The sequence below is a fragment of the Jaculus jaculus genome, unplaced genomic scaffold, assembly GCF_020740685.1.
Source record: "Jaculus jaculus isolate mJacJac1 unplaced genomic scaffold, mJacJac1.mat.Y.cur u25, whole genome shotgun sequence".
Lineage (NCBI taxonomy): Eukaryota > Metazoa > Chordata > Mammalia > Rodentia > Dipodidae > Jaculus > Jaculus jaculus.
In genome coordinates this window covers 1,574,401-1,644,760 of record NW_025423515.1, presented here as the reverse complement: position 1 = coordinate 1,644,760, position 70,360 = coordinate 1,574,401, and the positions used below count along the sequence as shown (strand labels likewise).

The following is a 70,360-nucleotide window of genomic DNA, read 5'->3' as shown; positions in this document are numbered from 1 at the left end:
GCACATTCCCCATGTCCTTTTCACGTTGTAACTCCTCTTTTACTCACAAAAGTTTGGTCAGGGCAGCCATCTCAGCTTCTGCTGCATCCCTTATCACCCATAACTATAGCCCAAGCCCCTCTATTGCAGCCTGGTCACAATCTTAATCATTTTCTTCCACATGCATGGATTTCAACACTTCCTTTCTCAGCATTTTCCGGGTATCCCCATACTCACCGAGAGGACCCACTCTTCACAAGGTTATGCCACTTACAGGAAGACAGCCACCTTTGGAGTCCTATAGACACTCTTCCTCCTGAGAGATCAGCCTTAGTGCCATGTCTTGCTGCCCATAGCATGTCCGATGTAGGCCCCATCACCACAGGCATGCACGCCACCACAGAGCACATGGGCAAGGACAGCCCTGTCAGTGATGCAGAACGTTGGGTCAAGGGAATAATTAAATTCCATAAACATTCAGGAGTTCCCAGTTCAGTAGACCCTAATTTTAGGTCCTCATTCAAGTTAGCAAAGAATTGAAAATACAGACTCACAGAAGTGTAAATTATGAATCATTAGGTTTACTTTAGGGAGAGTTAGGATTAGAGGGAAGGCTAAGAGGGAAGCCCAAGCCAAAGAAGGGAAGATGGAGAAAATCTACTTTAATGTATCTGGGCTAGAGGCCTCTGGGTAATGCACACTCACATACACATGGAAGGCAAACAGGAGAGCCCAAACCAACAGAACCCCTTCAGACAGGGGGTCAGAGAAGATAAGAGACAGTAAGGACACAGAACTTAAACACAGACCAAACATGGTCTACCATCTCCATGTTAAAGTGATTGCTCATGCATCATGGGCCAGACTCTCCCCAGTGCAGAATACTGGCTTTCTCCACCCCTGCTCTTTGCCCAGTAGACCTTCAAAATGACGTGTTCCTCTTCCTATGCAACTCAGGGCCCTCTCCCTCTCTTCTCTGTGATGAGGACAGTACTGCCCTGTTTGTCTTTAATAAATACTGTGGGTCCCAGCATGGTGGTACACACCTTATTCCCAACACTTGGGAGGCAGAGGTAGGAGGATGGTTGTGAGTGTGAGGCCAGCCTGGACTAGAATAAAACCCTACATCAAATACCCAAAAACACATACAGACGTTCATATATACATAATACTATGACTCCAAAAGGAAATAGTCTCCATGGTATTCTAAATTCCAAACCCCACAAGATGTAGGTAAGTGAGAACAGCCCAGAGTTCCTTGTCCCCCAGCAGTCCCCAGGGATGGTCCCCTCAAACCCTGAGCTCTGAGCCTCACAGCCTGCACAGCAGCTCCCCGCATACCCGCACAGTGGGAATGTCTCTTCACAGACTTGTAAGTCTTCTCTCTGCTTTGCCTTGAGTAGGAAGGATTAGAATTTTTCCTCACACTGTGGTTTCCTTCAAGTGTGTGTGGAGGGTTGGTCTTATTGGCGAGTATCAGTGCCACATGACCATCACTTCCCAGGGCTCATGGTGCTGTGGTGGCACCATAGACAGCGTGGTCTTCTTGGTGACTTTGAGAGCCTGCACAGAATAATGCGTTGTGGGAGAGGGGAACTGAGTTACAAGAGCATATAGACATGGAACCACGTGGTTAAGGGAACTACTACCTCATTAATCAAAGATCTTTTTTTAAAAAAAATTTATTTATTTATTTCTTTTAGAGCGACAGACACAGATAGAAAGACAGATAGAGGGATAGAGAGAGAATGGGCACGCCAGGGCCTCCAGCCTCTGCAAACGAACTCCAGACGCGTGCACCCCCTTGTGCATCGGGCTAACGTGGGACCTGGGGAACCAAGCCTCGAACCGGGGTACTTAGGCTTCACAGGCAAGCTCTTAACCGCTAAGCCATCTCTCCAGCCCTACTCAAAGATCTTGTAGTGACTTTATCCACACCACCCTGAACCTACTGAATCTCAACTAAGATTTTGGAATAACCATTTGTCAGTACCTTGGGAGCACCAAACATGGGGTGTAATGTGGAGCAGAGAATTTAATAAGTAGGCTTTGTTTTTCTTTCTATTTCCTAACTATAGGAATGACCCTCTTCCTGGCCTCAGGCATGAGGAAGTACTGGTGCTGGTCAGGAGGGTGATTGGGGTCTTTCAGGTAAATTTGTTCTTGGGAAGGAATCTTTGATTCTCCCTGTCTCTTTTCCACCAGGGCAAAGATATAGGTGGATTGGTTTATTTGCATTTGAAGGCAGATCTCTCTCTAAGAGGGATCTGGTGTCTCTGGACTGTGAGACAGGGATCCCTGAAGTGAAGGTTTCTCCAGGAACAGGCTTGAGGTTTGGTAATGTCATGCTCAGGGGGATGGTCTGACATTTCCTGGGAAGATGGTCTTATATAATTAGATTAGGGCCCAGGAGAGAAAAGGGAAGCCTAAAATTGCTCTCCTGGCAATTAGGAGACATATTTTTTGCTCTCCTTTGGTCAAAATTGCCCAGGGCTCCCCAGATGGGCTGGCATAAGAGAGCTTGTAGGGGAGGGCTCGAGATATCACAGTTCTTCAGCTGACCTGCTTGCCCAGTGTTTGGGGACACCGTCTCCTCCCGTGATCCCTGCTCTTATAGGACAGAGACCTAGGGCAGACTGTTTCTCTGAGGACATCTGAAATGTCCTTCCTTTCTACAAGAGAAACAAGCTTTCATCCTGGCTTTGACCTGGTGGCTTCCATCCTCACAGCAGACAGAAGTTCCCATGGCTCATCTGGCTGCTCTGATCCTCCTGGTCTCCATTATAATAGATCTTAGCAGCCAGTTGGACTACATGTTCCAATGTCTTGCCTGGCCTGGCCACTAGCATTTCCACTTTTCTAAGCAAGTCTGGGGAGACCAATGGGTTGAGATGTGTCCTTTAGGAGTATGTCACCCACTGAAGTCTCTGTTTGCATGTAGTGTGTTACTCATGGTCTCCTGTTCTAGAGATCAAGCTAATTGACAAAGGGTTAACCTCTGCACAGGCTAAAACGGGGGACATGGAAGACTGTGCACCTTGGGTGGAGCTTCTTGAAAGCAGGAAACTCACAGCTTCTCCGAAGTTTTCCTGATAAATATAAATAGCTCCTGATCTGATCTGATGTGAACTCGTGATCTGTCTTATGCTCCGATTCCCCATGGCATTGCTGCCTGAATCTAACCAAAAGCTGCAAACAGTCAGTTCCTGGAGCACTAGAGTATTCTCACACATTATGTGTTCATTTCATGTTTATCCCAATGTACATATCCTGTTTTCTCTGGAGGGAAGCACCAGGGCATTTTGTCCCTGAGAGACAGCTGCTACCTGGACACCATTGGGTGGGTTTGAACTTATATTTCTTTTTGTTTTGTTTGTTTGTTTGTTTTTCATTCAGGGTCTTGCTCTAAGCCAGTCTGACCCAAAATTCACTATGTAGTCTCAGATTGATCTCAAACTCATGGTGGTTCTCCTACCTCTGCCTCCCAAGTGCTGGGATTAAAGGCATGTGCCACCACACCAGGTTTAGATTTGTTTTCAATGCTTCTGTCACACACTAAACAAATGTTTCCTGATCCACTTATCCTCCTAGTCCCCAGTTAAGGGTCACTGTTGGGGACATCATGACATGTTAGCCTAACCTGGTTATACATCCTATAGCAGCCGCCCCTGCTCTGGATGTCTTTCTCTATTACTTCCTTCTTTCTAGTGGGGGTTACATTTGGTCCAGCCCAGCATCATGCTTTTCTAGGTTATCACATGACTTTTTTACGTGCTCCCAAGTTGTGACATGTTGTCAGAGTTATCAGTAAACCTTCCCATATCTCTCTAGATTTGAGTTCAGAGAGGGAAAAGGGAAGAGGACCCTGGCTCCCAGACAGGAGCAGCATGAAGAGGGATCCCTTCTGCAGGAGGACCCTGGGGAGGGGTCAGCGTGGAGGGCTCTTGGTCAGTCAGAGGAACTCTGGGAGGGGAGAAAGCTGGTCTGGGTGATCAGAAATCATGTCTTCTTTTTAGGAGTGTTGGGGAGCTGGTCACCTTTTCCTTCAGAAGGGGATCAGGCCACTGCCAGGGGAAGGAGCCTTGCCTGTAGGATTTCTGTAACCTGGTTTTGTCTCCAAGATAGACGAACAGCAGAACATGTGGACCTCTCCCCACTCCTCACTTACAAAAGGATGTAACTAACTAAAACATGGTGTCACAGTGTAAATTTCCATCTTGGAGCCATAACATGGGGTCACCCAGAGGATATTTGGACCATGATTCAGGGCATTAGAAAATGAATCCGAGGGCTGGAGAGATGGCTTAGCAGTTAAGGCATTTGCCTGAGAAGCCTAAGGACCAAGGTTTGGTTTTCCAGGTCCCACATTAGCCAGATGCACATTGTGGCACATGCATCTGGAGTTCATTAGCAGTGGCTAAAGGCCGTGGTGCACCCATTCTCTCTCCCTCAGTCTCTAATAAATAAAGAAACAATTTTCAAAAATGAATCCCAGCTGGGCTTGGTGAGGCATACCTTTAATCCTAGCACTCAGAAGGCAGTGGTAGGAGGGTCAATGTGAGTTGGAGATCAATCTGAGACTACTTAATGAATTCCAAGGCAGTCTGTAAGTGAGAGCCTACCTCAAAAATAAATAAATAAATAAAAATAAAATACAGGAAAAGAGAGAGAGAGAGAATTGAGGATTTTCTTCTTTTTATTCCCCTCAAATATTTTATATACTTATAAAACAGAGAGATGGGTGTGGAGGTGCATGACTTTAATCCCAGCACTTAAGAGGCAGAGGTAGGAGGAATGCCATGCATTCAAGGCCACCCTGAGTCTACATAGTGAATTTCAGGTCTCTGTGGTCCACAGTAATAGCCTACCTCAAAAAGAGAGAGAGAGTATTTGCACACTAGATCCTCTTACCACTAGCAGTATGGTACAGATGCATGAGCCACTTGATGAGTTTGTTTAATATAAATATGAATAAATTCCAACATTTAGTCAGATGTGGTGATGCATGCCTTTAATCCTAGCACTCAGGAGGCAGAGGTAGGAGGATCACCATGAGTTTGAGGCCAACCTGAGACTACAGAGTGAATTCCAGGTCAGCCTGAGCTAGAGTGAGACCCTACCTCAAAAGAATAAAAATAAATAAATAAGCAAAAGATGGTGTGGGCTGGACCTCACCAGGTGAGACACGGAGCATTGTCAGCCTGTCTTTGGAATGCCCCACCCATGCAAATAGATTTTCTAGACTGATGTCCCATGGTCCTAGGATTTCTAACATCTGAGGACTCCCATTCATCTAACAATTTGCTGATCCTGCTTCATGTACATGGCCTTTCCAGGTGTCTATAGAAGGGTTGGGACCTTTCGCACAAGCTTGCTCTGTGACAGTCTGGAACTTCGTGTGAGCCTCCGTGACCATGTGTGACTCACTGAGTTCCTGGAAATCCAGAGCTGCATGTATGTTGCTGTCTAATTCTGGTACCAGGGACTGGTTAAAGGCACTGGATTGCAAAGCCTGATGACCTGAGTTTGATTCCCCATACCCATGGAAAGCTAGATGAACAAGGCGGAGTTTGTTTGTACTGGCTAGGTGCCCTGGCCTGCCCATTTCCCTCCAATCTTCTCTCTCTGCTTGCATAAACATAACAAATAAAATATTTATTAAAAACAGGAAATGAAATCTGGACTTGGTGGCCCACACCTTTAATCCCAGCACATGGAAGGAAGTGGTAGGAGGGTTAATAGTGAATTCCAGTTCAGTCTGGGCTAGAGCCAGACACTACCTCAAAATCAAAAACAAACTTTGGTAGTGTTTCATGACTTATCCTCATGCCCTTGGTACCCCAGCTCTTGTGCTGTCTGTATGTATTGGCAGCTGGAGCTGGGTAAACACATCTCAGCACTGTGGTGTCCTGTAAGAAACATTTTCTAAAGGATTAAAAAAATTATTTTATTTATTTAAGAGAGGAGAGAGTGGGTGTTTTAGGGCCTTCCCCTGCTACAAATGAATTCTGGATGCATGCACCAGCTTTGTAGCTTATATGTAAAGTGGGGAATTGAACCAGGGTCCTTTGGCTTTGCAGGCAACCACCTTAACTGCTGAGTCATCTCTGCAGCCCTTTTACAGCATTTTGAGTTGAAACTGCCTCCTCTCTTTCAGATTAATTTGTATTTTCCCAAGTTGGAGCATTTCATACATGGACTCTTCCTGTCAGCAAGGCCTTTCTTTTTGTCACAATGCCTAGCAAGTTGTCTCTCTGTTACTTGTTAAATGATTAAGTTTCCAGTATTGATAATTTGTTGAGTTTTTAAATTTCAAAATTAAAATAGCTTCAAAGGTGTATGGATGTATGTGTATATATATATATATATATGTATGTGTGTGTATATATATATATGTATGTGTATGTATATATATATATATATATATATATGAACATTTATTCTTGGTTTTCTAAAATAAGGTCTCACTCTAGCCTAGTCTGGCCTAGAATTTACTATGTAGTCTCAGGCTGGCCTTGAACTGAGGGCAATTCTCCTACCTCTGCCTCCTAAGTGCTGGGATTAAAGGCATGCACTACCACACCCTGCCAAAGATAACACTTCTTACTTAAACCTGAGACGCTTTTGCATGTAATTATGTAAATTGCTTCTGATGTTTTCTTTTTTATAGGTTTCTGAGGTGGGTATATAAGCACCATGATGAGTCATGCATAACAATCTTCCTTTAATTTGGAAATGCTGTGTACTCATCTGCATGATCAGACACATTGACACTGAAGATAAATCTATCACAAATGAGCCCATCATTAGTAACTGAGAAATTTTCAATGAAACCTGATAAGGCAGCAACCACCAGTGTGATGGGAAACAATGAGGTCACACTGGCGGAGCCATGTTGCGGAACAAGTCAAATACATCAGAGGATGATGGCAGGCCAGATATTAAAGCCATTTTGACATTAGCAGATTAGTTTAATAGTTCCTCATAAATGTCCACATGCCCTGAGTCCTCTAAAATTCTTACTTGCACATTGACCCTAAAACAATAAAAAAAGGGAGGGGCTGGAAAGATTGCTTAGTGGTTAATGCGTTTGCCTGTGAAACCAAAGGACCTAAGTTCAATTCTCCAGGACCCATGTAAGCCAGATACACAAGGGGGCGCATGTGTCTGGAGTTTGTTTGCAGGGACTGGCATGCCCATTCTCTCTCTCCCTCTCTCTGTCTCTGTCTCTCTCTCTCACATAAATAAATAATGTTTTTTTTTTCTAAAAAAATACAATAAATTCACATGCCCGAGCAGCAGAGTCACTGAAAAATCAAGCTGTTACTGAGCAGAAGATCTTCTCCCTGTCTCCCAGAAAACTGGAAGCTGGAAACAGCTGCACTGTATGCAGTCTCATGGGAGACAGAAGTCATCAGTGGTGAAAACAGGGGATACTGAAAACCTGAAGTTTGGCCAGACAGGCCAAATGACTGAACGAGTGCAATCGTAGCAGGTCTGAGGATGTCTGTTGCAGCCAAGTTTTAGTAAAAGGTCACAGAACACAACATACAAACCACATTGGGACTCCACATACTTGGGCTGCAAGACCACTGAGAAATCCTGCTGGATCTGAGCTGATAGCCTCCTCCATGTAGACCAGCTGACATAAAGCTGGAAGAAGCCATTCTGCATGCAGTTAAATATGAGAAAGAGATACTACCAGTGAACATACTCAGCAGTGGACACTGCAAGCCTTATATTTGGCCAGCCAGGCCAAATGAGCCAACGGGTGCAATAGTGGCACGTCTGTCATGGTGGAAACCAACTGCCATCCAATTGGACTCCATGGGAGGGAATATATCCCTGATACTGAAAACTTAAAACAGGAGTAGTCATGAGCCGTAGGGGTGCAATGTTTGCTATTGTCTGGCTAAATGTATATACTATGCTCACCAAACTACCGAGTAAGCACTTCTCTTAATATTCATACCCTTATCTTAATGCTACTCTCACTTTGGGTAGAGAATCTTCTCTTTTCAGATGGCAGTGACCTTGGGATGACTCAGAAGGTATCATGGTGATGGAAAGAAATGACTGCAGTGCTCAGTACTGCAATATCTCTATGACACCTTCCAAGGCTCCGGGTCTAATGTGGAAGAGGTGGTGGAAAGAATGTAAGAGCCAAAGGAAGGGCAGGACTCCATAGAAAATGCTCCCTCCAGACACTAAATGTCCTGGATATCCATGGCCTCACAGTGCCTGACACTACCTGCAAGAGGAAAAGATCATGACATCAAAAGTAAAAGAGAGGCTGATTGAAATGGGGAGGGAGTATGATGGAGAATGGAGTTTCAAAGGGGTAAGTGTGGGGAGGGAGGTTATTACCATGGGGTATTTTTTATAATCATGGAAGTTGTTAATGAAAAAATAATTAATAAGCAAAATAAAATAAATGAGTAAATAAAATCCAGGATGGTTGGAGCAATGGCTTAGCAGTTAGAGGGCTTGTGTGCAAAGCCTAAGGACCCAGATTAGATTTGACTCCCCAGAATCCACATAAGCCACAAGCACATAGTGGTTCATTCGTCTGGAGTTTGCTTGCAGTGGCTAGAGGCTCAGGAGCACCCATTATCCCTGACTTTCTCTCTCTCTCCCCCCCCTTCTCTCCCTTTCTAATAAATAAAGTAAAAAATGTATATATAAAACAACAAACCACATTGGGGGTGTGACCCATTTCTGATGACTGTTTTCAGGGTCAACATTTTGCTTGTTTTCCCACAGGAAAATTGGAATTCAGGTTTTCAAGAATCTTTTGATCCTACAGATAAAAGCATGTTCCTCGCGGTACGCACTGTCATATTATCATACATAAATATGCATATATTTCCATTGGAACCAGTTATGATAACTTACTTCATAATCTCAGTCTCTGGGAAGGTGTGGCACAAAGATGTTCATGACTTTCAGGTCATCCTGGGCTACCGTGAAATCACATTTCAACAACAACAACAACAACAACAAAATGTTTCTTTGGCTAGAGAGTTGGGTTCGTGATTAAGACACTTTCCTTCCAAACATAAGGACACATGTTCAATTCCTCAGTACCCATGTAGGCCAGAGGCACCAGGTGACACATGTGTCTGGAATTGGTTTGTCGTGGCTAGAGGCCCTGGCACAACCATTCTGTCTCTATCTATGTGCCCCCTGCAATAAAGAAATAAAATATTTTTAAAAACTTAAAACAATAAAATTATATACAATTGCTTGATATTCTCACACAAAACTCACTGCTTTATTGGTACACATTGCTGTAAGAATGTGAGGGGAAAGGTGGTCTTGATGATGACTCACATCTATGACATGAGTATTTGGGGACTTTGAAGAAAGAGGACTGTCATGAGTTCAAGGCCAGCCTGGACTGCAGAGTGAGATCCAGGTCAGTCCAGACTAGAGTGAAATTCTACCTCAAAGTGAATAAAAAAGATTAAACTTTTTTGTTATTGTTGTTCACAATAAACACGTGTACAGAGATAGTGAAGAGCTTGTCATTGCTTGTGCTGTAAAATTTCAAAGAATGACTTCTCACTCCCTTGTTATTGCATAGACAGACAATTCTATCCATCAATTAATAATTTCAGTGTAAATTCCTGTAAAGTGGTTAGAAACAGGAAACCTTGGGGTGAAAGAGGTGGCTCAACAATTAAGGCGCATGACTGCAAAGCCTAATGACTGGAGTTCAATTCCCTGCTACCCAATTAAGCCAAATAGACAAAGTGGCGCCTGTCTCCCAAGATCGTTTTCAGCTCCTGGAGGCTCTGGCACACACATTCTCTCTCTCCCTCTCTCTCACTCTCTCTCTGTTTCTCCCTCTCTCTTGGCCTCTCTCTCTCTCTCTCTATCTCTATCTTTCTGTTTGCAGAGCTATTACTATTTATAACTTATTATATAAGTTTATGTTTGTAAATAAAATATTTTTAAGAATTAACTCAATATCAAAGTATAGAAAGCCATTATTATATGTATGAACAAAACTAAGAAACAATTCGAAGAATATATAGCATGAAAATCTGCCCACGTAGACCCCAAATGATGAATAATGGAGGGAAAAAAGGAAAGAGAGAAGCTGGGCATGGTGATGCACTCCTTCGATCCCAGAGGTAGAGGTAAGAGTATTGTCGTGAGCTTAAAGCTGGACTGAGACTACATAGTGAATTCCAGGTCAGCCTTGGATAGAGAAAGACCATACCTCAAAAATAAAAATAAAGAAATAAATAAAATGAAAACAGGAGAGGGAGAGAACTTTAGATAATTGATAATTTTCAGGAATATTGTTGATGTAATAAAAAGAAAAATGATATAACTATTTGAATACCTACATTAGGAAAGGGACATGTATTCAGAATATATAAAGAATTTTAACAATGAGAAAATTAACACAGCAATCTTAGTGGGTAAGTGATGGAACAGTTGTTTGTAGAAAAAAATGAAATTAGAGCAGATGAGCACATAACAATGTGTTGGTTTCCTCATTCATAAATTGCACCATAAGACAGAACTGGCCAACCACAGCATACTCACAACAATCCTTATCAGCAGTGATTTGGAGCTTGTGGAATTATAATACAAAGTGGACTGAAATATAAAATAATACTCTTTTCCTCCTCAAGTCTAAACATAATTTCCAAGGCAAGAGACACAATAACAGAGTCAGGGAGACGTGAATGAATGTAACCGTTGCAACTGGTTTGAAAAGAGCAAGAACTACAAAAACCTTCCCATCATTATTTAATTTGATCAAAAGGTGAGCGATGGGTCAGGAGAGATGACAGTTAAGGCGCTTGCCTACAAAGGCAAAGGACCCAGGTTCTTTTGCTCAGTACCCACATAAATCAAATGCACAAGGCTTAGCAGTTAAGGGGCTTGCTTGAAAGGCCAAAGGCATTTAAGGCAGATAAGGCAAAATGCACAAGGTGGCATATGCATGTGGAATTCCTTTGCAGTTCCCAGAGAACCTGGTATGCCAAATCTCTCTCTTTCTTTCTGGCTCTTTCTCTCTTAAATAAATAATAAATAAATAAACAAGCTATTAAATCTGTAATATCTCTATCACACCTTCCAAGGCTCAGGGTCATTGTCTCTGAGCATCCCTCTATCCTCTCCTATTCTCCATGGGATGGTCGTTTGTCAGGAGAGGGTTTCCATCAGGGTCTCTGAATCCATGTCACTGTGGGGGAAAGACAAAGAAAATGTCAAATCCAGGCAATTTGAGACATAGGCTGATTGCAACCATAGAAAATAATACATGCACAGTCCTATCTTAAATATTATTATTTATTTATTTTTAGTTTTTCACAAGGTAGGGTCTTACTGTAGCACAGGGTGACCTGGAATTCCCTATGTAGTCTCAGGGTGGTCTTGCATTCACAGCGATCCTCCTACCTCTGTCTCTGTTCTGCTCAGATTAAAGGTATGTGCCACTACGCCTGGCCCTATCTTGAATTTTGAAATTATCGCTTTTTGAATGTTCTATAAAACTAATACACGTAAATCTATTTTGCAACAAGTCCCTCTAACCATTGGGCCATCTGCACAGACAATTCCTACAAGTCTATTTCGGAAAAGAAGAACAACGTGTGGTGGTAAGACCTCCCCCCTCGACGTTTCCAGGCCGCGGGTCTGGAGGGCAGGGGGACAGTCCCGGGTCGGGACGGGGAGGGTCCGCGGTGGGGAAGCCCAGCCTGGGGATTCCCCTTCTCCTGGACTTTCACTTCTCCAGCCGCCAACACGCTCGCCTCCTTCTGCCCGGACACTGATGACGCGGACGCGGACGCTCGCTCCTATTGGCCAGGGGCTTTACGGAACGGCCAATCCATGCACGGCCCCACCAGGGGTTAAAAAGGAGGAAAGGCGGACGCGCGGAGACGCCTACTGTCCGCAGCCTGGGCTGAGCGCGATGTCGCCCCACACACTGCTTCTGCTGCTCGCGGCCGCCGCGGGACTGAGCCAGACCTGGGCGGGTGAGTGAGGGGCGGACGGAGAGGTGGACACGGGCAGGCCCGGGGACGCGGCGCGTCGGCCCTCGCGCAGACCCGCCCTGGGGGTCCCCGCCGGGCGGCCTCGCCCCTCCCGTCCGGCGCCTGGCCGGGGTCCGCGGGGGTCCGCGGGGTCTCAGCGCCCGTCTCTCCAGGCGCCCACTCGCTGCTCTACTTCAAGACCGCCGTGTCCCGGCTCGGCCGCGGGGAGCCGCGGTTCATCCTCGTCGGCTACGTGGACGACACGCAGTTCGTGCGCTTCGACAGCGACGCGGGGACGCGGAGGATGGAGCCGCGGGCGCCGTGGATGCGGCAGGTGGGGGCCGACTACTGGGACCTGGAGACGAGGAGCGCCCAGAACGATGAGCAGACTTCGCGGGTGAACCTGCGGACCCTGCTGGGATACTACAACCAGAGCGACGGCGGTGAGCGGCCCGGGCCGAGGGTCCGCGGGGCGATCGGGACCGCGGGGCGAGGCGGGGTTTCACTTTCGCTTCACGGGGAGCCCCGGGGTGGAGGGCGAGGGGCGGGCCGGAGCGGGCGGGGCTGACGGCCGGGGCGGGTCAGGCTCTCACACCATCCAGGTGATGCACGGTTGTTCTGTGGGTCCTGATGGACGCCTGCTCCGCGGGTACAATCAACACGCCTATGATGGCCGCGATTACATCTCCCTGAACGAGGACCTGCGCTCCTGGACCGCGGCAGACACGGCGGCTCAGATCACCCTGCGCAAGTGGGAGCAGGCTGAGGTGGCAGAGAGCTGGAGGGCCTACCTGGAGGGCACGTGCGTGGAGTGGCTCCACAGACACCTGCAGAACGGGAACGAGACTCTGCTGCGCACAGGTGAGAGGAACCATGGGGCTGCTCCTCCTTTTGGCTTGACATGCTGAGCTGCCTGTCTGCAATCAGGAGGCAAAGGTGGTCCAGGGCGTCCTGATCCTCGTCTGAGTGACTCTGGAGGATCACCCTGCTCTCAGGATACTCCAGGATCTGTCGGGGTGGAAGATCTCTGAAATCACCAACCAGGAGTCCCCTTCCAGGCACCCACTGGGGGCCAGGACCCCTGTCAGGCGGGGTCTCTGTCCACCACCAGCATGTCTGCGTGTCTGCCCACAGTGATGCTATCCCTTCTTCACTCCCTTTTCCTGAGGGGAGAGTTGGAATATCCCGACCTGACCTGTCTCTTGAACTTTCCACACAGCGTCATTATCCCTCTTTCCATGTTCTGTCCCCTCCCCAGCCCTGTTCATTTTTCCAGTCCTTTCCCAGAACTGTCCTACAGGTACTGCTGGGGTTCTTCAGATGAATGGAAAATGTTTAAATTTTCCACCTCTTTCCCCCAGATCCCCCAAAGTCACAGGTGACTCACCACCCCAGACCTGAAGGGGGTGTCACCCTGAGGTGCTGGGCCCGGTACTTCTACCCTGAGGAGATCACCCTGAACTGGGAGCGGGAGGGAGAGGACCTGACCCAGGACATGGAGCTTGTGGAGACCAGGCCTTCAGGGGATGGAAGCTTCCAGAAGTGGGCTGCTGTGGTGGTGCCTTCTGGAGAGGAGCAGAAATACACATGCCACGTGCAGCATGAAGGGCTGCCTGAGCCACTCACCGTGAGATGGGGTGAGGATGGGGCTGGGGAGAGGGGGTGGACAGGAACCCTGGGGAAGGGAGCGGGGTAAGGGCTGAGAGTTGGGAGTGAAGGTCCTCATCCTCCGTTGTCTTCCCAGAACCACCTCAGTCCCCCATCCTCATCATAGCAGTGGTCACTGTCCTTGTGGTTCTCTTGGGCACTGGAGCTGCGGTTATTGTGAGGAGGAGGAGGAAATCAGGTAGGCCGGGTCAGGCTCTCAGTCTTCACTTTGAGCCCATTTGCAAGTGTGCCCTGGGTCCCTGAGGGGAAGCACTGTCCACACACGTGCTCAGCCTGGTCCAGGGTGCTGTCGCTGTAAAGAACATGGAAAATGAAGGACAGGTTTATCACCTGACGACTGGGGACGTGGGATCTTCTTTCCAGAGGTCACGGAGCACACTTCGTGACCCTTCCTGGGTCTGTCCTCAGTGTCATAGCACATTTCTGGGGCACACGACGTCACTGTTTCTCACAGATTTTCCTCTCACAGGTGGAAAAGGAGGAAACTATGCTCAGGCTCCGAGTAAGTGTGGCGAGTGGGGTGACCCCTGTGGGAGGGTGCCCACAGAACACGTGGGGAGGTCATACACCCCACAATTCTCTTTGAGCCTCTTCTTCTCGGGGCTCTCAAAGTGTCTTGGTATTTCTTCTCCCCCAGACAGGGACAGTGCCAAGAGCTCTGACGTGTCTCTCACAGCTTGAAAAGGTGACACCCCAAGGGCGGGAATTGGAAAGGGGGCAGAAGGGACAGAACTGTGTCACAGGACTCTCGGAGTCTGGACCTGTGAAGGAGAGGTGGGTTGTGGGGGTGTCGTCTTCATGCAGCTGTACTGAGAATGTTCCTGACTCTTGTTCTCTCTGTGACACAGCTGCCTTGTGGGACTGAAGGGCAGAAGAAGGGTTCACATCTCTTATTGTGACTCAGAAACCAAATCTTCTTTCACCAGTGGTGTTGAACTTGTCTGTGTTGCCAGCGTGTCCACATCCACCTCCTGTCCCCAGGACCACTGGGGAGATGAGGTCACCCCCACAGTCAGATGCTTTCTTTGCCCTGTCCTGTGTGTCCATCCAAAACCCCTCTCTTGCAGCTCAGTGCATTTCACTTCCCCGCTGGACATAACAATCTTATTTTGATTCAAAATCTTAATGTAGGACATTGGTGGGTCAATTAACAGATATGTTATTCTAAAATTTGATGGAGGAAATAAAGGGTTGCCTTGAGGACCTTCCAGAATCTGTGTTCATTGTATTGAGTGGAGCAGCTGGATCTCACCCCACCCCACAGAGCTGATTGACAGGATCTCACCCCGCCCCACAGAGCTGATTGACAGGAGCTGGCCCACCCTGCTTTCTTTCTCCTCCCAGCCTTTCACTGTCACCTCTGCCTAGGTCACTCCCAATGCAGGGAGGCCTGTTGTCCACCATGGCAGGAGCTGGGCGCACCCTGGGACCCGCTCACTCGTGGTGGTTGACTTCTCCTCCTGGGCCACCGAGGCTGGCCCCAGTAGAACCCTGGAGGTGGCGGATGCTGGACTCACAGGCGTGGCCGCAGGCGCTAGGCGGAAGGACCTTGGCAGCACTGCCGCGGCTGCTGTGGGCCCTTGAGGTCCCTATTTTATCCCCTGCGGCCTGACACCTGCTGCCTGAGGTGTCTCATCCCCTGAGGTCTGTCCTCCCCCTGAGGTCTCTCCACCATCTCAAGTTTCTCCTCCCCCTGAGGGCTCTCTGTGCTTGGCCTCCACCACCTCCTCCCACCCCGTGCCCCCTCAGCCAGGCTCCCTGCACCCCCAGCTGTACTCCAAGGGCCCTCCCAGCTGCAACTCAGGAACCCTAAGGACTGTGCTAGGTCGTGTGGACTCCAAGGGGCTTTCCCAGCATGACTACTACCACAGCACGTCCCAGCACCGTGCTGACGAGTTCTCCAGTGGAAGAAGACGCCATAGGATCCTGTGACCAGGACCTCACAGGATGCTGCTCTCCATCCACCCAGCCCCTCACATGATTGACAGATCCAGCTGACTGACAGCGCTCAGGGTGATGACGCCCCTCCCACCGAGTACTGATTGTGCTCAGGGGTGCCAGGACCCCACCCACCAAGTACCAAGTAGACAGCATTCAGGTTCGAGATGTCCTGCCCACTGGGTACCTGAGTACCTGATTGAAAGGTTTAGCCTGTTGATGCTCTGTCCACCAAGTACCTGATTTAGAACTGTCAATGCCCCACCCACCTAGTAACCTGATTGACAGCAATGAAGATGCAGATGTCCTGCCCACGAGGTACCTGGTTGACAGCACTCAGGGTGCCAGCACCCTGTCCACATGATTGACGGCACTCAGGTTGCTGTCACCCTGCCCCCTTTGAATTGACTGACTGCAGCAGGACGCTTACTCCCTTTCCACTGTGTCCCTGACTGACAGCACTCATGATGCTGATGGCCCTCCCATCGAGTACCTGATTGACAGCACTCAGGAGTGCCAACAGCTCGCCCACCATGTGCCAGATTGACAACACTCTGGGTCCAGACACGTGCCCACCAAGTACTGATGGACAGCAATCTGATGTGTTGACACCCTGCCCAGAGTCCCTGATTGACTGCGCTCAGGGTGTCAATGCACCACCCACAGAATACCTCTAGACAGGTCACAGGACACTCCACGGATGAGCTGAGTGACTGAACATCAGATCCTCCCAAGGAGTGACTCGGACCCTGAGCAGAGAGCTGGATCTCACCCCGCCCCACAGAGCTGATTGACAGGATCTCGGCCCACCCTGCAGATGTCACTGACAGACTCTCAGTCCCACCCCACACAGCTGACTGACAGGAACCTAGCCCCACCCCACACAGCTGATTGACAGGACCTAGGCCACACCCTCAGAGCTGACTGACAGGCTCTCAGCCCCTCCCCACACAGCTGACTGGCAGGATGCAGGCCCAGCTCCACAGCCCAGGGGACCATGGTGGCTGCACAAGCAGTACACTATGTTCCAGGTGATCTCAGGACCCGGGCTGATGCAGGCTTAGCAGCCCCCCGCTTCTGCCACAGATCCCAGATGTGAAGAAGCCAGGATGTGGGTCCAGGCCAACCTCCCAACAGTGTGATGCCACCTCACAGCCTCACCTGTGTATGTGGTTCTCCAGAGTCCTCTGATGGACAGGAACATAGCACCCCCTTCTTCTGCCTCGTCACTTGACACTCCCTCTGATCTAGAAGAAATAACTAGACAAGCCATTACTAAACTTTCCCGGGAGGCACAATCTTTTAAGATGCTCCTCCAAGCCTGAAAGGAAAAGTCACAAGTGCTCAAGCAATCACGCGACCTTGATTTAGAAATACGCTCCCCCTCCAATTGCCCTGTTCAGAAAACTAAAATCAAAAGTAAAACTCTCCATGCCTTTCCTGTAACTCGCTCCCAAGTTAAACCTATTGAAGGAAAACCTACTGAGGCTGAGCCGCAGGATCCAGATAGCCCAGAAGAGGGGGAGGAGAATCTGAAACAAAGAAACCTGCTGGGTCAGAAAGCACTAAGAAGGAGAAAGGGGATAAAACTTTACTCATTAAAGCCCAGCAATATCACCACCTTAAGTTGAAACATATAAACGAGTTAATAAATGCAGTTACCTCGTACGGTCCTATTGCTCCTTTCACTCGCTCGCTGTTAGAATCTCTAAGTGAAGACGTACTTACTGTTAATGACTGGGTTATGTTAACTAAAGCTACTTTAACTAGGGGTGACTTTCTTCTAGGGAAAGCTGATTACACTGAGAGGTTCCAGGTGCTGCCCACCGTAATTTGGCCGCTGGTGATTCCTCCAATTCCTGGACGCTAGATAAACTTCTGGGCAACTGTCCCTACGAAACAAATGAAAGACAAACTAAATGTCCTCCAGGATTACTTACACAAATTCAACATGCAGCTCTCAAAGCCTGGAAGAGCCTTCCCTCTAAAGGGTCAGCTGTCACCTCTCTTGCTAAACTCAGACAGGGTCCACAAGAGCCTTATAGTGACCTTATCGGCCACCTTACAGAGGCTGCTGAACGCCTCGTGGGAAAGGAGGAAACAGATAATGAATTTGTTAGACATCTTGCTTTTGAGAATGCTAACTCAGCCTGCCAAGCGGCTATACACCCCCATCACCATGTCAAAAATATTTCTCTTACACTTTCTTTAACAGTTAGGATCCGAGGAAAGGCTAAGCCCAAGCAAAAAGAGGGAAGATGGATAACATGTCCTCTAGCACCTCTGGGATAGAAGCCTCCAGAGAATGCACACCCTCATCAAGGTGGAAAGTAAACAAGAGTGCCCAAGACAAAAAATGCCCCCATACTGGGGGTCAGAGAAGAAGACACAGTAAGGACTCAGAGCATAAAGACAGATCAGACATGTTGTACACAGGAAAGGACACAAGAAGACAGAAAAGGACACAGACACAAAGAAATGCTCCCCCTTACTCACATGGGTCAAGAAGGATCTGGAGGTAGCACAGATTTACACACACCATGTCAGGCCCATGTGTAGATCAAAGATCCACTCAGGATGAGCCTAGTCATCAGACTCAGGAGGGGAACTGAGAGACCTGATTGGTTGAAGACTGAAGGTGTGCTGATCCCTGAAAAACCTGAAGAAGAGGCAGGAAGCTGTCATGAGAGTGGTTGCTTGCAGGCATCTTAAATGGGACTGGATGAGACCTGGGTTCTAGTTCAGCCAGGGCAGGCAAGGTGGCATCTCCTTGATGCGGTGTCCCCAGCTGACAACCTATTAAAAATAGCTCTCTTGCCCCTATTCTATACCATCAGGACTTCTGCGCATACTGCACAATGAGGATCAGTTCTAAGCCTTCCCAAGACCATGAAATTACTCCTGGAAAATTACCTTTGGACCTGCCAGGTTCCTGTACAGGCCCAAGCATGGCATAAAATATTTTCACTCAGGGGACAAGAATAGTGTCTCTTTCCTCTAGGCAGGGAACAGGCATCAGAACAACATACAATTGCACCAAAACCTGAATCCAATGAGTTTATTGGGGTTACTCACAGAGCAGGGTGAGGGGTTCCTTGGGTGACTCAAAGGCAGTCATATCACCAAAAAGCACACCCAATGCAGGTGAGGACTCCTGGTATCTGCCTCTCTGGAGCTCACTGCAGCACCTGCAGACAGCTCGGCTCCTGGGAGAGCCTCCCCAGCAGTGGTTTTCCCATATACAACCTTAGGGAGGCAGCTGGCCACCTTCTAAGTTTCAGCTCTGCCAGGCTGGCTGAACTCCTGCTTCTCCATCCTCCTCCAGGAGGGGATGTTCAGTTCAGAGAAAATTGCTACCCAGCACTGTCAGTCCAACCCTCAGAAGTCCTTTACTAATCCTATCACCTTGGGGAGTGGTCCTGCGATCTTGTAAGTTACAGCATCCCCTGACTTGACCTCCTGAGTGTCCTGAGCCTCCCTCCTCCCAGGAGGAGTGAAACTTCAGTCTGGAAGAATTTACCATGCAATATGAAAAAAGTGCTAAGCACGAGGAGGAGCTAATATAAAAATGCCTACCACAGACAGCAGCTCACTGTTCTCTTCACCACAGGAGGTCTCCATGGAGCTGGGTTCTCATACAAGTGACACAGGTGACCACTGCCACCAACAGCAGCTGTGCCGTTAGCTAAAACCTAACGACCCAGGTTTGCTTCCCCAGTACCCAAAAAATTAAGATTCATAAAAGGGGTGCTTGCGTCTCGAGTACATTTCAGTGGCTAGATACCCTGGCTTGCCTATTCTCACTCTCTGTGTGTCTCTCTCTGCTTGCAAATAAATAAAAATATTGTTTTTTAAAAAGAAAGGAAACACAGAGACATTATATAGCCAGGAGCGAAAGTAACAGAGTCCTCCTGAGAGGTGGCTCAGACTGTCCACACCCCAGGGTGAAGCCAGCTTGGATGAGGGTTGACAGTCACTGTCTGTGAGCGTCCCTCTCTCCTCTCCTGTTCTCCATGGATTGGTCATTTGTCCTGACGATATCCCGCGTCTCAGTGCTGGTGACTGGTCATGGTCCCAAGCACAGCCGAGCTGGAGTTTGACCTTCCGGCCCGTGTTTAGCTGCACAGAAGAGAGTTTCCACCAGGGTCTCTGAACCCACGTCACTGTGGGGAAAAGACACATAAAAAAAGTCAAATCCAGGCAATTAGAGACATAGACTGTTTGGAAACATAAAGAAAAAATAGATGGGCAATGCTGTCTGGAATTTTAGAATAAATTTAGCGGACAGGTTATTTTGAAATTACCGTGTTTTTAATGTTATAGGAAATTTGTAGTAAAGGTTATCTTGTAATCAAGTCTCTCTAACCGCGGAGCCATCTCCACAGACCCAATTCCCACAAGGCTTTTTTTCAAAATATAAAAGGAAAACTTGGGCTGCTAACGGCCCCCTCCACGCGGGACGAGGCCGCGGGTCTGGAGGACTGGGGGACACAGTCCCGGGTAGGGTGGGGAGGGTCCGCAGTGGGGAAGCCCGGCATCAAGGACTCCCCATCTTTCACTTCTCCAGCCACCAACCCCACCCGGCTTCTTCTGCCCGGACACTGATGACGCGGCTCCTCCGCTCGCGCTCATTGGTCAGGAGTAATGAAGGACTGCAACGCGCCGGAACGCAGAGGTCCCCGAGTGCAGTACGGAGCGACTTCGCCCCGCCCGGGTAGTTCTGCCCGGATACTGATGACGCGTCACCGCCGCTCGCTCTCATTGGTCAGGAGTAATGAAGGACTGCAACGCGCCGGATCGCAGAGGTCCCCGAGTGCAGCACGGAGCGACGTCGCCCCGCCCGCTGCTCCTGGTGCTCGTGGCCGCCTCGGGCCTGAGCGAGTCCTGGGCGGGTGAATGCGGGGTGAACGGAGGGACCGACGTGGCCCAGGGCCCGAGGACGCCGCGCGTCGGCGCTCGCGCAGACCCTCCCTGGGGTCACCGCCGGGTGGTCCCGCCCCGCCCCTGGAGTGCCCGTCCTCCCCAGGCGCCCACTCTGCGCTACTTCCTCACCGCTGTGTCCCGCGGGGACGCCGAGGATGGAGCCGCGGAGCCTGCACATGCGGCAGGAGGGGGCAGACTACTGGGACAGGAACACGAGGATCGCCCAGAACAATGAACAGATTCACTGTGGGAACCTGCTAAAAAACAAATAACTATAAATAAATAATAAAATGAATGAATGAGGTAAAAATAAATAGTAAATAAGTTAATAATAAAGTAAGTAATATTTAAAAACTTCTGTGGATGTCGCCATAGCAGCTGGAACAGAAAATCTCGGCTTTGGGCTGACCTGGTGTCTGTTGTCACCAGGGATGAAGTTTCCCAGCGTTTCCGAGAATGCTGCTGCTGTCCAGGAATATCATGGAACATAACTCAAACCCTAACCCTAAACTTAGCCTTAAACTTAATAATCCTAACCCTAACAACCCTAGTACCAACCCTAGATTTAACAATCCTAACTTTAAAACCAACAATTCTAACCTTAACCCTAATCTAACCCTAATAACCATAACCTTAAACCCAACACTAACAACCCTAACCCCAGTTCTAACCCTAAGTACCTGAACCTTAGCTCTAACCTTAACAACCCTAACAAAAAACATTACTGTAACCCCCACCTGAACTGGGCCTAATTGAAACACTAACTTAACCCTAGGCCTCATCCTAACCCTAACAATAAGCCTAACCCTAACCCTAATGGAAACCTTAACCCTAGGCCTAACCCTAATAATAACCGTAAAGAAAGACCCAATTGAAACTCCTAACCCTAACCCTCACTTTCAGCCTAACTTAAACCTGATCCTGTACCCTAACACTAACCCTGACAATAACCCTAACCATAGGTGTAATTGAAACCCAAAACCCAACCCTCACATTCCTAACCCTAGGCCTAACCACTGGGGAGTGTAGAACTTTCCTCCTCCAGGCTGCGCTGGTTCTTCACACCCTACAGCTGCTCTCTGGAGGACCAGAGGCAAAGAAAAGGTGTGTCTCACTACAAGCCTTATATTTGGCCAGCCAGGCCAAATGAGCCAATGGGTAGTGAATAGTGGCATGTCTGTTATGGGGGAAACCAACTGCCCTCTAATTTGATTGAAGGCCCTGCTCCATGGGAGGGAATACATCCCTGATACTGAAAACCTACAACAGGGGTAGTCATGAGCCCTAGGGGTATGACGTCTGCTGCTGTCTGGCTCAGTGTATATACTATGCCCACCAAACTGCCCAGTCAGCACTTCTCTTAATGTTCATACCTATAAATTAAAGCCACTCTCACTTTTGGTTAGAGAAGCTTCTCTTTTCAGATGGCGGTGACCATGAGGTGACTCAGAAGGCATCATGGTGCCGAGAAGTGACAGAGGAGTGCTCAGCATTGAAATATGTCTATGACCCCTTCCAAGGCTCAGGGTTCATTGCCAGAGAGGCGGCAGAAAGAATGTAAGAGCCAAAGGAAGGGTAGGACTCCTTACAATGTGCTCCTCCAGACACAAAATGGACTGGATACTCATGATCTCACAGTGCCTGACTCTACCTACACAAGACCATCAATAGGAGGAAAAGATCAAAATAAAAGAGAGACTGATTGAGAGGGGGAGGGGATATGATGGAGAGTGGAGTTTCAAAGGGGAAAGTGGGGGAGGGAGGGATTGCCATGGGATTTTGTTTACAATCAATGAAGTTGTCAATAAAAAGAAAAGGAAAAGAAAAAAATTATAAAGCAACAAAATTGTTTAAAGGCAAAACAATACAAAATAAAAACGAAACCAAGGACTTGAAAAGAAAGAAATGTGGGTCTCTACCCAAGCTGAATTGAGCTCATGTGATCCTCCTGCCTCAGTCTGCACAGTGCTGGGATTGCAGATGGAGCCACAGGCCCAGCTTAGACTCTCTTTAAGACGTGAGCTTTGAAAAACTACTCAGACCCTTGAAGTACACATATTATTTTCTTTAATCTTTTCATTATATTTATTAGCCAGAAAGAGAAGGAGAATATGTGTGTGCACTAGGGCCTCTTGCCAATGCAAATGAAGTCCAGACACATGGGTCACTTTGTACATTTGGCTTTACATTTATTATGTTAAGGATGGTTTAGTGATATAGAATAACTCAAAAGAGAGAAGACACTTTGAGTCAAATGTTTCTTCCACTGATGTTCCAGATGCAGCCTACTGGCCACTATTTCAATCCAATGTTGGTCTTCTCTGGAGTAAAAGTCATTTCCACTCAGGGACATGGGTCTTTGGTCTAGGACACCTGAGGTAGGAGACAATAAAGGATAGACAACTTTTCTCTGGCTATCCACCTCCTGCTCCATTTCTGGGGGCCCTAGATATTCATGTTAATTTGTATACGTTATTAGTGTTGATTTGTCTTCACGATTTATTTGCCTTTTTGTTTGTCTGTATGGTGTGTCACTCTAGCCCAGGCTGCCCTGAAACTCACTCTATGGACACACAGAAGGCACAGACCAGCAGAGAGCCTCCTACTTCACCCCGATGGTGGCCCCACCTGTGGCTCCTTTGCAGGAAAAGGCTTGTACGAGTCCTGTGGCAGGGTCCACACAGGTGAGGACATATTTGTGCCCCTCACTGGTGGGTTTAGACCCTCTATAGTCTATCTGCCATTCTGCCACAGGGCACGTTGACTGATGTACCTGTTCCATCTCAGCATTCACCTCTCCATTCGTAACTGAGAACAGGCCTCACGGACTGTTCAGCATGCAGCATATGAGAATACTTCAGCAAAATGCAAGCTGCTTTAGCTATTTACCACCCATGTTGGCTCCACTGTGACCATCTCTACTTAAACCCAGTGAGCAGCTTTGAGTGGTACTTGACGGCAGTTAATGACCTTTACTTTACTGTTTTATTTTCCAAGGTGTGGCCTTGCTGTAGCCCATGCTGACCTGGAATTCTTTATGTAGTCTCAGGGTTGCCTCAAACTCACAAACTCATTCTCCCTACCAAGTGCTGGGATTAAGGGTGAGTACCACCATGCCCAGCTTAGACCTATACTTTGTAAGGGCATCCTTTTGTCTCCTGGTTTCCAGAGGGCTCAGGGGGCCCTGGGCTGCCATGTGTAGAGCCACCAGGGGCTCTGCCTGCTGTAGGACTCTGTTATGTGTCTCCTTCCACATCTGTTGTCCCCACAGTGGCCATCCCAGTACTTGGCAGTTCTTGGTTTCCCACTAGGCCATCCATAAAGTCAGGGCTCAGGACACAGTTCAACTACCAGTAGAATTTGTCTTGGGCAAGTTCACGAGTCCTCGCCATGAAAACTGTTCTCAATTTGACAACTGGCTGCCATTTCCTTCTCCTCCCTCTGTCCACAGGGATCTGTGTCCATTTGCTCTGCTACAGCCGCCCACTCCTGGGTGGCGCCCCTGCCTGTACCAGTCATGCACCACGCACCCATAGAGCTGAGGGGTCCCTTCCACCACCTTACCTGGCTTGGCAGTTGCGTCGTGCACTAGCAAGGCGTTAAGCCATCATCTCGACCACATTTTCTTTTATCCAGTTTACCTGCCAAATCAGAGGCTAATGCAGAGCACATTCCCCATGTCCTTTTCTCACTGTAACTCCTCTTTTACTCACACAAGTTTGGTCAGGGCAGCCATCTCAGCTTCTGCTGCATCCCTTATCACCCATAACTATAGCCCAAGCCCCTCTATTGCAGCCTGGTCACACTCTTAATCATTTTCTTTCACATGCAGGGATTTCAATACTTCCTTTCTCAGCATTTTCAGGATATCCCCACACTCACCGAGAGGACCCCACTCTTCACAAGGTTATGCCACTTACAGGAAGACAGCCACCTTTGGAGTACTATAGACACTCTTCCTCCTGAGAGTTCAGCCTTAGTGCCATGTCTTGCTGCCCATAGCATGCCCAATGTAAGCCCCATCACCACAGGCATGCACGCCACCACACAGCACATGGGCAGGGACAACCATGTCAGTGATGCAGAAAGTTGGGTCAGGGAATAATTAAATTCCATAAACATGCAGGAGTTCCCAGGTCAGTGGACTCTAATTTTAGGTCCTCATTCAAGTTGGCAAAGAATTGAAAACACAGACTCATAGAAGTGTAAATTATGAATTATTAGGTTCATTTTAGGGAGAGCTAGGATTAGAGGGAATGCTAAGAGTGAAGCCCAAGACAAAGAAAGGAAGATGGAGAAAATCTACTTTGTTATATCTGGGACAGAGGCCTCTGGGTAGTGCACACTGACATACACATGGAAGGCAAACAGGAGAGCCCAAACCAACAGAACCCCCTCAGACAGTAGGTCAGAGAAGATAAGAGACAGTAAGGACACAGAACTTAAACGCAGACCAAACACGGTCTACCATCTCCATGTTAAAGTGATAGTACATGTATCATGGGCCAGACAACCCACAGTGCAGAATACTGGCTTTCTCCACCCCTGCTCTTTGCCCGGTAGACTTTCAAAATGACATGTTCCTCCTCCTACGCAACTCAGGGCCCTCTCTTTTTCTCTGTGATGAGGACAGTACTACCCTGTTTGGCTTTAATAAATATTGTGGGTCCCAGCACGGTGGTGCACACCTTTAATCCCAGAATTTGGGAAACAGAGGTAGGAGGATGGCTGTGAATCTGAGGCCAGCCTGGACTAGAATAAGACCCTACCTCAATTACCCAAAAACACATACAGACGTTCATACATACATAATACTATGACTCCAAGAGGAAATAGTCTGCATGGTTTTCTGAATTCCAAACCCCACAAGATGCAGGTAAGTGATAACAGCCCAGAGTTCCTTGTCCCCCAGCAGTCCCCAGGGATGGTCCCCTCAAACCCTGAGCTCTGAGCCTCACAGCCTGCACAGCAGCTCCCTGCATACCAGCACAGTGGGAATGTCTCTTCACAGACTTGTAAGTCTTCTCTCTGCTTTGCCTTGAGAAGGAATCATTAGAATTTCTTTTCCTCACACTGTGGTTTCCTTCAAGTGTGTGTGGAGGGTTGGTCTTATTGGCGAGTATCAGTGCCACATGACCATCACTTCCCAGGGCTCATGGTGCTGTGGTGGCACCATAGACAGCGTGGTCTTCTTGGTGACTTTGAGAGCCTGCACAGAATAATGCGTTGTGGGAGAGGGGAACTGAGTTACAAGAGTATATAGACATGGAACCATGTGGTTAAGGGAACTCCTCCCTCATTAATCAAAGATCTTTTACTGTTCAGCCACACCACCCTGAAACTGAATCTCAACTAAGATTTGGGAATAATCATTTGTCAGTACCTTGGGGGCACCAAAGATGGTATGTCATGGGGAGCAGAGAATTTAATCAATAGGCTTTGTTTTTCTTTCTATTTCCTAACTATAGGAATGACCCCCTTCCTGGCCTCAGGCATGAGGAAGTACTGGTGCTGGTCAGGAGGGTGATTGGTGTCTTTCGGGTAAATTTGTTCTTGGGAAGGAATCTTTGATTCCCCCTTTCCCTTTTGCACCAGGGCAAAGATTTAGGTGGATTTGCTTTATTTGCATTTGAAGGCAGATCTCTCCCTAGAGGGATCTGGTGTCTCTGGACTGTGAGACAGGGATCCCTGAAGTGAAAGTTTCTCCAGGAACAGGCTTGAGGTTTGGTAAAGTCATGCTCTGGGGGTTGATCTGACATTTCCTGGGTAATGGTCTTATATAATAAGATCAAGGCCCAGGAGAGAAAAAGGAAGCCTAAAATTGCTCTCCTGTCAGTTAGGAGACATACTTATTGCTCTCCTGTGGTCAACATTGCCCAGGGCTCTCTGGATGGGCTGGCATAAGAGAGCTTGGAGGGGAGGCCCAGAGACATCACAGTTCTTCAGGAGGAGCTGACCTGCAGACCCAGAGTCTACGGATATCCCGACTCCTCCTGTGATCCCTGCTCATATAGGACAGAGTCCTAGAGCAGACTCTTTCTCTGAGGACATCTGCTTCTGAAACGCCCTTCCTTTCTACAAGAGAAACAAGCTCTCATCCTGGCTTTGACTTGGGGTTTCCACCCTCACAGCAGACAGAAGTCCTCATGGTTCATCTGGCTCCTCTGATCCTCCTGGTCCCCATTATAATAGATCTTAGCAGCTGTCGGGAGCTGTAGCTCTTCCTTGACCTCTTTTCTTGACTTTAGACACAGAGGCATTGTCGTACAGCCTTGATGAAGTAGACTTTAGACACAGAGGTGTTATCGTATGGCCTTGATGAAGTAGATTTTAGACATAGAGGCTTTGTCGTACTGCCTTGATGAAGTAGACTTTAGACACAGAGGTGTTATCGTACGGCCTTGATGAAGTAGACTTTAGACACAGAGGCATTGTTGTACGGCCTTGATGAAGTAGACTTTAGACACAGAGGTGTTATTGTACGGCCTTGATGAAGTAGACTTTAGACACAGAGGTGTTATTGTACGGCCTTGGTGAAGTTGACTTTAGACATGTAGGCATTGTCGAGAAAGTTTTATTTTCTGTATATAAGCTTGTGTGACTGCCTGAATAAACTTGAGCCTTGATCAGTACTTGTCTTGGCTCCATTCCTTGTGTTCTTGTCTCAGATCCATTCCCACTCCCCTTTGGGTCAGTTCGACTCTCATGCTACAGGTCAGCACAAACAGCCCCTTGGACTACATCTTCCAATGTCTTCCCTGGCCTGGCCACTAGCATTTCCACTTTTCTAAGCAAGTCTGGGAAACCAAAGGGTTGGGAAGGTGTCCTTTAGGAGGATGTCACCCAATGAAGTCTGTGTTTGCATGTAGTACACACTCATGGACTCCTGTTCTGGAGATCAAGCTAATTGACAAAGGGTTAACCTCTGCACAGGCTAAAATGGGGTTCATGGAAGACTGTGCACCTTGGGTGGAGCTTCTTGAATGCAGGAAACTCACAGCTTCTCCAAAGATTTCCTGATAAACATAAGCAGCTCCTGATCTCCTCTGATGTGAACTCGTGATCTGTCTTATGCTCAGAGTCCGCATGGCTTTGCTGCCTGAATCTAAACAAAAGCTGCAAGTACGTCAGTTCCTGGGGCACTAGAGTATTTTCTCACCTTATGTGTTCATTTCATGTTTATCCAAATGTACATATCCTGTAGCCTCTCGAGGGAAGCACCAGGGCATTTTGTCCCCGAGAGACAGCTGCTACCTGGACACCATTGGGTGGGTTTGACCTTAGATTACTTTTTGTTTTGTTATGCTTGTTTGTGTTTCAAGGTAAGGTTTTGCTCTAAGGCAGTCTGACGCAACATTCAGTACGTAGTCTCAGGTTGGTCTCAAACTCATTGTGGTTCTCCTACCTCTGCCTCCCAAGTGCTGGGATTAAAGGCGTGTGCCACCACACCAGGTTTAGATTTGTTTTTAATGCTTTTGTCACACACTAAACAAATGTTCCCTCATCCACTTATCCTAGAGGTCCTCCTAGTCCCCAGTTAAGGGTCACTGTTGCGGACATCATGGCATATTAGCCTAACCTGGTTACACATCCTATAGCAGCCGCTCCTGCTCTGGATGTCTTTCTCTATTACTTCCTTCTTTCTAGTGGGGGTTACATTTGGTCCAGCCCAGCATCATGCTTTTCTAGGTTATCACATGACTAGTTTACATGCTACCAAGTTGTGACATGTTGTCAGAGTTATCAGTAAACCTTCCCATATCTCTCTAGATTTGAGTTCAGAGAGGGAAAAGGGAAGAGGACCCTGGCCCTCAGACAGGAGCAGCATGAAGAGGGATCCGTTCTGCAGGAGGACCCTGGGGAGGGGTCAGCGTGTAGGGTTCTTGGTCAGTCAGAGGAACTCTGGGAGGGGAGAAAGCTGGTCTGGGTGATCAGAAATCGTGTCTTCTTTTTAGGAGTGTTGGGGAGCTGGTCACCTTTTCCTTCAGAAGGGGATCAGGCCACTGCCAGGGGAAGGAGCCTTGCCTGTAGGATTTCTGTAACCTGGTTTTGTCTCCAAGATAGACGAACAGCAGAACATGTGGACCTCTCCCCACTCCTCACTTACAAAAGGATATAACTAAAACATGGTGTCACCGTGCAAATTTCCATCTTGGAGCTATAACATGGTGTCATCCAGAGGATATTTGGACCATGATTCAGTGCAATAGTAAATGAATCCCAGGGCTGGAGAGATGGCTTAGCAGTTAAGGCTCTTCCCTGAGAAGCCTAAGGACCAAGGTTTGATTCTCCAAGTCCCACATTAACCAGACGTACATCATGGCGCACACATCTGGACTTCATTTGCAGTAGCCAGAGGCCCTGGTGTACCCATTCTCCCTCCCTAATAAGTAAAGAAACAATAAAAAAAATGAATCCTAGCTGGGCTTGGTGATGCATGTCTTTAATCCTAGCACTCAGAAGGCAGAGGTAGGAGGATCAATGTGAGTTGGAGATCAACCTGAGACTACTTAATGAATTCCAATACAGTCTGGAAGTGAGAGCCTACCTCAAAAAAATAAATAAATAAAAATAAAATAAAATAAAGGAAAAGGGAGAGAGAAATGAGGATTTTCTTCTTTTTCTCTCCCTCAAATATTTCATATACTTATAAAAGAGAGAGAGCTGGACATGGTGGCGCATGACTTTAATCCCAGCACTGAAGAGGCAGAGGTAGGAGGATTGCCATGAGTTCAAGGCCACCCTGAGACTACAGACTGAATTTTAGGTCTGTGGGGGCCACAGTCATAGCCTACCTCAAAAAGAGAAAGAGAGTATTTGCACACTAGATCCTCTTACCACTAGCAGTAAGCTACAGATGGACAAGCCAACTGGTGAGTTTTGTTTAATATAAATATGAATAAATTCCAAAATTTAGTCAGATGTGGTGATGCATGCCTTTAATCCCAGCACTCAGGAAACAGAGGTAGGAGGATCACCTGCATTTAGGCAAACCTGAGACTACATAGTGAATGTCAGGTCAGCCTGAGCTAGAGTGAGATCCTACCTCAAAAGAATAAAAATAAATAAATAAACGAAAGACGGTCTGGGCTGGACCTCACCAGGTCAGACACGGAGCATTTGCAGCCTGTCTTTGGAATGCCCACCTCATGCAAGTAGATTTTCTAGACTGATGTCCCATGGCCCTGGCATTTCTAACATCCGAGGACTTCAGATGAATGGAAAATGTTTAAATTTTCCACCTCTTTCCCCCAGATCCCCCAAAGTCACAGGTGACTCACCACCCCTGACCTGAAGGGGGTGTCACCCTGAGGTGCTGGGCCCGGTACTTCTACCCTGAGGAGATCACCCTGACCTGGGAGCGGGAGGGAGAGGACCTGACCCAGGACATGGAGCTTGTGGAGACCAGGCCTTCAGGGGATGGAAGCTTCCAGAAGTGGGCTGCTGTGGTGGTGCCTTCTGGAGAGGAGCAGAAATACACATGCCACGTGCAGCATGAAGGGCTGCCTGAGCCACTCACCGTGAGATGGGGTGAGGATGGGGCTGGGAAGGGGGGGGGACAGGAACCCTGGGGAAGGGAGCGGGGTCAGGGCTGAGAGTTGGGAGTGAGGGTCCTCATCCTCCGTTGTCTTCCCAGAACCACCTCAGTCCCCCATCCTCATCATAGCAGTGGTCACTGTCCTTGTGGTTCTCTTGGTCACTGGAGCTGCGGTTATTGTGAGGAGGAGGAGGAAATCAGGTAGGCCGGGTCAGGCTCCCAGTCTTCTCTTTGAGCCCATTTGCAAGTGTGCCCTGGGTCCCTGAGGGGAAGCAGTGTCCACTCACACGTGCTCAGCCTGGTCCAGGGAGCTGTCGCTCTAAAGAACATGGAAAATGAAGGACAGGTTTATCGCCTGACGACTGGGGACGTGGGATCTTCTTTCCAGAGGTCACGGAGCACACTTCGTGACCCTTCCTGGGTCTGTCCTCAGTGTCATAGCACATTTCTGGGGCACACACGTCACTGTTTCTCACAGCATTTCCTCTCACTTGTAGAAAAGGAGGAAACTATGCTCAGGCTCCGAGTAAGTGTGGCGAGTGGGGTGACCCCTGTGGAAGGGTGCCCACAGAACACGTAGGGAGGTCATACACCCCACAATTCTCTTCCAGCCTCCTCTTCTCGGGGCTCTCAAAGTGTCTTGGTATTTCTTCTCCCCCAGACAGGGACAGTGCCAAGAGCTCTGATGTGTCTCACAGCTTGAAAAGGTGACACCCCAAGGGCGGGAATTGGAAAGAGGCAGAAGGGACAGAACTGTGTCACAGGACTCTCGGAGTCTGGACCTGTGAAGGAGAGGTGGGTTGTGGGGGTGTTGTCTTCATGCAGCTGTACTGAGAATGTTCCTGACTCTTGTTCTCTCTGTGACACAGCTGCCTTGTGGGACTGAAGGGCAGAAGAAGGTTCACATCTCTTACTGTGACTCAGAAACCAAATCTTCTTTCACCAATGGTGTTGAACTTGTCTGTGTTGCCAGCATGTCCCCATCCACCTCCTGTCCCCAGGACCACTGGGGAGATGAGGTCACCCCCACAGTCAGATGCTTTCTTTGCCCTGTCCTGTGTGTCCATCCAAAACCCCTCTCTTGCAGCTCAGTGCATTTCACTTCCCCGCTGGACATAAGAATCTAATTTTGATTCAAAATCTTAACGTAGGACATTGGTGGGTCAATTAAGAGATATGTTATTCTAAAATTTGATGGAGGAAATAAAGGGTCGCCTTGAGGACCTTCCAGAATCTGTGTTCATTGTATTGAGTGGAGCAGCTGGATCTCACCCCACCACACAGAGCTGATTGACAGGAGCTCGTCCCCGCCCCACAGAGCTGATTGACAGGAGCTCGTCCCCGCCCCACAGAGCTGATTGACAGGATCTGGCCCACCCTGCTTTCTTTCTCCTCCCAGCCTTTCACTGTCACCTGTGCCTAGGTCACTCCCATTGGAGGGAGGCCTGTTCTCCACCATGGCAGGAGCTGGGCGCACCCTGGGATCCGCTCACTCGCGGTGGTTGACGTCTCCTGGGCCTCCGAGGCTGGCCCCAGTAGAGCCCTGGAGGTGGCGGCTGCTGGACTCACAGGCGTGGCCGCAGGCCCTAGGCTGAAGGACCTGGGCAGCACTGCCGCAGCTGCTGTGGGCCCTTGAGGTCCCTATTTTATCTCCTGCGGCCTGACACCTGCTGCCTGAGGTCTCTCAGCCCCTGAGGTCTCTCCTCCCCTGAGGTCTCTCCACCATCTCAAGTGTGTGGAAGGGTTGGGACCTTTTGCACAAGCTTGCTCTGTGACTGTCTGGAACTTGGTGTGAGCCTCTGTGAACATGTGTGACTCACTGAGTTCCTGCAAATCCAGAGCTACATGTATGTTGCTGTCACATTCTGGTACCAGGGATGGAAGAGATGGCTCAGCAGTTAAAGGCACTGGATTGCAAAGCCTGATGACCTGAGTTTCATTCCCCAGTACCCATGGAAAGCCCGATAAACAAGGTGGCACATGCGTCGAGTTTGTTTGTAGTGGCTAGGTGCCCTGGCCTGCCCATTTCCCTACAATCTCCTCTCTCTGCTTGCATAAACATAACAAATAAAATCTTTATTAAAAACAGGGAACCAAATCTGGACTTGGTGGCCCACACCTTTAATCCCAGCACATGGAAGGCAGTGGTAGGAGGATCCTCTTGAGTTCAAGGCCACCTTGAGACTACATAGTGAATCCAGCTCAGTCTGGGCTAGAGCCAGACACTACCTCAAAATCAAAAACAAACTCTGGTGGTGTTTCATGACTTATCCTCATGCCCTTGGTACCTCAGCTCTTGTGCTGTCTGTATGTATTGGCAGCTGGAGCTGGGTAAACACGTCTCAGTACTATGGTTTCCTGTAAGAAACATTTTCTGAAGGATTAAAAAAACTTATTTTATTTTTGTGAGAGAGAAAGAGAATGAGAGGAGAAATTGGGTGTTTTAGGGCCTTCCCCTGCTGCAAATGAATTCTGGATGCATGTACCAGCTTTGTAGCTTATGTGTATAGTGGGGAATTGAACCATGGTCCTTTGGCTTTGCAGGCAAGCGCTTTAACTGCTGAGTCATCTCTCCAGCCCTTTTATAGCATTTTGAGTTGAAACTGCCTTTTTCTTTCAAATTAATTTGTGTTTTCCCAAGTTGTAGCATTTCACATATAGAGTCTTCCTCTCAGCAAGGTCTTTCTTTTTGTCTCAGTGCCTAGCAAGTTGTCTCTCTGTTACTTATTAAGTGATTAAATTCCCAGTATTGAGAATTTATTGAGTTTTTAAATTTCAAAAGTAAAGTAGTTCCTCAGTTATTTTTTTTTTTTTAACATTTATTCTTGGTTTTTTAAGGTGAGGTATCACTCTAGCCCAGGCTGGCCTAGAATTCTCTATGTAGTCTCAGGCTGGCCTTGAACTCAGGGCAATCCTCCTACTTCTGCCTCCCCAGTGCTGAGATTAAAGCACCATGCCTTTCAAAGATAATTCTTATTACATAAACCTGAGACACTTTTGCATGTAATTCTGTAAATTGCTTCTGATGTTTTCTTATTTGATGGTTTGTGAGGTGGGTATATAAACACCATGATTCCTCATGCATAACAATGTACTTTAATTTGGAAATGCTATGTACTCACCTGCATGACCATACACATTGACACTGAAGGTAAATCTGTCACAAATGAGCTCATCACTAGGGTGAAAACCATCAGTAACTGAGAAATTTTTAATGAAACCTGATAGGGCAGCAACCACCAGTGTGTTGGGAAGCAATGAGGTCACACTGGCGGAGCCATGTTGCGGAACAAGTCAAACACATCTGAGGATGATGGCAGGCCAGATGTTAAAGCCATTTTGAGATTAGCAGATTAGTTTAATAGTTCCTCATAAATGTCCACATACAATGAATCCTCCAAAATTCTTACTTGCACATTGACCTTAACGCAATAAAAATGGGGCTGGAAAGATGGCTTAGCAGTTAAGCCATTTAAGTATGAAGCCAAAGGACCTTGGTTCAATTCCCCAGGACCCATGTAAGCTAGATACACAAGGGGGCACATGTGTCTGGAGTTTGTTTGCAGTGACTGGCATGCCCATTCTCTCTCTCCATCTCTTTGTCTCTGTCTCTCTCTCTCTCTCCAAGTAAATAAAGATTTTTTAAAAAAATACAATAAATTCACATGCCTGAGCAGCAGAGGCACTGAGAAATCAAGCAGTTACTGAGCAGAAAACCTTCTCCCTGTATCCCAGCAAACTGGAAGCTGGAAAAAGCTGCACTGTATGCAGTTTTATGGGAGACAGAAGTCATCAGTGGTGAAAACAGGGGACACTGGACACCTCAAGTTTGACTGAATGAATGCAATAGTGGTAGTGAAAGGCCCAAGAATTCAGAAGTCCAGAAATACTATCATGCTCCAAAGGGAGCTTAGGTGGGCCCCTGCATACCTCAAACTCCAGGCTTTACTCTCTGTTGGAAGCAAGTAAAGAATCCCTCTTCTCATTATATCAGAGCCCACTCCTAATATAAAACTAGGTAAAAAGGGCATGAGATAGCCCTCAAGGATGGGAAATGAATAATAAAGTAAACCACTTATTTGGTTTCTGTAAATAGCCTGCACCATAAGCCTTAATAGCCTACACTGTAAGCCTTAGTAGTCCACACCATAAGCCATAGCAGCCTGACTCAGACCACCATGGTCATAGGAGACTGATACCACACTCTGCCACTCCCACCCAAGGACCTGCGCAAATGCTGACCACCAAGGTCATAGGAGACTGATTGGTCCACGAGGGGCTTGAACAAATTAAACTAATTGGCTTACAAACTATGGAGTGGCACAAACTGACTGGCTCGCACCCCACGGGCTCCTGATGTTAAAGAAAATGATTGGTCTAATGCACAGGCTTTGTTAGAAACCCTATAAAAACTGTCCCGTTCCTGCATTCGGGGCTCTGCAGTCCTCTACCCCTGTGTGGTGTACGACTGTGGGCCCCAGCGTGCTTGGAATAAAAATCCTCTTGCTGTTTGCATCAAGACCGTTTCTTGTGAGTGATATGGGGTGTCACCATTTCTGGGCAGAGCGTGGGGTCCTCGTTCTGGGGGTCTTACAGTAGGTCTGCTCTGGAGGAAACCAACTGCTCTCTAATTGGATGGAAGGCCTACTCTATGGGAGGGAATACATGCCTGGTACTGAAAACCTAATCAAAAGCCTATGGCAGGAGAGTTAATGAGACTTAGGAGTATAAAGACTGCTTTTATCTGGATAAATACATATATTACCCTCACCATATTGCCCTGAAAGCACTACAGTTAATGTTCATACTCATATATTGATGCTACTCTCACTTCTGGTTAGAGAAGCTTCTCTTTTCATATGGTGATGACCATTGGGATGACCCAAAAGGCAACATAATGCTGAGAAGAAGAGACAGAGGAGTGTCCATCACGGAAACATCTCACACACTCCAAGGCTCAGGGTCCATTGCAGAAGAGGTGGAGGAAAGAATGTAAGAGCCAAAGGAAGGGTACCAATCCTTACATACAACTGTAGGGACAGAACTTGGCCTCAATATCCAAGACCTTGCAGTGCCTAGCAATACCCACACAAGATCCTCATAATAGGAGAAAAATATGATGACATCAAATTAAAAGCTATACTAATGGAGAGAGGGAGGGTACATGATGGAGAACAGAGTTATGAAGGGGGAAGTGGGGGAGGGGAGGGAAATACCATGGTATGTTGTCTGTAAGTATAGAAGTTGTCAATAATATGTATATACATACATATATATATATATATATATATATATATATGTATATATATGTATGTATGTATGTATGTACGTATGTATATGGAGAGAGAGAGAGAGTAAAAAGGAAAGAAAAACAAAAACGATTAAAATGACCAGGCATGAGTGGCATCACACTTGAATCCCAGCACTGGAGAGGCAGAGGTAAGCAGACTTCCATGAGTCTGAGGCCAGCCTGAGACTAAAGAGTAAATTCTGGGTCAGGCTGGGCTAGAGTGTGACCCTACTTTGAAAAAGAAATATGTGTAACTGCACAGGAAAATAAATATCCCAGGTTGATTAAAGGAATTTGAGTAAATAGCAACAGTGATCAGCAGGGAGACTGCGTCACATGAATTCATGCTCATTTCCTTCAAATGTGTTTTATGAAGAGCAATTGTTCAAAAAATAGCGATGCTCTCAACTTCTAAGTGATGTCTTATAGATAGTGAGTCTGCTGACTATGATTTTGTAGAGTGGAGCTGGGGAGATGGCTCGGCAGTAAAGGTAGTTGCCTGCAAAGCCGAGGAGCCAGGTTCGATTTCCCAGTGCCCACGAAAGCCAGATGCACAAGGTGTGCATGCATTTGCAGTGGCTAGAGGCCCTGGCACACCTATTTTCCCCCTCCATCCCTCTCTCTCCTTGCAAAATATAAAAAAAGACAAAGTATTTTGTAAAGAGAAAAGCACAATTAGAAACATGGACTGTGGAGAAAGAAGTTAGAGCGGTGAAGTGAGAGTCCCCACAGGCAATCAAAGATGCGTTAACGCACCTTGTTTGCTCCTTATGTTTGATAAAGTAACATGCCTTTGGAGAAGTCATCTGAGGACGTCCTGTTGCAGCCAAGTTTTATTAAAAGGTCACAGATCACAACAAAAAGAAAACACATTGGGGGTGTGACCCATTTCTGATGACTGTCTTTAGGGTCAACATTTTGCTTGTTTTCACACAGGAAAATTGGTATTCAGGTTTTCCAGTATCTTTTGATCCTACACATAAAAGCATGTTCCTCATGGCATGCACTGTCATGTTATCATACATAAATATGCATATATTTCCACTGGAACCAGTTATGATAACTCACTTTATAATCTCAGCCTCTGGGAAGGTGTGGCACAAAGATGTTCATGACTTTCAGGTCAGCCTGGGCTACCATGAAATCACATTTCAACAACAACAAAAATAATTCTTTGGCTGGAGAGTTGGCTTAGTAATTAAGACACTTTCTTGCAAAACATAAGGACCCATGTTTGATTCCCCAGTACCCATGTACGCCAGAGGCACAAGGTGACACATGTGTCTGGAATTGGTTTGTAGTGGCTAGAGGCCCTGGCACCATCCTATCTCTAACTACCCCCTCGAATAAATAAATAAAACATTTTTAAAAACTTAAAAAATTAAATTAGATAAAATTGCTTGATATTCTCTCACAAAACTCACTGCTTTATTGGTATACATTGCTTGAAGAATGTGAGGGGAAAGGTGGTCTTCATGATGACTCACATCTACGACATGAGTATTTGGGGACTTTGAAGAAAGAGGACTGTCATGAGTTCAAGGCCAGGCTGGACTGCAGAGTGAGATCCAGGTCAGTTCAGACTAGAGTGAAATTCTACCTCAAAGTGAATAAAAAAAAGATTAGACTTTTTTGTTATTGTTGTTCACAATAAACACATGTACAGGGCTGGAGAGATGGCTTAGCGGCTAAGTGCTTGCCTGTGAAGCCTAAGGACCCTGGTTCGAGGTTCTGTTCCCCAGGTCCCACGTTAGCCAGATGCACAAGGGGGCGCACGCTTCTGGAGTTCGTTTGCAGAGGCTGGAAGCCCTAGCACGCCCATTCTCTCTCTCTCCCTCTATCTGTCTTTCTCTCTATGTCTGTTGCTTTCAAATAAATTAAAAAAAAATAAACACATGTACAGAGGTAATGAAGAGATTGTCATTACCTGTGATGTTAAATTTCAAAGAATGACTTCTCACTCCCTTGTAGTTGAATAGACAGACAATACTGTCCATCAAATAATAATTTCAGTGTAAATTCCTGTAAAGTGGTTAGAAACAGGAACCTTGGGGTGGGAGAGATGGCTCAACAGTTAAGGCTGTAGACTGCAAAGCCTAATGACTGGAGTTCAGTTCCCCAGTACCCGCTTAATACATATAGACAAAGTGGCGCATGTCTCCCAAGATGGTTATCAGCAGCTGGAGGCTCTGGCACGCATATTCTCTCTCTCTCTCTATTCCTCCCTCTCTCTTGGTCTCTCTCTCTCTCTCTCTCTCTTTCTGTTTGCAGAGCTATTACTATTTATAAATAAGTTTGTTTGTAAATAAAATATTTTAAAAATTAACTCAATATCAAAATATAGAGAGCCATTATTATATGTATGAACAAAACTTAGAAACAATTAGAAGAATATATAGCATGAAAATCTGTCCACGTAGACCCCAAATGATGTATAATGGAGGGAAAGAAAGGAAGGGGAGAAGCTGGGCATGGTGATGCACTCCTTTATCCCAGTACTTGAGAGGCAGAGGTAAGAGGATTGTGATGAGTTTAAAGACGGACTGAGACTACATAGTGAATTCCAGGTCAGCCTTGGCTAGAGAAAAACCCTACCTCAAAAATAAAAATAAATAAATAAATAAAAAGAAAAACGGAGAGGGAGAGAACTTTAGATATTTGATATTTTTCAGGAATACTGTTGATGTAATAAAAAGAAAAATGATATAACTTTAGAAGATATTTGAATACCTAGATTAGGAAAGGGACATGCATTCAGAATGTATAAGGAATTTTAACAATGAGAAAATTAACACAGCAATCTTAGTGGGTAAGTGATGGAACAGTTGTTTGTAGAAAAAAATGAAATTATAGCAGATGAGCACATAACAATGTGTTGGTTTTCTCATTCATAAATTGCACCATAAGACAGAACTGGCCAACCACAGCATACTCACAACAATCCTCATGAGCAGTGATTTGGAGTTTGTGGAATTATCACACAAAGTGGATTGAAATATACAATAATACACTTTTCCTCCTCAAGTCTAAACATAATTTCCAAGGCAAGAGACACAATAACAGAGTCAGGGAGACATGAATGAATGTAAGTGTTGCAATTCGTTTGAAAAGAGCAAGAACTACAAAAAACCTTACCATCATTATTTAATTTGATGAAAAGGTGAGCTATGGGTCAGGAGAGATGGCAGTTAAGGCGCTTGCCTACAAAGGCAAAGGACCCAGGTTCCTTTGCTCAGTACCCACATAAATCAAATGCACAAGGCTTAGCAGTTAAGGTGCTTGCTTGAAAGGCCAAAGGCATTTAAGGCAGATAAGGCAAAATGCACAAGATAGCATATGCATGTGGAATTCCTTTGCAGTGCCCAGAGAACCTGGCATGCCAATTCTCTCTCTCTCTATCTGGCTCTTTCTCTCTTAAATAAATAATAAATAAATAAACAAGCTAATCAAATCTGTAATATCTCTATCACACCTTCCAAGACTCAGGGTCATTGTCTCTGAGCATCCCTCTATCGTCTCCTGTTCTCCATGGGTTGTTCGGTTGTCAGAAGAGAGTTTCAATCAGGGTCTCTGAATCCATGTCACTGTGGGAAAAAGACCAAGAAAATGTCAAATCCAGGCCATTTGAGACATAGGCTGATTGCAACATTAGAAAACAATACATGGACAGTCCTATCTTAAATATTATCATTTATTTATTTTTAGTTTTTCACAAGGTAGGGTCTTACTGTAGCTCAGGGTGACCTGGAATTCCCTATGTAGTCTCAGGGTGGTCTTGCAATCACAGCGATCCTCCTACCTCTGTCTCTGTTCTGCTCAGATTAAAGGTCTGCGACACTACACCCGGCCCTATCTTGAATTTTGAAATTATCGTTTTTTGAATGTTCTATAAAACTAATATACGTAAGTCTATTTTGCAAGAAGTCCCTCTAACCATTGGGGCACCTGCACAGACAATTCCTACAAGTCTATTTCGGAAAAGAAGAACAACTTGTGGTGGTAAGACCTCCCCCCTCGACGTTTCCAGGCCGCGGGTCTGGAGGGCAGGGGGACAGTCCCGGGTCGGGACGGGGAGGGTCTGCGGTGGGGAAGCCCAGCCTGGGGGATTCTGCTTCTCCTGGACTTTCTCTTCTCCAGCCGCCAACCCGCTCAACTCCTTCTGCCGGACACTGATGACGGAACCGCGGCCCGTCGCTCCTATTGGCCAGCGGCTTTCGGGAGCGGCCAATCCATGCACCACCCCACCCGGGGTTAAAAAGGAGGAAAGGCGGACGCGCGGGGACGCAGACTGTCCCCAGTCGGGGCTGAGCGCGATGTCGCCCCACACACTGCTTCTGCTGCTCGCGGTGGCCGCGGGACTGAGCCAGACCTGGGCGGGTGAGTGAGGGGCGGACGGGGAGGCGGACACGGGCAGGCCCGGGGACGCGGCGCGTCGGCCCTCGCGCAGACCCGCCCTGGGGGTCCCCGCCGGGCGGCCTCGCCCCCCCCCGTCCGGCCCCTGGCCGGGGTCCGCGGAAGTCCGCGGGGTCTCAGCGCCCGTCTCTCCAGGCGCCCACTCGCTGCGCTACTTCGACTTCGCCGTGTCCCGGCCCGGCGGCGGGGAGCCGCGGTTCATCTCCGTCGGCTACGTGGACGACACGGAGTTCGTGCGCTTCGACAGCGACGCGGGGACGCGGAGGATGGAGCCGCGGGCGCCGTGGATGCGGCAGGTGGGGGCCGACTACTGGGACCTGGAGACGAGGAGCGCCCAGAACGATGAGCACACTTTGCGGGTGAGCCTGCGGACCGCGCTGGGATACTACAACCAGAGCGACGGCGGTGAGCGGCCCGGGCCGAGGGTCCGCGGGGCGATCGGAACCGCGGGGCGAGGCGGGGTTTCACCTTCGCTTCACGGGGAGCCCCGGGGTGGAGGGCGAGGGGCGGGCCGGAGCGGGCGGGGCTGACGGCTGGGGCGGGTCAGGCTCTCACACCATCCAGAGGATGTACGGCTGTTCTGTGGGTCCTGATGGACGCCTGCTCCGCGGGTACGTTCGATACGCCTATGATGGCCGCGATTACATCTCCCTGAACGAGGACCTGCGCTCCTGGACTGCGGCCGACACGGCGGCTCAGATCACCCTGCGCAAGTGGGAGCAGTCTAAGGAGGCAGAGCTCTGGAGGGGCTACCTGGAGGGCACGTGCGTGGAGTGGCTCCACAGATACCTGCAATACGGGAACGAGACTCTGCTGCGCACAGGTGAGAGGAACCATGGGGCTGCTCCTCCTTTTGGCCTGACATGCTGAGCTGCCTGTCTGCAATCAGGAGGCAAGGGTGGTCCAGGGCGTCCTGATCCTCGTCTGAGTGACTCTGGAGGATCACCCTGCTCTCAGGATACTCCAGGGTCTGTCGGGTGGAAGATCTCTGAAATTACCAACCAGGAGTCCCCTTCCAGGCACCCGTTGGGGGCCAGGGACCCTGTCAGGCGGGGTCTCTACCCACCACCAACATGTCTGCGTGTCTGCCCACAGTGATGCTGTCCCTTCTCCACTCCCTTTTCCTGAGGGGAGAGTTGGAATATCCCACCCTGACCTGTCTCTTGAACTTTCCACACAGCGTCATTATCCCCTTTCCATGTTCAGTATTCTGTGTGGGTGTCCCCTCCCCAGCCCCGTTCATTTCTCCAGTCCTTTCCCAGAACTGTCCTACAAGTACTGCTGGGGTTCTTCAGATGAATGGAAAATGTTTAAATTTTCCACCTCTTTCCCCCAGATCCCCCAAAGTCACAGGTGACTCACCACCCCAGACCTGAAGGGGGTGTCACCCTGAGGTGCTGGGCCCGGTACTTCTACCCTGAGGAGATCACCCTGACCTGGGAGCGGGAGGGAGAGGACCTGACCCAGGACATGGAGCTTGTGGAGACCAGGCCTTCAGGGGATGGAAGCTTCCAGAAGTGGGCTGCTGTGGTGGTGCCTTCTGGAGAGGAGCAGAAATACACATGCCACGTGCAGCATGAAGGGCTGCCTGAGCCACTCACCTTGAGATGGGGTGAGGATGGGGCTGGGAAGGGGGGGGGGACAGGAACCCTGGGGAAGGGAGTGGGGTCAGGGCTGAGAGTTGGGAGTGAGGGTCCTCATCCTCCGTTGTCTTCCCAGAACCACCTCAGTCCCCCATCCTCATCATAGTAGTGGTCACTGTCCTTGTGGTTCTCTTGGTCACTGGAGCTGCGGTTATTGTGAGGAGGAGGAGGAAATCAGGTAGGCCGGGTCAGGCTCCCAGTCTACTCTTTGAGCCCATTTGCAAGTGTGCCCTGGGTCCCTGAGGGGAAGCACTGTCCACTCACAAGCGCTCAGCCTGGTCCAGGGTGCTGTGGCTCTAAAGAACATGGAAAATGAAGGACAGGTTTGTCACCCTGACGACTGGGGGCGTGGGATCTTCTTTCCAGAGGTCACGGAGCACACCTCGTGACCCTTCCTGGGTCTGTCCTCACTGTCATAGCACATTTCTGGGGCACACGACGTCACTGTTTTTCCTCTCACAGGTGGAAAAGGAGGAAACTATGCTCAGGCTCCGAATAAGTGTGGCGAGTGGGATGACCCCTGTGGGAGGGTGCCCACAGAACACGTGGGGAGGTCATACGCCCCACAATTCTCTTTGAGCCTCTTCTTCTCGGGGCTCTCAAAGTGTCTTGGTATTTCTTCTCCCCCAGACAGGGACAGTGCCAAGAGCTCTGACGTGTCTCTCACAGCTTGAAAAGGTGACACCCCAAGGGCGGGAATTGGAAAGAGGCAGAAGGGACAGAACTGTGTCACAGGACTCTCGGAGTCTGGACCTGTGAAGGAGAGGTGGGTTGTGGGGGTGTCGCCTTCATGCAGCTGTACTGAGAATGTTCCTGACTCTTGTTCTCTCTGTGACACAGCTGCCTTGTGGGACTGAAGGGCAGAAGAAGGTTCACATCTCTTACTGTGACTCAGAAACCAAACCTTCTTTCACCAATGGTGTTGAACTTGTCTATGTTGCCAACGTGTCCACATCCACCTACTGTCCCAGGACCACTGGGGATATGAGGTCACCCCCACAGTCAGATGCTTTCTTTGCCCTGTCCTGTGTGTCCATCCAAAACCCCTCTCTTGAAGCTCAGTGCATTTCACTTCCCCGCTGGACATAAGAATCTTATTTTGATTCAAAATCTTAACGTAGGACATTGGTGGGTCAATTAAGAGATATGTTGTTCTAAATTTGATGGAGGAAATAAAGGGTTGCCTTGAGGACCTTCCAGAATCTGTGTTCATTGTATTGAGTGGAGCAGCTGGATCTCACCCCACCACACAGAGCTGATTGACAGGAGGTCGTCCCCGCCCCACAGAGCTGATTGACAGGAGCTCGTTCCCGCCCCACAGAGATGATTGACAGGATCTCACCCCGCCCCACAGAGCTGATTGACAGGATCTGGGCCACCCTGCTTTCTTTCTCCTCCCAGCCTTTCACTGTCACCTCTGCCTAGGTCACTCCCATTGGAGGGAGGCCTGTTCTCCACCATGGCAGGAGCTGGGCGCACCCTGGGACCCGCTCACTCGCGGTGGTTGACATCTCCTGGGCCTCCGAGGCTGGCCCCAGTAGAGCCACGGAGGTGGCTGCTGCTGGACTCACAGGCGTGGCCGCAGGCGCTAGGCGGAAGGACCTTGGCAGCACTGCCGCGGCTGCTGTGGGCCATTGAGGTCCCTATTTTACCCCCGCGGCCTGACACCTGCTGCCTGAGGTCTCTCCTCCCCTGAGGTCTCTCCTCCCCTGAGTTCTCTCCTCCCCTGAGGTCTCTCCTCCCCTGAGGTCTCTCCACCATCTCAAGTTTCTCCTCCCCCTGAGGGCTCTCTGTGCTTGGCCTCGACCATCTCCTCCCACCCCGTGCCCCCTCAGCCAGGCTCCCTGCACCCCCAGCTGTACTCCAAGGGCCCTCCCAGCTGCAACTCAGGATCCCTAAGGACTGGACTCCGTCGTGTGGACTCCAAGGGGCTTTCCCAGCATGACTACGACCACAGCACGTCCCAGCACCGTGCTGACGAGTTCTCCAGTGGAAGAAGACGCCATAGGATCCTGTGACCAGGACCTCACAGGATGCTGCTCTACAACAACCCGGCCCCTCACATGATTGACAGATCCAGCTGACTGACAGCGCTCAGGGTGATGACGCCCCTCCCACCGAGTACTAATTGTGCTCAGGGGTGCCAGCACCCCACCCACCAAGTACCAAGTAGACAGCAATCAGGTTCGAGATGTCCCGCCCACTGGGTACCTGAGTACCTGATTGAAAGGTTTAGCCTGTTGATGCTCTGTCCACCAAGTACCTGATTTAGAACTGTCAATGCCCCACCCACCTAGTAACCTGATTGACAGCACTGAAGATGCAGATGCCCTGCTCACGAGGTACCTGATTGTCAGCACTCAGGGTGCCAGCACCCTGTCCACATGATTGACGGCACTCAGGTTGCTGTCACCCTGCCCCCTTTGAATGGACTGACTGCAGCAGGACGCTTACTCCCTTTCCACTGTGTCCCTGACTGACAGCACTCATGATGCTGATGCACCTCCCATCGAGTACCTGATTGACAGCACTCAGGAGTGCCAACAGCTCGCCCACCATGTGCCAGATTGACAACACTCTGGGTCCAGACACCGTGACCACCAAGTACTGATGGACAGCAATCAGAAGTGTTGACACCCTGCCCAGATTCCCTGATTGACTGCGCTCAGGGTGCCAATGCACCACCCACAGAATACCTCTCGACAGGTCACAGGACACTCCACGGATGAGCTGAGTGACTGAACATCAGATCTTCCCAAGGAGTGACCTGGACCCTGAGCAGGGAGCTGGATCTCATCCCGCCCCACAGAGCTGATTGACACGATCTCAGCCCACCCTGCAGATGTCACTGACAGAATCTCAGTCCCATCCGACACAGCTGACTGACAGGAACCTAGCCCCAACCCAAACAGCTGATTGACAGGACCTAGGCCACACCCTCAGAGCTGACTGACAGGCTCTCAGCCCATCCCCACACAGCTGACTGGCAGGATGCAGGCCCAGCTCCACAGCCCAGGAGACCATGGTGGCTGCACAAGCAGTACACTATGTTCCAGGTGATCTCAGGACCCGGGCTGATGCAGGCTTAGCAGCCCCTGGCTTTTGCCACAGATCCCAGATGTGAAGAAGCCAGGATGTGGGTCCAAGCCAACCTTCCAACAGTGTGATGCCACCTCACAGCCTCACCTGTGTATGTGGTTCTCCAGAGTCCTCTGATGGACAGTAACATAGCACCCCCTTCTTCGGCCCTGGCGCTTGACACTCCCTCTGATCTAGAAGAAATAACTAGACAAGCCATTACTAAACTTTCCCGGGAGGCACAATCTCTTGAGATGCTCCTCCAAGCCAAAAAGGAAAAGTCACAAGTGCTCAAGCAATTACGCGACCTTGATTTAGAAATACGCTCCCCCTCCACTTGCCCTGTTCAGAAAACTAAAATCAAAAGTAAAACTCTCCATGCCTTTCCTGTAACTCGCTCCCAAGTTAAACCTATTGAAGGAAAAACTAATGGGGCTGAGCCACAGGATCCAGATAGCCAAGAATAGGGGGAGGAGATTCTGAAACAAAGAAACCTGCTGGGTCAGAAAGCACTAAGAATGAGAAAGGGGATAAAATTTTACTCATTAAAGCCCAGCAATATCACCGTCTTAAGTTGAAACATATAAACGAGTTAAGAAATGCAGTTACTTCGTACAGTCCTATTGCTCCTTTCACTGTCTCGCTGTTAGAATCTCTAAGTGAAGACATACTTACTGTTAATGACTGGGTTATGTTAACTAAAGCTACTTTAACTAGGGGTGACTGTCATCTATGGAAAGCTGATTACACTGAGAGGTTCCAGGATGCTGCCCACCGTAATTTGGCCGCTGGTGGTTCCTCCAATTCCTGGACGCTAGATAAACTTCTGGGCAACTGTCCCTACGAAACAAATGAAAAACAAACCAAATGTCCTCCAGGATTACTTACACAAATTCAACATGCAGCTCTCAAAGCCTGGAAGCGCCTTCCCTCTAAAGGGTCAGCTGTCACCTCTCTTGCTAAACTCAGACAGGGTCCACAAGAGCCTTATGGTGACCTTATCGTCCACCTTACAGAGGCTGCTGAACGCCTCGTGGGAAAGGAGGAAACAGATAATGAATTTGTTAGACATCTTGCCTTTGAGAATGCTAACTCAGCCTGCCAAGCGGCTATACACCCCCATCGCCATGCCAAAAATATTTCTGACTTTATCAAACTCTGAGCTGATGTGGACCGTACGTCCCACATCATTGGACTAGCCATAGGAATGGCCCTTAAGGATTTTACCCAGGGGGACAAGCTCAAAACTTGTTTTAATTGCAAACAAGCAGGTCATTTTTCCAGAGAATGCACGGCCCTTAATGCTGAGCGGCCACTCCCATCTTCTTTGTGCCTGGAAACTTCTCCTTCAGGGTATGGCTAATAGTCCAACTTCAGGTCAGAAATTTGTAGCTAAAGCTTTAGCTTCTTAGAGAAGCAAATTTCCTCAATTATATATTATTTACTATATGGATGAAATTTTATTAGCTGGAAAGAAAAAGACGGAAATCTGGTTACAAAAAACAAAACAGGGCCGGGTGAAGTGGCCCACGCCTTTAATCCCCGCACTTGGGAGGCAGAGGTAGGAGGATTGCCGAGAGTTTGAGGCCACCCTGAGACTACATAATTAATTCCAGGTCAGCCTGGAGCAGAGTGAGACCCTACCTTGAAAAACCAAAAAAAAAAAAAAAAAAAAAAAAAAAAGGGAAAAATGATACAGAGATCAGTAACAAGATGGTTAAATTATACTTTGTTTATTTTAAATTTTTTACTTTTGGATGCAAAAGGGTCTTCTGTTGCTGACCATTTTTGGCATGCACAAACCAAGACAAATTGTACTAAAGTAATGTGAAAAGATCCATTGACTAACAAATGGGGTGGATCCTACCCTGTATTAATATGGGGAAGAGGATCTGTTAGTATTTTTTCACAGAAAGAAAATAGAGCCAGATGGTTGCCAGAACATTTGGTGCGGCATGCAGGCCACGAGATCAAACAAGAGGACACTGCTGATCCTGATGATATGGAGTCATCTACATCTTGCTTACAGTGAACTTGACTAGGAGCTATGTTCCTGACCCTCCTATATTACATCTGGTGACTTGGGAGAAAAAAGAAATCATAGTTCCAATCAATAACACTTGGTTGCTAAGTATGCCATCTAGTAAAAATATAGAATTACATCAAATAATTATGAGTTCATATTCAGGGCATGGTCTAGGTATTCCACTATGCTTTTCTAAGACTAGCATAGTGGGATGTTTTGAAATAAAGGAAAGAAACATTACTGTAAAGCTTGTATAAGAGCACGTACAAGGTAGAAAGAAGATAAAGCAGGTTCAAACAAGCAGAATTTCTTTTTGGCTTCCCTATGGAGATCATGTTACAGGAGATAGTCCACCAGAGGACTTTATTCCTTGTGAAGGTTCAATAAATCTATACATTGGAGCAAATGTGTAGGGAAAAAATTTATCAGGTATAATGTTTCCAAAAACATATCTACTAGATATGTTAAGGACTTGTCAGGATCAGCAGGCTCTATAGAGAGTAAAACTGAATGGGTTAATGATTGGGCCACTGGACTGTCCTCAGGATTGTGGTGGTCAGACAGTGGACATCAGCAAACTTATGTGTGGAAAATTGCTGCTGCTATGGGAGGTAACAAGGTTACATCTGACAGCAATGATTCAAATAGCCTTCCTAAGGGAACTGTTATGGCCTGTGTTACACCACCTTATGCCCTGATGTTAGGGAATATAAATATTACTTGGTATCATGGATCTGAGGAAATGTTTAATGTTACCTGTGATAATTGTAGTCTGTCCAATTGTATTTCTCATGATTCTGGAACTGTAATGATTGTCAAACAACCTGCATTTGTTATGATTCCTGTTAATCTTTCAAAGTCTTGGAGAAATTTTAGCTATACAGAACAGTCATCTTGATTTTGATGCCACTAAGGCTGCTAATGATTTACTTGCTACAGTTAAGTCTGTGTTGCCTGGTTGGGACTCTTTTTTTTTTTAATTTATTTATTTATTTATTTGAGAGCGACAGACACAGAGAGAAAGACAGATAGAGGGAGAGAGAGAGAATGGGCGTGCCAGGGCTTCCAGCCTCTGCAAACGAACTCCAGACGCGTGCGCCCCCTTGTGCATCTGGCTAACGTGGGACCTGGGGAACCGAGCCTTGAACCGGGGTCCTTAGGCTTCACAGGCGAGCGCTTAACTGCTAAGCCATCTCTCCAGCCCAAAGAATTTTTTTTTTAGATAGTCTTGCAGGACCAGAGAGATGGCTTAGGGGTTAAGTCATTTGCCTGCAAAGCCGAAAGATCTCAGTTCGACTTTCCAGGATCCACCTAAGCCGGATGCTCAAGGATGAGCATGTGTCTACAGTTGCCTGGTTGGGACTCTTTAAGTTCCTGGATAGGCCACTTAGCAGCTGTAGGAGTTTGCCTTCTGCTTCTCTTATGCCTATTGTCTATTTTCTTCAAGTGTCTAATGAAGTCTATTATGAATGTTCACGCAGAGTTCCAAACTATGGGCTATAGAATACGTCCTTGACTCCCCGCCTTTAGGAGCTGCATAGGATTTAGACCTATGCATATTGGCTCACAATAAAGTGAGTACGATATGGGCACCAACATGGGTGCAGGGCAAAGCACCGCAAGGGAAAGTCCCTTTCTGACCGCTTCTGAATTCCCTGAGAGAAAAACCTGACTTGCATGTAGGTTGGTACCACACTTATTATGATCATATAGGCCCTGCCTCCCCTCCCCAAAAGGTACCAAGGGCCAAGTCTGTGGGATGAAAAAATGACAGCCCACGGAAGGTACCAGGTCAATACTCCCCCAGTTGGTTAAATCCCACCTCTGAATAGTGGGTCTCCCCTTCTTTTGTATAAAAGAAGTGAGCAGATGTTGGGAGCTGTAGCTGCTCTTTGACCATGAGAACTGAAGCAGTTTTTGGATCTCCGGGCACAGAGTCCTTATCATATGGCCTTGGCAAACAGTCTTCAGACACACAGGCATTTGTGGAGCAGACTAGGCATGTAGGCACTGTCTAGAAAGTATTATTTTCTGTATATAAGCTTGTGCTTGCCTGAATAAATCTGAGACCTTGATCAGAATATAGACTTGGTCTCCTTCTTTGTGTCTCTTGTCTCCCATCCAGGTTAATTTCCCCTCAGGTCCTTGGTTAAATCCCTGCTGGCTGGGGCAGGGTTTCAATCGTGACTGGGGCATACTTAGAAAACCTGTCTTTTCATATTAGTTATGGTATCAGGTGAGTTATATCCATAGGCTGGGGAGGTACTGAATTTCCCATCATTATCTATGTATGCATAATCCCAGGAGTCTCCTATTAGGTGACATAAAACAAATATCAAATTGTGAAACCAGGTTCAAGGAGGTGCTAAATGTGTCCATATTAGTGAGCATCCATGTAAGATTATAGGGTTGATGTGGTTTTGCAACAATAGAGGTTATTAAGCAACAATAGATTATCATTACATGAAAAGATTTAGCCATCATAAAGCCTTAGTTTCTAGCTTACGAATCTTTAGTTTGAGGGGGTTTCGTGGATGTGCAACAGCATGCCACAGTCCAGGATTTTCTTCAAGGGTGCAGTTGTCCAGGTAGTTTTCCTGTGGGTCGATAGGCTTCACGTGAGAGTGGTGTATCCAGGTAGGAACTCATCCTCTTTGATTGCAGTTGGAGTGGTCAGGATCACAGTATAGGGTCCCTTCCAGCCAGGTTCAAGAGTCTCTCTCTGGTGTCTGTGTGTGTGTGTGTGTGTGTGTGTGCGCGCGCGTGCTTAGATTTTTTTTTTGTTTCTATTGATACTCACTTCTGTAACTTGAATCCACAGATACAAGCAGTATATAACCAGAAAGTTACAAGTAAACACAGATTATACATGCAAGTTTCTGTTCACAGAGGTCACATGTGTAGATATATGAATTAGAAGTATGCTTGTAGAATTATGGCCAAATGTTTTCAAAATGCAGAAATGTAAAATTACATCTTGTAAATGAGAGGTATGTCTACACACTTCAAAATTCACATGTTGCTTATACCACAGATGTATGACAGTGATAGGATTCAGGTGACAAGCAATAAGTTCTCAAAAAATTAATACTGGTCAAAGAAAACGGGAACATTTTTATCCTTCACTGAAAATACATTTGACTACTAGAATACGAAACCCAGCAGGAACTCAGAAAAAAAATTACAAAATCTAAAGCCTATTACTTAATATTTCTTATTACCTAAACAACAGCATGACGTAAAAGAAAACTGCACTTGCACTTAAATTGCTAATTTCATATGAAGTTCTCTAAAAATGAAATGCAACCAAAACATCTTCAAACTCCAAATGAAAAGTCTGCAAGGCTCAGATTAAAATGTGGAATGTTTCAGATGAAAGTAATAGAAATACAACTGGTTTTGTTCTTTATTGAATAGAATCAAGGTTTCCATTTCTTTGAAGCATCAAACTACTAAATTTCATTTTTCTGAATGGTTCTATTATCTGTCTCTTAGTGGTGCAAGTTGTCTTCCACAGATTACAGTCTCTAAAAAGTAGTTCTGTCTGTTATTCTGATGAAAGGAAAATTCCTCTTCATTAATTTAATCATTTGCAATTTTTTTTGCTATAGCACTTAACACATGAACAGAAGACATCTATTATTTATCCACTAAAACAAAAGAGTACATAGTTTTCTTCTATCAGTACTGTATTTTAAAAAGGTTAACATTAAGAACAAAGAACCATTGTGTTTTTGAAATAAGCTTCTTGCACATCTTAAGTTTCCTTCTTCTGCCTGCATTCTTCCTTCAATTTATTCAGAAATTTCTGATAATGAGGAAGGCTGCTACAATGAGTATTCTTTGCAACTTCTTCATTTGTATAAAAGAGTGAACACAGTTTACAGTAAAACCCTGTTTCAGGTATCACGTAGTCTATACCAACAGGAGCATTGGGCTGATATGGTCCAATTCTACACTCCTCTGGGATTGTATAGGACTCCTTGTCATCACTTTGGCCATCTGCATTTTCACTTGCATCTTTGTTCAGATCATCAGCATTCTCAGCAGATTCAGCACCTGTTTCTGCATTTTCCTCATTCTTATTTCCATTTTTCAATGCTGCATCACTGTCTTGATCAAGTTCCTCCATCTTGTCCACCTTCTTAAGTTTTTTCTTGGCTGCTGCTGAAGCACTGGACTCTCTTTTCACAGCTTCATCTGAAGGCTCTTACTTCCCATAAGAAGCCACATCGCCCAAATTAGCAAGGTCAGTCTCATCTTCCACTGAACTGCCACTTTCTAGCAGAGCTGCTGCTTCCTCTTCCTCAACAAGCAGCTCGTCTTCAGACTCAAGAAGCATATTGGGTTCTTGTTCTGTCTGGTCATCCTTTGCATCTTTCTTACCATCTTCACCTGACTTTTGTTCTTGTTCTTGACCTTCGGCGGTACTTTCAGTCTTCTGAGATCCATCAGTTTTAGATTTCTTGTCACTTGGAGATTCTTTGCTATCTGGAGAGTAAGCTCTTTTATGGGATTTATCTTTCTTCAGCAAGTCAGTGCCTCTGTTGGGAATCCTCAGTACCAGTTCTGTTGTATTTCTCAGACAAATCAACCTTAACACATCTCCCCTGGAACCAAAGTGCTTTCTTCAAGAATGGTCAACCATGGCCATTGCATCTTCTCTGGTCTCCATCTCCGTAAAGGCCTGACTTTTCATCCTCATCAATATATAATTCTTTATTTTCCCATAAGGCTCAGCAAGTTTGAGGACAGCACTGTCAGAATAGGCAGAATGGGGTAAATTGCTGAGATGTATCACATGTCCAAGCTGTTGCTCCTGATCAAACATCTGATCAGGCTTTCCTTCAGGTTTCTTTATTCTTTTGTACTTCTGAGACAAATGCATCCTCACTGGCTTGCCACGTACTAATGCTGGTGTGGTTGTATAATACTCCACTGCAGAATGGGCATCTTCTGTAGTTGCCATTTCAATAAATGCCTCATTTATTTTATTTAGAATTGGATGGTTTGAAATAACTCGAAATGGTTCTACTAACTGTAGAAGTTGGTATCTCAAGTTTTTTCCTTGCTGAAAATCCATGATGTGAACAACTCTGCTAGTTTCCATTCTGCCTTTCTGCATGTGCCTTGGTCCTTGCAGTTTTCAATTTCCAGCCCCTAGATTTCCTCTTGGTCCAACTGCTGGACCTCCAAGATGAAATGAGGGAGGTGGAGGTCCCAGAATTACTGGTGCTGGATTTGTAGAATGCTGCAACATGAATGGATCACCCATTGTATGTCCTGTATCCTTGTCAGGATTCCACTCTGGGTAGATTTCAAGAAGCTGGCATCGACAGCTGTAACTTGCTCCATTGATATGTTGGCTCCAATCCTTATTAGAATGAACTGGCATATCACATTTGTAGCACAGACGGGGATAACCCTTCAGTATGAGTCCACAGAAGTCAATATTGCTACTTGGAGGAGTGCCCCTCTTTTTCTCAAAGAGAGATCTCTCTTGTAAGGGGCCAGGGCAATGTCCCATTCTCTCTTACTCACTGTCAAATTTATGATAGTTTTGCGAAGTCTCACAAAAAAGGAATCATCCCTACACCTTTCTCCATCTCTTAGTCTGTCATCTTCATAATCCATTCTGTCATAATAACCAGATACTTAAGAACGACTTCCATGGTCATAATCAAGCACTGGATTGAGACTAGGACCACAATCATCAAATCTATCTCTTCTAAAGTGCCTTTTTTCCTTCTCAATCATCCCTAGGTATACTCTTTATGGTGGCTCCCATGTAGCACATCTGCCATCTCTACCATAACTCAATGCAGGGCCTTCTTCAGTTCTCCTCCTTTTTAGCTGTAAAAGGATTTGGGGCAAATTCTCAGGAGTAATCTTGTCCTCTGGATAACAACTCAGTTCATCTAAATCTCTAGACCAAAGCTGGCCAAAGTGGCTTGGTCTGAATCTCCCTGGTGTTGAGAAGACAAAGGGAGTGGACTTCTATATCCAATGTTAAATATAGACTGCAAGTTATGGTAAGAAGTACTAGCAGAAGACAGTGCCCCATGAGCTTCTTGGTGATCCAATGAAGAATTCATTCCAAGATACATTAAACCAGCAAGGTATGCATACCCTGGTTCATCCTTCCAAGAGATGCTGCCATACTTAAAGACTGGGTAGCAGCAGCAGCAAGAAGGCCTATTTCTGCCGCAGACAGGTCATGCCCATGACCTGTGAGTCCCTACCACGAAATGACTGCTGGAATGACTTGGACCTTGTAGAACTATATCTCTTGACTATTTTATAGATTAAAAAAAAAAAGTTTTTTAAGATGGCCAAAAAGAAAGTTCAAACTAGGTTAACTTTGCTTCAAAAAATGGTAATGCCAAGGCAAAGGATCAATAAGGACTGAGAATCTTCTTCAAGGTGAGAACCAGCAGACAACTCTATAAATGTAATGTCTGGCAGTCTGGGTTGATTCCTCAGTACCCAGGACAGTCGATGCATCAAGTGGTGCATACTCCTGGAGTTCTATGCATTCTTCTCTAGAATCTGGTTGAGTACCTGATCTTTCTATATGATCTGATGTAATACATTACATGGTGTGACAAAGGTGTCCAAGATCTGATTTTTTGATGGAGACAGTTTTCTCATTCAGGTCTCTCTGATCAATAGCTCATTGTGGATGATAGCCACATGCTGGTACTGGGGGTTACAGGTCAGTGCCCACTAAGTAAAAGATAACTAATATAAAATAGTTAGAAGGGGGGCAGGGGTTGGAAGCTGTAGAGGAGTAAGGTCAGTCTTCATCATACCCTCTCCAGTGTCTTGTTCTTCTTTTTCCAAGGCTTTTAGGTGCAGCATCGTTTACTTGAGACATTTCTAGTTTCTTTTTTTTTTTCTGACTTTAAAATGTTTATTCTTTAAAAAATTACTTGCTTTTTATACAGCTATACAAAGTTCTTAATGTTTCTTTGGCAATGGAATATAATGGAATTTTACAACTATATAAAAAGTTACCATTGCCTAAGAAACAGTATTTCCCTGTGTGTACATAGTTGACTGACAAAATTCTCTACCATCCAGCACCCTAATTAATTGACAAAATTAGCTACCTCATATTATAGAATTTCCAAGTAGAAAGGGAAAGATACAGACTCACGCACGCATATACACACATACCCTTCTGTGGCTCACACAGCATCACAGCCCGATCTGCAGGCAACTGCAGTAGTTGCCAAGTACAATTTAGTGATGAAAAAATCCTTTGAAGTCCTACTGAAGTACGGCTCAAGTGTAACTATACACAAGAAATTACTTAACCTTTTGCTATTGCAAATATAGTCACTGCTCGTTTGTTGAAGGATGAGACCCTCTTTCCCTCCCAAAAAGTAACTGCATTGTATCTTTGAAATTCAGCAGAAAACAAAGAGACAAAACCCAGTGCTGGTGACTTGTATAGAGCAAAGTCACTTCTTCATTCTTCACAGAGACTGAAATCAATTTCCAGGACCAGGAAGAGCTAGAACTCCACCTCTTTTTCAAAGCCTTGTTGGTAGACTATGCAGAAACTTTGTTGTCTTCCCTATATTCAAAATCTGCAAACTCCCTGCCCCCACGGCCTCCTCTGAATCCACCATGAAACCTCGAGGGGCAGTGAAGGTCCCTCCTCGGCCACCACCACGCCCTCTGCCACCACGGAGCCCAAGACCTCCTCTGCTTCTGTACCCGCCACGACCACGGTTTGGACGTTTCAGCATTTAACCTCCTTTCTTCAGCCCAGGTTGGCCTCCTTTCTGTGTTATCATCACAAGAAATATTATCCAAGAGGGATTTAGTCTTGTCATAATAGCAATTAGGTCCAAGTGGATCTTCGTCATCAGCATTCCCTTCACTGTTTTGGGTATCCACTCCTGAGTCTCCTTTATCTTCACCATTTACAGGTTTCTCTTGTTTGGCAAGTTTATCTTCTTTTAATTTAAGTTTATTATGAAATTCTCTGTCAATCTTCTCCTTGTTAAATTGTGCATTTGCACTTTCAAATCAAAGTCTTTCTCAAATTTCATTGGACCGTCTGGCGAATACCAAATCTTCCCCTGCCTCCTCAATGTCCCCCGCGCCCTCTCCTTGGGGTGAAGGAGCACCTGGAACTATTTGTCTCTTGCTATCATTTCTGAGATGATCATTCATGTTTTCTGGCCTTGAGACTGTACTTCAGCTCGCCAGTGCTCTTGGTTCTCTTATTGCTTTCTGGCTGGTAGATGCAAAGGCCTGGTGCTGGAGCAGGTAAGTGGGCGGAGGTGGTCTGCACTGCTTGCTCCATGGTTGGACTTTTTCTCAAAGGGTCTAACTGAGGCTTGATCGATCCTGAGATAACTGTTTTTATAGATCTGGTGTCCTGTGTAAAGGCAGAACCAACTGCTCTACTTTGGGACAGGGCACTGCTGTTCGATGTTTCTGTTCCAAAGGACGTCAGGGAGCTTCCAGCAACACCAACAGCGCCAAACTGCTGCCCAACCGACATACTTGGACTGAACGGACTGCACGTTGGCATCCTGCCGAAAGGTCCATGGGAACTCACTGACCAGCGTGAAGATGATCATGAACCTGGTGAAGTCTGAGCCATAGCTGGGTCCTGAGGCAAAGAACACTGTGGTTTTGGTGGCTCACAAACAGTGCGGTCTTTAATATCACTTCCTCGGAATATAATGCATTCCAAAACTTCATCTTGAGGGGGTGTGGGACGATCTGTTGGTCTGTCTTCTGTACGGAAGGATGGAGCTTTGGCGAGGGCCACGGTGGAGTTCTCGGTGTCCATGGTGTAGAGGATGCCCTCACAGCAGATCTCCGCCTTTGAGCGGAGGTTGATCGTGCGGGTTGTAAGGGGCGCCCCTGCTCATGGCCCCCAGGCGTCCACCCCGCTGCTCCACACGCAGACCCAGGCCGCCCGCTCCCTCCTCCTGCAGCGGTGACTTGGAGCCCAGCGGGGCTACGCTACCCTCCCCCAGCCCATGCCCGGTTCACCCTTCTAATTTCTTAATGTAGGCACTTAAAGCTCTAAATTCCTCCTCTAGGACTGCCTTCATTGTGTCCCAAAAGTTTTGGTATGCTGTGTTCTCACTATCATTTGACTCTATGAATTTTTTGATTTCCTTCTGGATTTTTTCATTGACCTAGTCATCATTTAGTAGTGTATTGTTTAGTTTCCATGATTTTGTGTTTGTGCTATAGCTTTTCTTGCTATTGGTTTGTAGGTTGATTCCATTGTGGTCAGATGCAAGGAATTATTTCAATTTTCCTGTATTTGTTAAGATTTGCTTTGTGTCCTAATATATGGTCTATTTTAGAGAATGTTCCATTTGCTGCTGAAAAGAATGTATATTCGGCATCATTTGGATGTAATGTCCTGTATACATCTGTTAGCTCCATTCCTTCTATGACCTCATTTAATGCAGATGCCTCTGTTTATTTTTTGCGGTAATGACCTGTCAATTGATGAGAGTGGGGTGTTGAAGTCACCCACTACCACTGTGTTTGGTGTTATCTGTGACCTTAGTTCTAATAGTGTTTGTTTGATGAAATTGGGAGCCCCCATGTTAGGTGCATGTATGTTTAGGACTGTAATGTTCTCCTGTTGGAGTGTGCCTTTAATCAATATAAAGTGACCTTCCTTATCTTTCCTAACTAGTGCTGGACTGCAGTCTACCTTGTAGGATATTAGGATAGCACTAGCCTCTGCTTGTTCCTAGAGGCCCATTTGCTTGAAAAACTGTTTTCCAACCTTTCACCCTAAGATAGTGTCCATCCTTGTAGAAAGGTGAGTTTATTGGAGGCAAGAAGTTGAAGGATTCTGCTTTTTAACCCAGTCTACAAACCTATGTCCTTTGGCTGGGCCATTGAAGCTGTTGATATTAAGAGATATTATTGGCATGTATTTATTTTTGGTATTATTGTTTTTTAGTTCTTCCAGTTTTTACCTTTGCTCTTTTGTGTTAACTAGTATTTGAGTATGGTTTGTTTTTCCAGTTTCCTTATATGTGTGCTTTTCTTTCTCTTCAGAATGGAGGATTCTTTCAAGTACTTTCTGGTTGTGTAGGTAGAGCTGGTTTTGTCTTCAAATATTCCTTTAGCTTGCTCTTGTTGTGGAATGTCCTTATTTCTCTGTCTATTTGAATGGATAGTTTTTCAGGATAATGTAACCTTGGCTGACAGTTGTTATCTTTCAGAACTTGGAATACATCACTCCAAGCCCTTCTGGCTTTTAAAGTTTGTGTTGAGTATTAATATTAAAAACACTTATTTTATATGTGTAAATATAATATAGCAATGATATATTATTATTATATATAATAAATATAAATTATAGAATAATAATAAACACACTATAACATATAATGTATAACTTAAAAATTTATTTATTTATTAGACAGAGAGAGAAAAATGGGCATACCAGGGCCACCAGCTACTGAACTTAACTCCAGCCACATGTGCATCTGGCTTAAGTGGGTCCTGGGGAGTCTAACCTGGATCCTTAGGATTCACAGTCAAGTGCCTTAACTGGTAAGACATGTACCCAGCCCAGATTTTTTCTTATTTATTTATTTAAATTTATTCTCTCTTATTTCAAAATATTTTTTACTTTACAAAAGTACATAGAAATATCTATATTTCAGGATCTCTTTTGCCACTGTAAAGAAACTAGAGGCATGCACCTTTTTTGTTGTTATTGCTGGCTTGTTCTGCTTTTTGAGGTAGGATTTCACTCTAGCCCAGGGTGACCTGGAATTCACTATGTAGCCTTAGAGTGGCCTTGAACTCACAGTAATCCTCCTGCTTTTGCCTCCCAAGTGATGGGATTAAATCATGTGCCACTAGGCCTGGCCCATGCGCTACTTTTAGAACTGGCTTACTTGGGTTCTGGAGAATTGAACCCAGGCCAAACTTTGGATCCCTTGAAGGACTCTTCAACACCAGTGTAATTCATTGTTTGTTTCCCTTTGTGTCTGAAAGGTGTAGGAGGCAGGAAGCCAGCACTGCTATCTCATCTTCTCTTTTATCCAGCTTACTGGCCAAATCAAATGCTAATGCATTTCTTCCCAGGGCTCATGATGCTGCAGTGGTACCCTGACAAGGTCTTCTTGGTGATTGTGAGGCCCTGCACAGAACAATGAGTTGTGGGGGAGGGAATCTGAATTATAAGAGTATATGGACCTGGGACTACCTGGTTAAAGTAAATACTACTTCATTAATGAAAGATCTTGTACTGTCTTTGGCCACACAACCCTGAACCTCTGAATCTCAACTAAGATTTTGGAATAATCACTTGTCAGTACCTTGGTGGTGCCAAAGATGGGACGTCCTAGGGGGCAGAGAATTTCATCAATAGGCTTAAAAAAATTCCTATGACCCCTTTCCTGGCCTCAAGCATGAGGAGATACTGGTGCTGGCCAGGAGGGTGGGAGGGGTTTTTGGGTAATTTTGTTCTTGGGAAGGGGGTCTTTGATCCCCCTGTCTCTTTTCCACCAGTGCAAAGGAATGGGTGGATTTGCTTTCTTTGCATTTGAAGGGAGATCTCTGGATGTAAGACAGGAATACCTGAAGTGAAGGTTTCTCCCTGAACAGGCTTGAGGTTGGGTAAAGTCATGCTCTGGGGGATGGTCTGACATTTCCTGGGAAGATGGTCTTATATAATTAGATCAGAGCCTAGGTGAGAAAAGGGAAGCCTAAAATTGCTCTCCTGGCAATTAGGAGACATATTTGTTGCTCTCCTGTGGGCAATATTGCCCAGGGCTCCCCAGATGGGCTGGTATAAGAGAGCTTGGAGGAGAGGCCCAGAGACATAACTGATCTTCAGGAGGAGCTGACATGCAGGCCCAGAGTCCAGGGACACCGACTCCTCCAGTGATCCCCTCCTCATATAGGGCAGGGTCCTAGAGTAGACTCTTTCTCTGAGGACATCTGCTTCTAAAATGTCCTTCCTTTCTACAAGAGAAACAAGCTCTCATCCTGGCTTACAGCAGACAGAAGTCCCCCTGGTTCATCTGGGCTCCTCTGATCCTCCTGGTCCCCATTATAACAGGTCTTAGCAGCTGCTTAGACTACATCTTCCAATGTCTTGCCTGGCCAGGCCACTATAATTTCCAGTTTTCTAAGCAAATCTGGGGGACCACTGGGTTGAGAGTGTGTCCTTTAGGAGGATGTCACCCACTGAAATCCCTGCTTGCATGTAATGTGTTACTCATGGTCTGCTGTTATGGAGAGCAAGCTAATTGACAAAAGGTTTACCTCTGCACAGGCTAAAAGGGAGGACATGGAAGAGTATGCACCTTGGGTGGTGCTTCTTGAAGATTATGCATTCATTTCATGTTTATTCAAACAATGCTGTTGGTGTACACATCCTGTAGCTTCTGGAGGGAAGCACCAGGGCATTTTGTTACCAAGGGAGAGCTGCTACCTGGACCTCATTGGATAGGATTGATCTTAGCTTTCTCTTTTTATTTTTGTTTTATTTTGTTTGGTTTTCAAGGTAGGATCTTGCTCTAGGCCAGGCTCATCTGGAATTCACTGTGTAGTCTCTGGGTGGTCTCACACACATTGTGATCCTCTTACCTCTGCTTCCCAAGTGCTTGGATTAAGGGCATATGCCACAACACTTAGTTTAGATTCCATTTGAAATAGACAAGCAGATTCTCTAATGGAGAGTGAAGTCAGCACAGGTTAAATGAGGTCAACATTATTAATTTTAGAGTTAAATTAAAGGGAGTAGTTCCTCTTATAGCCCAAGATTACTGAGAGCTTGATATCAAAAAGCAAAGTCATTCTGTGGATATGATTCTGGATTGTTTCCCAGTTCCCGATGTGGGTTCTTTTCCACTGAGTGGATCTGTGAGACAATCCAAGAGCAGTTGGTTACCCACCATGGCTGTGTGCCACTATTGCACTTGTGATCATCATGTCAGGTTGTTTGCTTCTGAGTAGCTTAGACCTCGAGTTGATTGGTCAGATAGATGTTGGCCACTTTCCCCTAGTAGCTCATGTAGCACCCTCTGGCACCAGATGGGCTAACCATCTTGGGACTGGCTCTGTTCCAGATCCCAGCCAGATCTATGTTCCTTGCCAACAATGTATGGTGTCTCCAGCAGTAGGGTCTTACCATTAACCTCTGTTTGAGTGCTCTGACAGAAGCCTGTTTTGTTTTGGGAGAACTTGTATGTCTCTCTCATCCACAGCTCATTGTGAGTGTTAACCACATCTTGGTACTGCAAGTTACAGGTCAGTGCCAAGGAAAAAGAAAGAGGAAAAAAAGAGAAAGAGGAGAAATTTAAGATCAGGCTTCATCTCACCCTCTCCAGGGCCCTTCTATCCAGGTGCTCCCCCTAAGGTCCTATTGAAGGCTCACCCTTTTAATCTATCTTCCAGTGTATAGGATTCTATTGTACAGGTTCAATTTGGGTTCAGTTTTGTGAGGCCTCCACCCTCCCCCACCCCCAAGCTAAAATATATTTTATAGAAATATGTTTTTAATAATAATAAACATAATTTTTCATTTATTTACTTGAGAGAGAAAGAGAGAGCATGGGCACAGCAGGACCTCTTGCATGGCCACCGAACTCCAGGTTCATGAGCCACTTTGGGTATTGGGGGATTGAACCTGGGCTTAGAGGACTTGCAACCAAACTTCTTTACCACTGACCAATTTTACCATCTGAGAGGTCTTTCTTCTTAAGAGTCTGAGGCTCTAATTTGTCCCAGTTCTTACGAATGCAGCGGAGAGGAGTGGCTGACTGACCCGATTTTCATATTTAATTCATAAAACGAGGTTCCAGACACTGAAGGCTATGAGGTGGGGGCAGCTGGCTTCAAAGTTAGGAGGCCCACACTTCTCCATGCTCCGACAGCGTGAGCTCACGCGTTTTCCCAGCCTTCGGGGGCCACTGACGAGGGCACTTGTCCCAATAATTACTGGCAGCATGGCCTAACTGAAGTGCACCTTACAAAATTAAAGCAAGGTTTTTATTCTAAGACAGAATAAAACTGTTCAATAAAAACATGTTCGTCAAAAAAAAAAAAAAAAAAAAGTTAGGAGGCCCAGAGGGCTGCTGGGAGTAAAGCTCTGCTTTCACTTCCCTCAGCCAGGCTGGAGCCACCTCATTACAGGGTGGTACCAGTGAGGCAACATGAAAGATGAACCGCCCTGGAAAAGGCCCAGTGCTGAGTGGCGGAGAGTTGCTTCATGTCCTGGACAAGACACGGATATTCAGGCACAGCATAAGGACTCAAGGTGAAGGAAGTCTGTGGAAAACCTCTGGAATTTCAGGCATAGTAGTCTGTTCCCAGAAATGTTTAGAAAAGGTATCCCATGGCTGGAGAGATGGCTTAATGGTTAAGGTGCCTGCCTGCACAGCCTAAGGACCCCAGTTCGACTCCCCAGAACCCATGTAAATCAGATGCACTGTTGATGCTTGTGCACATGATTGCAGTGGCTAGAGACCCTGGTGCTCCACTTCTCTATCCCTCTCCCTCTCTCATAAATAAATAAAATAGGGGCTGGTGAAATGACTTAGCACTTAAGCACTTGCTTGCAAATCCTAAGGACCCTGGTTCAATTCCCTGGAACACATGTAAGCCAGATACACATGGTGGAGCATGCTTCTGGAGTTTGTTTGCAGTGGCTAGAGGCTGTGGCTCACCCATTCTCTCTCTCTCTCTCTCTCTCTCTCTCTCTCTCTCTTTCTCTTTCTCTTGCTGTCTCAAATAAATAAAAATAAAAATGCTTAAAAATATATAAATAAAAATAATTTTTAAAAAAGTTTTAAAATTGCCTGTGAATTCTTCCTTTGCTGTTTTGTTTCTTGTACATTCAGAGATAGTTCCTCAGTGCTTTTGTAGTAGGAATGATACATATTTCACAATCCAAGATCAAACTAGGACTACTCAATCTAAATGTGCATATTAATTCAATTTCCTAATCATGGTTGCTTCCACTAAACATTGAGAAGTCTAAGGCTGAAGAAGAGATGGCTTAGTGGTTAAGGCACTTGCCTGCAAAGCCAAAGGGCCCAGGCTCAGCTCCCCAAGGCCCATGTAAGCCAGGTGGCACATGTGTCCGGAGTTCAATTGCAGCTGCTGGAGGCCCTAATGCATCCATTCTCTCTCTGTCTCTTTCTCTCTCTTCCTCCCTCTCTGTCTCTCAAATAAATAAATAAAATTGAAAAACTATTTTAAAAGAAGTTGAGAAGTCTCAGGCTGACACGGCTTAGCAGTTAAGGTCTGTGAACTCTAAGGACCCATGTTCGACTCTCCAGGTGTCATGTAAGACAGCCACAGAAGGTGACACAAGTGAAAGGTTGTACATACACACAAAGAGGTGCACACATCTGGAGTTACACTGCTGTGCCTGGAGGCCCCAGTGCACCAATTCTCTCTCTCTCTTTCTCTCATTAAAAAAAAGTGAGACCATCCCAAGACTACATAGTGAATTCCAGGTCAGCCTGGGATATAGCAAAACCCTACCTCAAAAAAATATATATTTTCAGCTGGGCTTGATGGCACACACCTTTAATCCCAGCATTTCGGAGGCAGAAATTCCAGGTCAGCCTGACCTAGAGGCTAGAATGAGACCCTATGTTGCACACACAGAAAGACTATTTTCCAATGGGATCTTTCTTTTCTGGCTCTTAGGAGACTGGCACACCATGGCCATCACCTCCAGCAACACCGACAAGATCACCTTTGAGGGTTTACGAATGCCACTTGTAGGGTTGCCATGACTATGAGGTGCTGGCCATCACTTTCATTGTCCAGTGACTCTGAATTGAAGCATTATGCCACTGAGTGTGACCTGTGGTTTGCTTTCAGATTCACAGTGAAACATCCTGGTTATGTTGATGAAATTTGATGGAAGGTGTTTAATTATGAAATCATATTTCTTTTTATCAAAAATATTTATTTTTTATTTATGAGACAGAGATAGACCAGACAGAGAAAGAAAATGGGTGCTTTAGGGCCTCCAGCTCCTGCAAACGAACTCCAGTTGCATGCGCCACCTTGTACATCTGGCTTATGTCGGTCCTGGGGAATTGAACTCAGGTCCTTTGGCTTTGCAGGCAAATGCTGTAATTGCTAAGCCATCTCTCCAGCCCTGAAATTACATTTATTTCTGGTGTTGTGGCCTGAGCATGAGCAGGAATCTCCTGTGGGATTCCAGGAAGTTTCTGTAGAAGGGCTGGTGGAGGGACAGCCCTAGCAAAACTCTGTCATCCATCCAAGACCCTCAGGAAAGCAGCTTGCACAGTATCTGCCAGTGGTGACCCCCTTCACTCCCCACTTCTCTGCACACCCCTAAGTGATTAAAAGATGTCTACTGCTGACATGTTCCTTGGAGTTAATTTTAAGAATCACTTCAATGTGACGGGCTATGTACAGAGATTCACTCTCACTGTGATGTTACATTGACCATATTCTTTCAATTAATGCCTGTCTCCCACAGTCATAACATTACCTTTACCCTAACTGAAACCAAACTCTAACCCTAACTCCAATGGTAACCCTAACTATAGCCACAACTCTAAAATGCTAACCTGAACCCTAAGCCTAAGCAAAAAAGCCTTAAGCCTAAGGAGAACCTAAATCTAACAACCCTATCTCTAAGCATAACCTTAACAATCTTAATACCAACCCTAAATTTAACAATTCCAATCTTAACACTTACAATCCTAACCCTAACCTTAATCACAAGTCTTATCCTAACCAAAACCCAACCCTATGCCTAACTCTAACCGTAACCTTTCCCTAATACTAACTAACTCCTATTCCTAATAACCCTAACCCTTTTCCTAACCCAAACTCATAATTCTTTTCATAAAACTGTTTATTTTTATTTATTTATTTGAGAGGAACAGACAGACAGAGAGAGAAAGAGCAGAGAGAGTGAGAGAATGGGCACGCTAGGGCCTGCAGTCACTGCAAACGAACTCCAGACGTGTGCGCCCCGTTGTACATCTGGCTAACGGGATTCACAGTAGTGACTGACAGGCCCAGGTCCCACCTGGCACAGGAGTGAGGAGAGGATCCAGACCCCGTCCTCCACAGGAGTGATAGATAGGTGCCAGACCCTGTCCCGCACAAAAGTGACTGACAGGACCCAGGCCCTGCCCTGCACAGGAGTGACATGACCCAGACCCCGCCCCACACAGGAGTGACTGACAGGACCCAGGCCCCGCCCTGCATAGGAGTGACTGACAGGACCCAGACCCCGCCCCGCACAGGAGTGACTGACAGGACTCAGGTCCCGCCCCGAACAGGAGTGACTGACAGGACCCAGACCCCGCCCCACACAGGAGTGACTGACAGGACCCAGACCCCGCCCCACACTGGAGTGATTGACAGGACCCAGGCCCCGCCCCGCACAGGAGTGACTGACAGGACCCAGGTCCCGCCCCACACAGGAGTGACTGACAGGACCCAGACCCCGCCCTGCACAGAGTGACTGACAGGACCCAGCTCTCCAGCACACCTGGCCCCACAGCCTTGAGTCCACCAACTAATCAGGCCTGAGTCTGAGGACCAGGCTCATCCTAAGTGGATGTGGGACGCGCATACCTGGCCTGGCAGGTGTGTGTAACTCTCTTCCCCATCCTCTCCTCCTGCCCGGAATCTCCTCGTCCTCGTTTGGAAATTCCTTCTTGTCCAGGCGCCTAGTCCTGTCTGCTTTTGGGTGATGTCTCGCTTTACCTCCTGTATGATCTCTCCTGAAGCTCTGAGTCCTCATTAGAAGTCTCAGCATTTCTGACCCCCTATGTGAAGGTGACGGGCTTCAGCTCTCAGGCTTTGCTTCCCACGTGTGTGTGCTTCTCCTGAATCTGTGGGCCTGGGCTCTCCTGTTTTACCTCCCGTGTGTGTGTGTGTGTGTGTGTGTGTGTGTGAGATTTGTGTGTGTCGTCACCATAGGCTTCTTCCCTGGAGATTTCTATGAGAATGAAGTGATTTTGGGCTGGAATCATGGCTCAGTGGTTCAGGTGCTTGTCTGAAAACCCTAACGACCTGAGTCTGAGTCCCCAGTACCCACAGAGGCACAAATGGCTCATGTATCTGGAGTTCATATGCAGCGGACAGAGATCCTAGTGCACCCATTCTTCCTCTCTCTCTGCTTGGAAATGGATAAATAAAAATATTTTTAAAAAGAACTGAGGAACTGGAGATGGCTCAGCAGTTTAGGCAAAAACAAGTGTCCCGAGTTTGACTCCCCAGTATCCATGCAAAGCCAGATGCACAAGGTGGCACTGTGTAAAGTTAGTTTGTAGTGGCTAGAGAACCTGGCACACCCATTTCTTTCTGTCTCTCCCTCTGCTTGTAAATAATAGGTAAAAGGAAGTTTTAAAAAGGAAGTGATTCTGGCTGGAAGGATGGCTTAGTGATTAAGGCACTTACCTGCAAAGCCAAAGAACCTAGATTCAATTCCGCAGAACCCATATAAAACCAGATGCACACGGTGGCACATGTGTCTGGAGTTCCTTTGCAGTAACCCTGGCATATCTATTCTCTCTATATATCTTCTTCTCTCATCTCACCCCATTATTAAGCATTTTTCTCATAAGGCTATTATGAAAACTACACCAAATTGATTAATCGTATTACTAACAAGTGAGTAGTCTAAAGACAGTTTTGTCATTAATACCAATAAGACACTTGGCAATGATTTTATTAGGAGTAACTAAGGCAAATTTTGTTGCTGTCTTGAGGAACGCTGGACTAGAAGTCAGGTCAGTTGCCTCCTCCTTTTAAGTAACAGGATATTACAAGCTTTTTTTTTTTTAATACCTAATGAATTATAAGTTACTACTTTAGAGAGAATTCTGTTGTTTTTGATAATCCTCTATATAAGTTGAAGTTGACCTAGAACATAAATTCAGTAATTATATTTATGATATCATGTAACAAATTATGACATTTTTTCTGTAAAACTTCAGTTCTTTATAGGCTATAGTTGAACATAACCTTTTTCTTCTGTTTTGACGCTTTTTGGTGCCCCGTGGCGGCTGGGTGGGGCTTGCATACACCTTAGGTCAGCCCTGCCCTACTCCCGACACTCACCCGGGGTCCAGTCCAGTACACGTGGAGGTCAAGAGTCCAAGACTCTGGCTACCTGAAGGGAAAAATAGGGGGGCGGTCTCTGGGACTGTTAGGAAAAGAGGGGGCATCCTGGACCACCGGGAGGCTGCTGAAGAAGGAGGCCCATAAAGAAGGGGGCCTGCTCGGGGGACACTGGGAAAGGAGGGGGAGACATGGCGCCTGCACAGGCAGAGGCACCATTGTCTGTCTGCTGCCTGACTCTGACTGAGTCACTTTGGATCACTTGCAAAGCTGGCTTGTAGTTTTGCTGCTTCAAGGGAGTGAGGGGAAATGTCCTTCCTGAACTTTTCATTTCCTAGCCAGATAAGCTATGTGTGTCCACATGTCTGGGCCATGTGGATGCCCAGAAACCCAGGGGACAACATAGAGGACCTCTACCCAAAAGGAGCTGGCCTCCCTCTGGGAGAGCTTAATTCCCTTAACTTTCAGAAGAACTCTTATTCCATGCATCAGAGATTTCTTTTGGTGGGAGGCCATGTTACCCATGACGGAGAAAGATTAGAAATGCCAAGACCAGAGGGCAACGTTCCCGAGGGCTGATTAGAACACGAGGATCCCCCAAAGATCCGGGCCTGAGCCTGTCCGCAAGGGTAAGAGACTGGAGACCTCCCTACAGGCTTTTAAGAGGTTGACGTGTGTTACCGTTCTTTTTTTCTTTTTCTTTTTTCCTGTCAGAGAGAAAGAGAGGGTTTTTGCCAACACCCAACGGGCTGTTGGGGTCCAGGCAGAGGATGGCTGGTCTTCAGTCAATATGGAAGAGTGGCCTCGGCCAAGAGACATCAGTTGCCAGTTCATCACGTCTGGACACACACTATGGCCCAAACCGAAAATAAAGGAGCAGAAAGAGAAACCTGCCTGCCCTCAAAAACATGGAGGCAAGGCCGCATGGGCCGATGTCTCCCAGTCCCTCTGGGAGGGCAATCACCTACCCTGTCCATCTCATAAAGTCCCTGTTCAGGCGCCATCTGTGGGTTCCAGATTCTTGCTATGGGTGCCGACTGCAGCTACCCCATGCCCCAAGACATCCAGGCAACCGGGGGTGGGTGAGCCTGTGATGAGAGAACACTCCAGGGAGAAAGTTGCACAGCTCTCTCAGTTTACTGTCAGTGACTATGGGTTTATAAGCATATGAGGGTGGGGGTAAGGGACCCCAAAAGGATTGGACATCCCAAGTTCATTAATGAGGCTTAATTACCATATGGGGACATTCATTCTAGCACATAGGCAATGGCGGGAGTGAGGAGGTCAGGTTATGCAGGGTCTCAGGGGGATGGGCTGTGTGAAGGCTGACAAGGAGTTTCCTAGGTAACTGGCCAAAGGTCACAGGGCTATGGGGTGAACCTAAGTTCAGGTATGCTGGGCTTGGATGGGGGTGGCCTCCTGTAGCCCAGAGGTCCTTAGCTGTGCCTGGAAGCTCAGGCCCCTCTCCTGAAGGCTCCAGCCAGTGGGTGTCTAGTGCCTGGCAGTGCCCGACAATTATCCCTAGTCAAACTGGACAAGAATTTTTTCTCTCTTGAGTCTTTCAGCTAGCCTTCCTCTGCACTTTATTTCTCCCTCAAATAAACCTCATAATTCATAATTTATTCTTATCAGAGTTTCTTTTACAATTCTTTCCTAAATCGGTAAAGGACCCAAAAGTTGGGAGGCACAGATCTGGCATCTCCTGGATCTTTAGGAAATCCCTCCCTGTACCCACACATCCTGCATGGGTGAGGAGGGGTCAGTCGCAGGAGCACAGAACACACAGCTGAATCATGGATTCAGAGAAACAGGAGCTCTGGGGCTCACTGCAGGACTGGGAGGCAGCTCAGATGCTTGCTGAGTCTCCCCAGCATTGTGGACCTTTATGTAACTTTAGGGAGGAAGTACTATGACATTCAAAGTTTCAGTTCTGCCAGATTTGTAGAGGTGTTGAGTCTCCTGAGCGTCTGTAATTCCTCCTCACCCCCCTACCCCCACCACGCCGGAATGAAAAGATTGATCTGGAGCAATTTTCTAAAAGAGAGGAAGAGCTACCATGAAAATGCCTCCCACAGGCAGAGCAGCTCACTGTCCTCTTCACCACAGGAGGTCTCCATGGAGCTGGGATCTCACAGGAGTGACACAGGTGACCACTGCCACCCAGCGGCAGCTGTGACAGGAGCATCTCTGAAGAAGTAGAGCTCCCTGCAGTCACCTCACCAGGACACCGACAGGTGACATACAGAGGGTCTCATGCACAACCTGCAGATGACCACGGAGCTTCCCAATGACTCTCCTCCTGGTGTCCTTCCTGCTTCCTGAGACCCTCATCTCCCCTCCTCCCTACTCACCTCCTCTCTTTCCTCTCTGATGCCTTCTCATGTTTGTATTTTCCTCTTGCAGATCAAGACTGAAAACAGGACTGGACACGCTGATCAGCGGTTACAGAGCCGGCCTGCAAAAGCTAAGGAAATGGAACACATGTGTCTGGAGATCATTTGAGCTGCAAGGGGCTCTGAAATGCCCATCCTCACTCAGGCTCGCTTTCTCTCTCTCTCTCTCTCTCTCTCTCTCTCTCTCTCTCTCTCTCTCTGTGTGTGTGTGTGTTTGTCTTTCTCTTTGTTTGTAACTAAATAAAATCTTTTAGAAAATAAAAACACAGAAATAATATGCAACCAGAAGCGAAAGTAACTTCAGACCAGCCAGCTTGGATAAGGGCTGGCACTCACCTTCTCTGAGCGTCCCTCTGTCCTCTCCTGTTCTTCATGGGTTGGTCCTTTGTCCAGATGGATATCCAGTGTCTCAGTGTTGGTGGCTGGTCATGGCCCCGAGCACAGCAGAGCTGGAGTTTGACCTTCAGACCCATGTTTACCTGCACAAAAGAGAGCTTCCATCAGAGTCTCTGGACTCTGGGGAAAAGGCCAAGAAAATGTCAAATTCAGGCAATTTGAGATACAGGCTGTTTGGAAGCATAGAGAATAATATATGAGTACTTAATTGAATATTATAACAAACTTAGTGGACAGGCTATTTTGAAATTACCCTGTTTTGAATGTTCTAGAAAACTAAGCAAGGCTTTTTGCAAGCAAGTGCCTCTAACCTCTGAGCCATCTGCACAGACACAATTCCTACAAGGCTATTTTGGAAAAGGAGGAAAACTTGTGTTGCTAAAACCCTCCTGACCCCACTCGCCTATGACGGCCGTGATTACATCTCCTGGAATGAGGACCTGCGCTCCTGTGGAGAGGGCCTACCTGGAGGGCGCATGCCTCCAATGGCTCCACAGCCAGCTGTATTGAGTTAAGGCACAAACAGTTGTCCCCATCAGTTCTGCCTTTTCAAGACTAGGGAGTCTACAGAGATTTTAATCTGCCTCAAGCACCGGGTGCTGGCCACAGCCAGAACACCTGCAGTCCTGGGTATGACAGGCCCGCATTGGTGTCCTGAGAAACAGGTCCAATTCCTGTTAATCTGCACATCTGTAAAACAGGCTCTCTAGTGTTGGGAGCTGTAGCTGCTCTTTGACCATGGGAACTGCAGCTGGTCTTGGATCTCCGGGCACAGAGGCCTTATTGTACGGCCTTGGTGAACATACTCAGACACAGAGGCATTGGCGACCTTGGTGGAGCAGACTTTAGGCACGTAGGCATTGTCGAGAAAGTTTTGTTTTCTGTATATAAGCTTGTGCTTGCCTGAATAAATTTGAGACCTTGATCAGACTCTAGACTTGGTCTCCTTCTTTGTGTCTGTCTTGTCTCTCATCCAGGTTAATTTCCCCTCGGGTCCTTGTTCAACTCCCTGCTGGCTGGGGCACTCTAGTTGGCTGGGCCATTTTGGAACTACAACTTCCCCACAAGGAACTTAAGAATATTTGGGCTCCTTGAGAGAGCTTCAAAGAAAGGCACACCTTTTTTATTTCCTGATTGATACAGTCCTTCACTTTGACATTGTCACTAGATCATAAAGCTCTTTTTTAGATGATATCCAAAGAGAAGTATCCTAGTCTCTATGGGTACATCAGCAAAGCCACCTTCCATATGAGAGAGAAAGAAAATTTACCACCCTTGGCCAGAGCCAGAAATGTCACCACAGAGAGCCCAGGCCTTGCTTCCAGGCCTCAGACTGCCATGCTTGGCCAAATCTGTGCACCAGTGTGGCCGTTACAGCAGTCAACACCAGTCACAGGGCAGGTGGAAATAAGGGACACCAAAGTTGCTTTGTCAACTCTGCCGCTAACAGCAGGACTAATTTTTAATTCAAAAAATTTTTTTGAGGCAAGCCCAATATACTGGGCTTTTTTATGCAAGACAGTGAGAATGAGAGCTAGAGAGAGAGAGAGAGAGAGAGAGAGAGAGAGAGAGAGAGAGAGAGAGAGAGAGAGAGAATTGGCATGCCAAGACCTCCAACAACTGCAACTGAACTCCAGACATTAGCGCTACCTTGTGGGCATGTGTCACCTTGCATGCTTGCATCACTTTGTGCATCTGGCTTACGTGGGAGTTGGAGAGTCAAACACGGGTCCTTAGGCTTCTCAGGCAAGCACCTTAACTGCTAAGGCATCTCTCAAGCCCTTTAAAGTTATTTTTTTAACTTTTTGTTTATTTTATTCATTTATTTGAGAGTGACACATAATGAGGCAGATAGAGAGAGAGAGAGAGAGAGAGAGAGAGAGAGAGAGAGAGAGAGAGAGAGAATAGGTGCACCAGGGCCTCTAGTCACAGCAAACAAAGTCCAGATGTGTGTGCCCCCTTGTGCACATGGCTAACGTGGGTCCTGGGG

General features: G+C 46.9%; 3 protein-coding genes and 2 pseudogenes across 7 annotated transcripts; 3 read left to right on the top strand and 2 right to left on the bottom strand.

Annotated features, from left to right (window-relative positions):
- The first annotated feature begins 11,875 nt into the window (after positions 1 to 11,875).
- On the top strand, positions 11,876 to 14,856 carry LOC101607636 (saoe class I histocompatibility antigen, A alpha chain-like). 2 transcript variants are annotated; one of them, XR_006635043.1, is made up of 8 exons: positions 11,876 to 11,978; positions 12,149 to 12,418; positions 12,561 to 12,836; positions 13,337 to 13,612; positions 13,720 to 13,821; positions 14,113 to 14,145; positions 14,281 to 14,417; positions 14,492 to 14,856. XR_006635043.1 is itself a non-coding variant. In XM_045141431.1 (8 exons), the coding sequence occupies exons 1-7, from the start codon at positions 11,915 to 11,917 to the stop codon at positions 14,322 to 14,324; spliced, it is 1,065 nt and encodes a 354-aa protein (XP_044997366.1). In that variant the 5' UTR covers positions 11,876 to 11,914; the 3' UTR covers positions 14,325 to 14,328; positions 14,492 to 14,856. The 2 variants fall into 2 exon arrangements, 1 of the variants encoding a protein (XP_044997366.1); XM_045141431.1 differs by having other exon boundaries at positions 14,281 to 14,328.
- Positions 14,857 to 29,778: 14,922 nt separating this feature from the next.
- Positions 29,779 to 30,323, top strand: LOC123457557 (BOLA class I histocompatibility antigen, alpha chain BL3-7-like). The gene is made up of 2 exons (XM_045141435.1): positions 29,779 to 30,035; positions 30,142 to 30,323. Exons 1-2 carry the CDS (start codon positions 29,894 to 29,896, stop codon positions 30,306 to 30,308), a joined length of 309 nt encoding a protein of 102 aa, XP_044997370.1. The 5' UTR covers positions 29,779 to 29,893; the 3' UTR covers positions 30,309 to 30,323.
- Positions 30,324 to 39,642: 9,319 nt separating this feature from the next.
- Positions 39,643 to 42,590, top strand: LOC123457555 (saoe class I histocompatibility antigen, A alpha chain-like). Of its 4 annotated transcripts, none has more exons than XM_045141434.1 (8): positions 39,643 to 39,709; positions 39,881 to 40,150; positions 40,293 to 40,568; positions 41,082 to 41,357; positions 41,465 to 41,566; positions 41,851 to 41,883; positions 42,019 to 42,066; positions 42,229 to 42,590. In XM_045141434.1, the coding sequence occupies exons 1-7, from the start codon at positions 39,646 to 39,648 to the stop codon at positions 42,060 to 42,062; spliced, it is 1,065 nt and encodes a 354-aa protein (XP_044997369.1). In that variant the 5' UTR covers positions 39,643 to 39,645; the 3' UTR covers positions 42,063 to 42,066; positions 42,229 to 42,590. The 4 variants fall into 4 exon arrangements, 2 of the variants coding, with proteins under 2 accessions (XP_044997369.1, XP_044997367.1); XR_006635044.1 differs by having other exon boundaries at positions 39,646 to 39,709; positions 42,019 to 42,154; XR_006635045.1 differs by lacking the exon at positions 41,851 to 41,883 and having other exon boundaries at positions 39,646 to 39,709; positions 42,019 to 42,154.
- A 7,659-nt stretch (positions 42,591 to 50,249) lies between these two features.
- Positions 50,250 to 53,693, bottom strand: LOC101607813 (annotated as a pseudogene).
- Positions 53,694 to 54,049: 356 nt separating this feature from the next.
- LOC123457495 lies at positions 54,050 to 58,133 on the bottom strand (annotated as a pseudogene).
- Positions 58,134 to 70,360: the final 12,227 nt, after the last annotated feature.

Bases quoted from the DNA above. Each gene is read 5' to 3' on its own strand.
- LOC101607636 (XM_045141431.1), top strand. From the start codon at position 11,915: ATGTCGCCCCACACACTGCTTCTGCTGCTCGCGGCCGCCGCGGGACTG. The intron at 12,419-12,560 runs GTGAGCGGCCCG...GGGGCGGGTCAG, and splicing joins CTACAACCAGAGCGACGGCG to GCTCTCACACCATCCAGGTG. The intron at 12,837-13,336 runs GTGAGAGGAACC...TCTTTCCCCCAG, and splicing joins CGAGACTCTGCTGCGCACAG to ATCCCCCAAAGTCACAGGTG.
- LOC123457557 (XM_045141435.1), top strand. From the start codon at position 29,894: ATGGAGCTTGTGGAGACCAGGCCTTCAGGGGATGGAAGCTTCCAGAAG. The intron at 30,036-30,141 runs GTGAGGATGGGG...TTGTCTTCCCAG, and splicing joins GCCACTCACCGTGAGATGGG to AACCACCTCAGTCCCCCATC.
- LOC123457555 (XM_045141434.1), top strand. From the start codon at position 39,646: ATGTCGCCCCACACACTGCTTCTGCTGCTCGCGGTGGCCGCGGGACTG. The intron at 40,569-41,081 runs GTGAGAGGAACC...TCTTTCCCCCAG, and splicing joins CGAGACTCTGCTGCGCACAG to ATCCCCCAAAGTCACAGGTG. The intron at 41,884-42,018 runs ATAAGTGTGGCG...CTTCTCCCCCAG, and splicing joins AAACTATGCTCAGGCTCCGA to ACAGGGACAGTGCCAAGAGC.